Below are 72,089 nucleotides of genomic sequence, written 5' to 3'. Positions count from 1 at the left end.
GGAAACCTTCCATAAAGATGTGTTCTATAGACTGAACACATCTAACACCTCCCATAAAGATGGGTTCTATAGATTGACCACATGTGACACCTCCCATAAAGATGGGTTCTATAGATTGACCACATGTGACACCTCCCATAAAGATGGATTCTATAGATTGACCACATGTGACACCTTTCATAAAGATGGGTTCTATAGATTGCCAAACTCACAATAAGGATCTGGTGTGGTCTCAGCCACACAGATAGCACCAAGGACACCAGGCTATTAACCACTGCTCCCAGCCTTCTGAGCAGATAACAGGTTATGCGTCCCTCCCTTTGAAGGAACAACACTATATGTTTCACATTCCTGGATCCCCTAGTGCTGATCTGTGGGCACAAGAACCTCTGTGCCTCCCACACCGGTTGTGACCATCCTGAGGGGTCACAGGTGATACACACATGAGGGCTTATTTGAAGCTAATGACAACGGGTATGTGTTTGCATTTCGCATTCCCTGAAATTGATGTTTGCCTGCTCCTGGACCAGCAACCACATCTGTCTTCACTTGGGCCTTGAGCTTTATTTTCAGAATGTGTTGTTCTACATTATACACTTTATGCTGCTGTTTGGATATGAAATTTCCCCCATAGGCTTATGTGTTCAACCATTTGGTCCCCAGTGGGTGGCGCTGTCTTGGAAGGCTGCAGAACTTTTGGAAGGCAAAGCTTTGCTGGAGGAAGTAGGTAACTGGGAGCAGGGGCATAAGGTTTTATAGCCCTGTCCCACTTCCTGTTCACGCTCAGCTTCCTGACTGTGATCAGCCACCTTAAGCCTCATCTTCCACGTCCTCTCCTCCATGGTCCCCCATGGCCAGAAGCCAAGATGGACCCCCTAAGTTGTTATCATTGGGGGTTTTGTCACGGCAATAGAAAAGTAATGAACATTCATAATACTTAGAGTCCTAGGTGTTTTACCCCAAATAAAGATAGACACCCATACGAACTCCTTCAAAGTGTCAGGAACAGGAATGGGGACGCCTTCAGCCAAGCCAGAGCCCAACGCTGTGTGTCCAGGTCCTGAGGCAGAACTAAAATGAGAGTGGGGGCTAGAAGTGTGAGTTCAGTGTCACATGATCTGAAACTTTTTACAAGTTAAAGTGAGGGCTGGTGAGATGCTCTGTAGGTAAGTACTTACCATGTGTCTTAGGGTGTCTATTGCTGTGAAGAGACACCATGACCATGGCAACTCTTATAAAGGAAAACATTTAATTGGGGTGGCTCATTTATACTTCAGAGGTTTAGTGCATTATCTCCATGTATGGAAAGCAAGGCAGCATGCAGGCAGATATGGTGCTGGAACTGAGATTCCTACATCTTGATCCAAAGGCAACAGGAAGTGAACTGAGACACTGGGCATGGTTTGAGCATATGTGAGACCTCAAAGCCCGCCTCCACAGAGACACACTTCCTCCAACAAGGCCATAACTAATAGTGCCACTCCCTTTGGGGGCCATTTTTTTCTTTCAAATCACCACACTATACAAGCCTGACAACCAGAGTTCAGTCCCCAAAGCAGACATAAAAAAACTACAGCAGGGCGCATCTACAACCCAGCCCTTCTACAGTGAGACAGGAGGCGGAGCCTGCAGAATCAGCTAGTGGGCTAGCTGGCCTGGAGTGCACAGCATGGCAGAAACAACCTTAGAGGCCCTGCCTCAAAACGAGCTGGAGGGAGAGAACAGATTCACAGATGCCCTCTGACCTCCATGCTCCACTACAGCATGTGTGCACTCACACTCGCACACAAGTGAAGGCTCAGGGACATTGTAAGTCCCTGAAGATTCATATGAGTGCCTTTGCTTCTCAGGGAACCCTGACTTGCCACCATCTTGACTTCCTTTCCAGACCATTCTGGTAAGAACCAGAGCCTTATTTAGTTGGCACTGACATGTGTGGCCACTTGCAATTTTTTTTTTTTGCCTATGTACTGGTCAGTGCCTATCAGGCCTTTTAGGTAGGAGCTGGAGCAGCCTGAGGGGGGTCACCTTGCTTTACTGGAGACCTTTCCTGCTCAGTGGTTGTTCCCATGGCCTGGTTTAGGGACACTGTAGTAGTGAGCTTCCAGCCCCTGCAGGTGCAGAGTCCCTGCCTCAGCCAGGGATTTGCCTGATGCCCCAGCAAGAGGTCAGTTGGCAGAGTGAAGGGTCTCCAACAGTCAAGGCAGCCACTGACCGTGGAGGATGGAGTGGGTAAACAGGTAGGACTCTCCAGGCCCTAGACGTGTAGACTCATTTCAAATGGCTCCTGAGAAGGTTCCGTGGGATGAAGCACCAGCTGCAGGGCCCACTGCTGTGAGCAGGCTGTTTTTTTCTCTCTTCCAGCTCTGTCATCATCTCAGTCCAATCCCAGGTACCATGCTCTGTCCAGGATGGTGTGACCAGCCTTGTGGTTACACCCTCAGTTACTTGTCACTCATGAAGACCCCATTCCATGGGTGTCACACATCCTTCAGCCCCTTCCCCACAGTGTCTTTCCTGGTCTGTCCCTCTCAGAGTATATAACCCTTTCCTTTGCTAGTCTGTGTTCAGGCCCATCTACCATGTCTGATTGGGTGAGCAAACCCACCCTACAGGTACAGTTGGCTCCTTCTGCTCACCCTATCTTCCACAGAGACCAGAAAGGAACTGGCCAGCTTGCCATGGGACTGATCCCACAGAAAGCTATTTCTTAGCTAAAAGGCCTCTAGACTGATGCCAGCCATAGCCAGTGTGAGGTCCTATTGGAAAGTTCAGGGGCTACTCAACCATCTCTGCCTGGACCCTTGCCAGAGTTGCAAAGCTTGTGACTCAAATGCCCTTTGTGGGCTTCATTGTCCCGACCACCGGAGCTTCTCCACAGGCACGATCTGCCTCTTCTTTGAGTCCCATGAAGCATTAACATATTTATTGTATGTGAGGTGGTGGTGGTGGTGGAGACATTTGCACCCCAAGCGACCAAATGCTTTCCCATATCTCCCTGGAAACCCCTTCTCCTCTCTAGTCCATCTTTGCCAGCAGCTCCGAGAATGTCCCTTCTAGGCAGAAGCATTTGAGGATGCCAACTCTGCACATTCTCTAACCCCCTCACTCCAACAGGCAGACTGTGGAGTCACAGAACCTTGCAGTAGGCAGTCCGTTGCATGGAAAGGCACTGTCCTGGAGAATCAGGACCTGAGACAGAGTAGAGCAGGGAAACAAGCCACTGAGACCGGTGGATTCCTGTGTTGCATCATTCACTCTCGCCTCTCCGGACTGAGGGGACCTGGGTGGAAGGCTTGTGTCTAGAAGCCAGGGAGACAGCTCTTCAGATGTCGACTCCTCCTCAGCAAAGGGAGCCCAGAGGAGAACAAAGGCATCCAAGGAGACACGCAGGGTGGGAGTTGCCATGTGTCCTGTGGCTATTTACGAGCCGCCTGATTCATGATTCTCCCTCCTGTGGCAGAGCCCGGAAAGGGACATTTGTTAGCTCACCTCCGTTGCCATAACACCAATGCCCTGCCTGCAGTAGGATAAACTCATTCATTCTATAGATAGATGCATGACCCCAGACAGCCCTCTGGGTCCCAGCAACTTGAAATGCTCCCAATTGCACACAGCTCTGAGGGTTGGCAGGCAGGATCCAGTTAGGCAAGGGCAGGACAACCCACCCCCGGTAGGCCCTGTTGGCTTGGGAAGCTAGGACTCAGCTGAGGAAGGGAGGGAGAGAGAGAGCGGCAGGCTCACCCGGGTAGCCCATGTTGAGCAACCACTACTGCGTATCAAAGTCCCTGGGCTCTCCTGCTGCGTTTCTAAGGCTGTTCCAGTAAGGGTGGCTATGGGACCTCACTCCCTGTGTGGGAATCTGTACGTTTCCTATGGAACTGGTGCTGTGGGCACATGGAATGTCATTACTGGTCAGAGAGTGCAAGCCCAGTGACGTCACCCTCTAGGGAAACCACTGTGGAAGAAGAGGGTCCCTGTATTCCAGAAGCTTGGTGCAGAGGGGTGGGCTGTACCCAGATCCGTGTACTCTGGGTAAGCTCTGAGCACCTGTGACAGGCCGGCACTGCTTTGAGTTCGAAGATACAGTGAAGAACATATTTTCTAAAAAAAGTAACCTTAAGGAACTGGATAAGGAACCGACTGTAGCTGGAGCTGTGGACCTGAGACAGAAGACAGACAGGAAGCTGTGCTTTCAACAGGTGGTGAGGAGAGCATGGCAGCGAGAGCTGAGCAGAATCCTAAACAAAGTTCAGAGCCAAGTGCCCTGGGGACCCTTTAGGAAGGGTGTGCCTGGGTAGAGGTCACGGGGTGAAAGGGGACCTGGAGACGGGTGCACCTGGGGGAGGATGCAGCACCCCCAGGTAGAGACAAACTTGGGGAAACACACACCTGGGAGAAGGGTACACACAATGAAAGACCACGGTGAGAGTAGGCTTGGAGGAGGCATTTGTCTGGAAAGCTCCAGAGCAGAAGGAGGGCACAGGGGAGTGATGGGCAGCACGGACTACGTGGGAGTTAGGATGCACTGCGTCCTGTCCGGGTGAGGATGAGGCATGGACTCCTCATTCCTCCCTCCCATTGTATGGCTGTCACCGTCTGTTCTGACCTTTGGCAGCCAGCCTTCTGCAGAGGAGGGGCCCCACAGGGCTCTGGGGTGCTGTTTCTTCCCTCTGGTGCTTTTTGACTCCTCTCAGCTCACTCTCTGAGCTCACAGGGTGAATCCTCAGGGAGGCCTCTAGACTGCTTTGATACGCGGCTTCTGCCCTCCTGCCGTACACCTTGGAACCGCCCTTCCTGCAACCTGCAGCCTGCAAGAATCCTGGTATTACCAAGCATTGTGGTGAACAGTTTTAATCCCAGCCCTGGGGAGGTGGGATCTCTGAGTTCAAGGCCAGCCTGGTCTATATCGTGAGTTCCAGACCAGCCAGGGCTTCATAGTGAGACCATATCCCCAAAAAAGAAGAAAAGGATACTGCATGCTAATGACATGTTCTGACTCCATGCGGCAGGGTACCCGCTCCTAGAACAGCACTGGTGCACAGGGATGCTTGGTGAGTACCTCACTCTACCATATCTCCAGGAGTCTGTGTGAGAGAGAGGACATGTGCACAGGAGGCCAACACAGGCCCCCACCTGTCCCTCCCCTTCTCCTCCCCTAAAGTTCCGGAGGAAAAGGAAGCCTCCTGCCCACTATACGGTCTCAGGTGCTCGGGGACCTCTTTATCACTGCCTGTTCCCTCTCAGCCCACCCATGGCATGTCCTGCTTGGTGTGGTCCTGGAAACCTGACTAGGGCGATGCAGGAACAAGGCAACGGCAGACACGCATCCGGAAAAGCTGGGATGCAGTGGGCTGTGCTTGCTCTGATGGAGGGCACCTACTGCACAGCCCAGACACTTGGCCTTTATTACAAACAGCAGCACAGGGAAGGGGGCTTCGGCATTATCAGTGGGAGGTCTGTGGGGAGCAGTCTCGGGTTGCAGTCATCCTAGAGGAGGAAGATGTAGCTGCTAGCTTTTGCACCCACTGGTCAATAATTTGTAATCATTGGTATTTGGACCAGAGGAAGATGTCATTCCTCTGAGCCTCACTGGGGGAAGGCTTTGCCATCCCTCTGGGTTTGATCTGTTCCACACACTTCCATCCTAAAAAAAAAAAAAAAAAAAAAAAAAAAAAAAAAAATCCCTTCTTTTATCTTGCACCTTATCTCCTGCCCCACCTTGTTTCAAACCTCTAACACAGACTCTTTTCCTCTTGGCTTTGGAGAGAAGACTCAGAGTCAGGCTATTGTAATCTGTACATGCTGAGCACAATGGAGGTTTTTCCTAGAGACAAGCAGCACCTGTAGATCAAGTCTTCCCTCCAAAGGCTCGGGTACCTTTGCCTGGCCACCGTCACTCATGAATGCAATGATTTACTAACATCTGTAGAGGGTGGTCAGAGACCCTTGTCAGGCCAGTCAGGACCCTGGGGGTTTCTGGCCTATCCTGGGAGGTTATCTGCCCATCTGGGCTGGGCACTCAGGGCATACAGGCTTGGCAGAGCTGCCCACGGTCAGCTGTTCACATGAGCAGGACTGAGGCAACTCACTCACTTGGCGTCGACACGGTTTTCCATTACTGCCACCTTTGGCACAGAGCTGAGGTGACTCACTTGGCGTTACGTTTCTCCACTGCCTCCATCACTGGCATGTCCTTGAAAGTCTCCCTTCCAGATCCACCAGACCAGCCACCCTACGCTGCCATTTTGTCTCCAGCTCAGTGCAAAGTGATGTTGCAATGGCACAGGAGAACATGTCCAGTCCTTCAGACGCAGTACCCAACTTGCAACTTAGCTGGAAATTTCTCAATACGCAAGGTCTGCCCATGAGCTCACTATGGAGCCTCTCCCAGCCTCCCTGGAGGGTTGTGCCAGGAGCTGGATGTACCCAAAGAGTTGATGCTGTTTCCAGACATTTTTGTTATTGTGGCTGCGAGAGGGATCTATACTCATTTATTTAAAGGGTGGTTGCTAGGATACACAAATGAGTGCATCCTATGTGTACTAGTACCCCATCGCTGTCCACTGCTCTTATTGTGACTTGGGAATGCCTGCTGCTTCTCTGAGGAAGGGCTATAATTCTCTGTCCTGAGGACACCAGTTCTTGGCCAGTAGACTGTGGCTTTATGTAGTTTTTCTAGGTGTCCACTCCTTTTTTTTTTTTTTTTAATTTTTCGAGACAGGGTTTCTCTGTGTAGATTTGTACCTTTCCTGGAACTCACTCTATAGACCAGGCTGACCTTGAACTCACAAAGATCCACCTGCCTTGGCCTCCCAAGTGTTGGGATTAAAGGCGTGCGCCACCACCGCCTGGCTTTTTTTGTTTGTTTGTTTGTTTATTTTTCAGTTTTTCCACTCCTGGTTTTTAAACCATCCCTAAACATGGTGCTTTGAGCCTATGTGGGTGACTGAGCGAACTTGCTCTTCCTTGGGTCTCTCTTCTGTGGTGGCAGTCAGTGGCTGCTGGGGCTGCCAATTAATTGGAGACATCTGGATGTCTTGAGATAGTTGGGTCACTGTCACTAGGAATCTCAGCCGACTCCTAACTCAGCCACTGTTGGGAGATCCAGGCAGGAACTGTGACCTGGCCTCAGAATGTCACTTCCACCTTGATCCATTGGCCAAGCAAGTTGTTAAGGCCAGGACCAAGAAGCAAGGTATAAGGAACTGGGGTAACACGGGGAAGGAGGGGCAACAGAGGGGGTGACCAGTGCTGGCATATTACACTGCACATGTGCAACAATTACACATCCACTAAAAATAAAGATGAGATGACAGGAAGGCATGCAGAGTCCTCATAGATGTAGTTAAACACATGAGAGGCTCTAAAAACGGCCACATGACTCTGCTGTGCCGCTCACTTCATTACTGTGATTTGGAACTGAACCTGCAGTGTGGTGGAGGGCAGGCTCATGAGTATTTGGCTTTCATAAAGCCTTGGCTAGGTCTTGTTTTGTTTTTTAAATAATTTCATTGCCAAAACTTTCTCCATTCTAGTCCTAATCCTCCCCAAATTCACAATTCCTATCAAATATTGTCCCGCTGGAAAGTATGCTATTTAAGGCTCCTGTTGGCTTGCTTGTGCACAGTAGCCCTTGTTCACTGGTAGTCAGCAAAGCCAGGGGCATTTCCAGAAATGATAAAAGCACTTACTAGGGCCAGTGGAAAAAGATGGGAAGGGACCTCTTGCCTCAAGCAAGGTACCCTGCTAGGTGAGGTAGAGCGGGCACGCTCAGCAGTACTGGCCACTAGGGGGAGCCCTGGGCTCTCCGCCAGGTACTGGTGCTGGCCTCAGCAGCTATGAAGCTTCCAGTCCAGTGCTCTGTGGAGAGAGAGAGGGAGAGGGGGAGGGAGAGGGGGAGGGAGAGGGAGAGAGAGAGAGAGACTGACTAGATCCTTAGAGCTAACACACCTGACAAAAGCCATTTGGAGATCCCACTGGCACCTCAGTTTTAGCATATTGACAACACAACTCCATCCTTGCAGCCTTTACCCTGCAGCTCCTGTCTTCTCTGCTGATACAGCATTTATTCCGTGGTCCTCAGGTGTGCAGAAATCATACCTAGCTGGTCACTGCTTAGTTTCTTCTGCATAGCTCGCTGCTTGCTCCACATACAGCTTACACTGCTGTGCTATGGTGACTGATATCCCCAAATCCCAGAGACTCGGAACAAATGTTTCCATCCTGCCATTATTTATGTGGCCCTCAGCCCAGCTGGGTCTCTGTTTGTACTGCCTTCATGCCAGAAGCAAAGCCAAAGTGCCAGTCCCTCCTGAGCTGCCAGGTCGTGGCAGGGAGGGTAAGAGCAGTCAGTGGCAACCCCCTACCAGCCCCTAAGCTTCCTCTGCGACAGCCAGGACCAAGCACAGACAGGCAGCTGGGTTCTTATGTCACTGGGGACAACAGCACCTACCTTAACTCTTCATAGGCGTGTATGCAGTGTTGATGAAACCATGCCCGGCCACAGCAGCTTCTCTCTGGATCTAGGATCTAAATGACTTACTTATGAGGGTCGAAAAGTAGTATCATGATGGAGGTGTTGTCTCAGTTACTTTTAAATTGTTGTGACAAGACACATTACCAAGGCAATTTATGGAAGAAAGAGCTTGGCAGAGGGTGAGTCCATGACTACCATGACAGGGAGCATGGCAGCAGGCAGGCAGGCATGATGCTGGAGCAGTAGCTGAGAGCTTACATGTTGAGACAACAACCATGAGGAAGAAGACGGAGAGAGAGGGAGAGAGAGAGAGAGAGAGAGAGAGTGTGTGTGTGTGTGTGTGTGTGTGTGTGTGTGTGTGTGTGTGCTAACTGGGAATGGTAAGGGCTTTTGAGACTTAAAAGTCCACCCCTGTGACATACATCTTCCAACAAGGCCACACCTCTTAATCCTTCCCAAACAGTTACACCAACTGGGGACCAAACATTCAAACATACAGCCTATTGGGGGTTCATTCTCATTTAAACCACACAGATGTATGTGTGCATTTGGAAAATATAAAAAAATAAAATAAAAGGGCTAGAGAGATGGCTCAGAGGTTAGGAGCACTTTCTGCTCTTGCAGATGCCCTGGGATTGATTCCCAGGATCCACATGGCAGCTTACACTTGTCTGTAACTACCCTGAGCATCTGAGGCCTTCTTCTGGCCCCTACAGGTACCTGGTACTCACAAGGCGCCCAGACATACATGCAGGCAAAACACCCATATGCATTAAAACAAACAAAACAACAACAAAAACTCAAGAAAATGAGGACCACATGACCCAGGTAAATCCCTAGGGGGTGAGGCTGAAGATGTAGCTATGGTGGGAGAAAGCAGGCATGAGAAAACCAAACACACCCACAGTTCACCTCAAATTCCTACCAATAGGGTCTTGGTTTAAAAGCCCAGAGTGCACCACAGAGCACCACAGCGGTGCACAGCTCTCTAGGCAGCAAGGGAAGGCCTCTAGGGTAGACTGCTATGTTAAAAAAAAAAAAAAAATCCTTCTTGGATCAGGCCCTCTGGATAAGTGAGACAGTTGATTAGCTTGATCTGTTTGGGAGGCATCCAGGCAGTGGGACCGGGTCCTGTGCTCAGTGCATGAGTTGGCTATTTGGAACCTGGGGCTTATGCAGGGACGCTTGGCTCAGCCTGGGAGGAGGGGACTGGACCTGCCTGGACTGAGTCTACCAGGTTGATCTCAATCCTCAGGGGAGTCTTTGCCCTGGAGGAGATGGGAATGGGGGTGGGCTGGGGGGAAGGGGAGGGGGGCGGGAGGGGGGAGAACAAGGGAATCCATGGTTGATATGTAGAATTAAATTATATTGTAAAATAAAATAAAATAAATCCTTCTTGTGTGAAAGAGCAGAGAGGATACATATCTCCATTTGTTCTGTTTTGTCTTGCTTTAATGGTGTACGAATCACAAAAAGCTCATACACGCTCCTGTGGGAGCACAGGAGGACAGAGTGGAAGGGGGTGTGAATTTTTCAAGCTTTTTTTTTTTTTTTTAGCATCTTGACTTTTGAACCATGTAAATGTATTACTTGTTCCTTCACCAGATGACTTAATTATAAAGAGAAAGATAGCATGCTGAGTTCACCTCATCAGACTTGGAATTTGCAGCAAGGAACAGTCCCCATGACAGCCCACCTCCACATCTTTCCTCTGCTGTTTCTGTGTCTCTGCAGAGCAAACCATCCCCCAACACACACACACACACACACACACACACACACACACACACACACACCACACACACACACACACACACCACAGACATCACACATTCACAGGCACACATGCACTCGTGTGCACACTCATACACACACACACACACACACACACGCACCACAGACAACACACATTCACAGGCCCACATGCATTCATGTGCACACTCATACACACATACACCACACACACACACACACACACACACACACACACCACAGACAACACACATTCACAGGCACACATGCATTCATGTGCACACTCATACACACATACACCACACACACACACACACATACACACACACACACACACACACCACAGACAACACACATTCACAGGCCCACATGCATTCATGTGCACACTCATACACACATACACCACACATACATACACATACACCACACACACATACATACACATACACCACACACACATACCACAAACACACACACACACACACACACACACACACACACACATCACAGACAACACACATTCACAGGCACACATGCACTCGTGTGCACACACATACACACACGCACCACAGACAGCACACCACATACACACACACACACACACACACACACACACACACACACACACTTCTAGGGAAGAATGACACTGGACTGAGATCGCCAGCCCCACAGGTCTTGGCAGAACCAAGCTGCAGGTCTAATTGGCATGGCAGGGGCATCCTGCTCCCTGGCCACAGTCCTGGCATGGCAGCTCTCCCAGGAAAGCAGAGACAAGGAGCTTTGTCCTGACAAAAATGGGGACACAATGGCCCGGAAACTTGGGCTGACAGTAAGGAGGGGGCACCTGTGTGGCCATTTGGCCTGCCTGAGGACCCCTGCCTGAGGACCCCTGCCTGAGGACCCCTGCCTTTTGCCGAGAAGCCTGTGGTCTCTCACCTGCCTGGCCCCGGGGACCACACGCCCCAGGGTGCAGAAAGCTGTCACTTTACAGCCAAGTGCACGCTGTCTTGACTCAAAAGAGCAGTCTCCAAGGAAATGGGCCTTCCTGCCCATGGGCTCTGATGTCTAAAGGGGACAGGAGGGAGAGGCCTAGTGGTTCTGGAAGGTTTCCACACGCTGTCCTCGCCGCTTGTAAGTGTGAGAGTGCAGAGGAGGGGCTCAGGGTAACCATCTCCCACAACTGTTCTTTCAAAATGTGGTGATGTGTGACACGTGCACACACGCTTGCTGTCCTGGCTGGGGGGAGAAATCGGATACACACAGCACTGAAACCTTCTCGCCCAGTCCTCTGACACAATGTGGCACTTCCAGTTCATCCCGCCACCCGAAGATGACAGGCACAGAGCTTCGGCTGTGTGTCGTTTTTGAGTGTGGCCACTGTGCTGATCTTTCTGCCGGCTGACATACCCACTGCAAAGGTAAGCCAGAACTCCACCTTCCTGTGTCCAGGGCCACTTGTCTGGCCTGTTCACACTAATGACACAAGGCGGTCCCCCTAAGTTCCCTGACCTCTGTGTTGAACACACACACACACACACACACACACACACACACACACACACACATCTTCAGAGCCATCCTGGGAGTCCGTGACGCCAGCACTGTGTTCTTCACCATGTCTCTGTGACCCCTTCACCCCTCTACCTGAGCTCTGCACCTTCTTATTTATGGATTTCTTGGAGTTGGTCTTTTTGGCAGTCAGGTTTGTTTATTTAGCTAACTGGTTTTGCTATGTAGGCAGACAAGTCCACCTGATGTCAGGCATATGGCACAGCACCTGTCTTGATTAGAAGTGATTCCTGTGAGCTGTGACAATTTGTCTTTAAGTGGTGTGTTTAGATTATTCACATCTGAAATTATTATTGATGCTGGGCATGGTGGCACAGGCCTTTAATCCCAGCAGTTGGGAGGCAGAGGCAGGTGAAACCCTGAGACTTTGAGGCCAGCCTGGTCTACACCGTGAGTTCCAGGCCAACCAGGGATGCATCATTAGACCCTGTCTCAAAAAGAAAAAGTTATTATTATATAACTGGGTCAGTTCTGCTGTCCGATTCACTGTATTTTTCCTTCTTTTTTCATTGTTAGTTTAACATTTATATTAGTTCATTTTGTCTTCTTTCACAGGATATCCATATTTTCTTAAGTTAGTGACTGTCCTAGGACTTGGACAATATACTTTGCAACCATTTTAAAGGCATTGTGTTTTCTTGCAGTGCAAGATGAGACCCAGGGCCTTCGTGCACCAGGCAAGGGCTCTGCTGTGGAACCACCCCAGCCCTGAAGTTGCACAGCTCCTCACTCCTGCCCACACCCATGGCAACACTCCCATTGCTCACCTGCACACACGCTGTGATCACACAACCCAGCAAAGCTGTCGCCCAGTGAACAAGTGACCACCTATCCACTCAGTGGGGAACAAGAAAATTAAACTTAGTAACTACCTTCGTCTAATGCTCCAGTGGTTGCCCCGGTTTCTGCACAGCAGTTTCTGACCAGTCTAATTTCCCTCCCGGAAGAACTTTTGACACTTCTTTTTTCTTTTTAGATTTATTTATCTTATGTGATGATTGTAAGCTACATGTGGGTGCTGGCAACTGAACCCAGGTCCCCTGCAAGAGCAACACGTGCTCTTAACCTCTGAGCTGTCTCTCCAGTCCTGACCATTAACATTTCCGGCAGAACGAGTCTGCTGGCAATGCATTCCCTCAGCTTTTACCTGACAGAAACTTTCTCCTTTACTTCTGAAAAATAATTTTCTTTTATGTACAATTCAAGTCATGGCTGCACGTTCAACGTTTTAAATATTTACCCACTCTCTTATTTATTTATTTTTTTTTACTTAAAGATTTACTTTTTAATTGCAGGTATGTTGTCTGCATCTGCGTGGGCATATGCCATGCAAGCACAGTGACCTTGGAAGCCACCAGAGGGCGTTAGATCCTCTGGGGCTAGAGCTGCAGGTGTTTGTGAGGTCAGACACAGATGCTGGGAACCAAACTCTGGAAGAGCAGTTCAGGATCTTAACCACTGAGCCATCTCTCCATTCCCTACCCCCACTCCTTGCTCACATTGTCTCTAGGGGAAATCATCAGTTCCTCCCCTGGTGAAGTAGTTTCCTCAGATTCTTTCTGGTTTCTCTCTCTGATTCTCTGCTAAAATGTGGAATGGCCACACAGGTGAGCTTCTGAATTCATCACATTGCTGTCCTCTGAGATTCCCAGCCTGGTTTACTCTGCTAATTTCAGAGAGTTCCAGCGATTGCTGCCGGGAGTGCTTCTCCCCTCTTCCTGTCTCTGCGGCATGCCCTACCGGAGTGCAGCATGCCCTACCGGATGGACCGTCTGAAGTGCAGCATGCCCTACCGGATGGACCGTCTGAAGCTCCTAGACACTGTATTCTGCTGGTCTAGTCCGTTTTCCCCTCTTCAGTTGAAGAGTTGCTGTTGACCTTTGGCCATGTCCAGTCTGTGTTTTACCCACTGAGGACATCTGTCATTTAATGTTTATGGATTTCTAGTGTCTTGTTTTTGATGTGTGAGATCTCCCATCACACCGCTCCTTCTCTTGACTGCTGTCGGCTGTCTTCCCTCAGAATCTCTACAAACTCAGTCTATTCTGGCTCCCAGGTCAGCCACCTGAGTCATGTCCTGTCTGGGTATTTTCTTCTTCCTTCAGACTACGCTTTTTCCTTTTAGGATATTTTGAAACTTTTTGCTGAAAGGCAGACATGAGGTATTGGCTAACAGGAGTGGAGTTCAGTGTTTAGTTTTATGGGAACCTGGCTAGGAACTGAGCTGTGTTTAACATTTGCCGAGGGTCTTGGTCAGTGTTCTATTGCTGTGAAGAGACACCATGGCACCAGCAACTCTAGCAAAGGAAAACACTTCATTGGTGCTGGATTACAGGTTCAGAGGTTTAGTCCATTATCATCATGGAGGCATACAGGCAGACACGGTGCTGGAGAGGTAGCTGAGAGTTCTACATACGGATCAGCAGGAAGAGAGTGACACTGGGCCTAGCTTGAGCCTCTGAAACCTCAAAGCCCATCCCCAGTGACACATTTTCTCCAACAAGGTCACTCCTCCAACAGTGCTACTACTCCCTATGAGCCTATGGGGGGCATTTTCATTCAAATCATCATACCGAGGATGCCAGTGGCTTCAATTCTTCTCTCTCTCTCTCTCTCTCTCTCTCTCTCTCTCTCTCTCTCTGACTCAACAGTGTTTCCTCTACGTAGCCCTGACTGTCCTGGAATTCACTGTGTAGACTGGGTTGGCATTGAACTCACATTGAACTCCTGTCTCTGCCTCCCAAGTGCTGAGATTAAAGGCGTGTGCCTCCACACCTGGCCACCCTGTTCTTTTGATTCCTCTTTATCTTGTGTTTCTCTGGGGATTGTTTTATTTAGAGTATGTATATGTGTGGGTGTACATTGTACCATGTGTGGGGCATGTAGAAGGTCAGAGGTCAATTTGTGGGAGTCAGTTCTGTCCTTCCACTGTATGGATCCAGGTATAGAACTCAGGTCATCAAACTTGGCAGCAGGCACCACTGGGGCATCTCACCACCCCCAAAGCACTTCTGAAACAGAGTCTGTGTCTTGAAGATCCTTCAGCTGTGACCCCTGATCCCAGGCTGGAGCCTGCTTAGTGTGGGGGAACGACGTACACAGGAGGCCTATATTCCCATAACTGAATCTGTCTCTGGGTGGATGTCCCTGGGTAATGGCCATCAGAGATCTTTCTGAAAAAATTCTGACCTCTTTCCAGCTTAGGTGAGATAGGAAGCCAGATTTGGGGGCTGGAAGGCTGGCTTTATTCTGCACAAGGCTACCGTCTGGCACACTCCCGGCCGAGCCGACTTCCATTATGGAGAATGCATTAGGAGGGTTTATAAATGGCTACTATTTTCCTCCCCCTGTCAAAGGCACAAGACTGTGTTTGTTTTGTTGAGACAGAGTCTCTTTTGTAGCCCAGATGCCTTGAACTTATAATCCAGCCTCAGGCTCCCAAGCCCTGGATGTATAGGCCTTTGCCACCCTGCCAGGCCACAAGGTAAACATTCTTATGGCTCATCACCATGAAAAACAGTGGCCTTCCTGGACATCAAAGTGTGGGGATTTTACCCACGACTGTGACTTAGGAGAGTCCCACCTTCAATTCCAGTGAGACATCGGAATGCCATGTGTTTCTGAAGGTCCACAGGCTCTGCCCAGGCTGAGCTGGCCTTGGCCATGTTTTTGCTGGTCCACAGTCTCCACTCTGGGTTTCTGTTTCTATTTCCCAGGACTGCAGTAGCAGAATGCTGCAAACCAAGCAGCTGGAAGCAGAAATGCATGCACTTGAAACCCTGAAGCTGGAAGTCCATAGAGGCAGTTGTGCATGGGACCTCACTGCTTCTGAGGCACGAGGAGAGAGTCCTTGTGGGGAGAGAGTCCTTCACCTTCTCCCAGCTTCCAGTGGGATCGTGCATCTTGGCTGGCCCTGGCCTGCAGCTGTGACCACCTGGCCTCTGCCTCCTTTGTCACACAGAGCTCCCCCACCCCACCCCACTCTGTCCTGTGTCTCTTCTTTTCCTACAAGGACACCTTTCATCCTGGGTGGAGGGCTCAGCTCTGCTTCAGTGTGACCTCATCTTAAGTAATGAAATAATTCTATATTCAGTACTGTTCTTCCCCCACGAGGCCATGTGCTGAGGTGCTGGGAACTAGTTCCTTTAGCCTAGCCTTGTGTGTGTGTGTGTGTGGGGGGGGTGCTAACTCTGCAGCACTCCTTATTCACCTATCTGGGCAGATTTCGGACCCACGGCTTGCTCTCTTACCTACATCCTCAGTTCTTGGAGAGCTGGAAGAAAACTCAACATTGTGTGGTTTTGAGCACTGTAGAACGCAGGCAATGACCTCTGAGCTCTTTATTCGTGGAAGCAGAAGACGGATGGCAATTGCTGGGTTTGCAGGGTACAGTGTGATTTAACTCCCTATTTTATAAACTCTGAGTCCCAGGTGGAGTCAGCACGGAGGACCCCCTGTGTTGCACAGGCCCTGCACACTAACACCCACTGTCTGCCCTTGACATTGGGTCTCTCATCAGGCACATGTGTGGCTGGCTGGACTCAGTCCAGCTACTCTGCATGTAGGAGAGGGCCACTGCTGTGGTGTTACACACTCTGGCATTTGCACAGTGTAAGCCAAGCACACGGTGGTAGAGTGTGATGATTAAAAAAAGGAAATGAAATCTGAGTTACTTTGATTCCATCGTTTCACGTGACTCATTATCAGGGGATTTGCATAAAATTAAAAATGGTGAAACTGTTCTGCAAGCACAAAATGTAAGATCTTTGTTAAATGCAAAATCAAAATTTAGTTCATTTACAGAGCTTACTACCAAACTTGTAAACTATATTTTGAATTGATATTTATTCTTTTAAAACTGTCTTAAAAGCAGGGAGGAGGGGGTAGAAAGGTTGCTCAGTGGTTAAGAGCACTTGTTGCTCTTGCAAAAATCCTAGGTTCATTTCCCAGCACTCACACTGAATAGCTTACAAATGTGTGAAATTCCAGTTCTTACACTCTCTTCTGGACTCCAGAGACACCTGCACTCACATGCACATATCCCCACATAGATATACACACATATGCACATGTTATTTTAAAAATAATATGTCGTGTCAGGCAGTGGTAGCACACTCCTTTAATCCCAACACTCAGGAGGTAGAGGCAGGCAGTTCCCTGAGTTTGGAGGCTGGCTTGGTCTACAGAGCAAGTTCCGGGACAGCCAGGACTACACAAAAAAACTCTGTCTCAAAAACCAAAAGACAAAACAAACAAACAAAAAAGTCTTTTAAAAATTGTTTCAAAGGTAAAGAAAAATCATGATTAGTGCTTAAACTCATCAGTATTACAGAAACTAATGTTTTGTCATATAGACTACAGGAAAGGACTTCCTTGTATATAGTGCATATTAAACCACTGGCATGAATCTTGCCTGACTTTGACAAAGCTAGACTGAGAAAAAGCAAGTCTGGAAACTAAGATAGGCAGAGAAGGAGGAGGTAACATGTGAGTGACAGCTGTCAGGTAAAGCAAGATTTCTGAGCCTTTACCTGCTTATGAGTCTTCTGCCTGTAAGGATTTACATGGCTCCAGGAATGCAAATATATAAGAGTGCTGGGCAAATAAACATAGCCTGATAACAAGTGGAAAACACGTTTCTTCTGAAACAACTTCTTGGTGTGCATTTGATCTCGCCATTTATTAAAGATTAAAGCAGATAAGCACTTTAATGAGATGATGAGCTTGTTCCCTTTTAAACAATTAAATCTTGGCTGAATATGTGAGGGTGCAGGGTACAGAGCAATTTTCAGAGTTGATTGATATTTTGATTTTATACTCACTAGTGCTGAGAATGTCACTTTGCATGAACATGTAAAGCAACTTGGCAGACGTGTGTTTGGGGCTGTCTCCAACCTAGATGAAAACTGTCATAATCTCAAGCCAAAACTCATGTAATGTGTTTTCATAAACTCAACTCAGCCACTCAAATAGCCGCTTTAAAAGACAAACACTTGAGGCTGGAAAGATGATTCAGCAGTTAAGAGCACTGGCTGCTCTCACAGAGGACCTGGGTTCAAGTCTCAACACTCACATGGTGGCTCACTACTATCTGTAACTTCAATTCCAGAAGGTTTGTGTTGTTGTTTGTTTTTGCTCTTTTGGGGGGCCCACCACCCAGCTCCTAAAAAAATAACACACACAGACACAGAGGCTTATTCTTAATTATAAATACCTGGCCTTAGCTTGGCTTGTTGCTAGCCAGCTTTTCTTAACTTTAAATTATCCAGTCTATCTTTTTGCCTCTAGGCTTTTACCTTTATCTATTCCTGTATATCTTCCTTTATTTCTTACTCTGTGGCTTGCTGTGTATCTGGGTGACTGGCCCCTGAAGTCCTCCTCCTTTCTCTTGCTCCTAGATCTCTCCTCCCAGATTTCTCCTATATATTCTCTCTGCCTGCCAGCTCCGCCTATCCTTTCTCCTGCCTTGCTATTGGCTGTTCAGTCCTTTGTTACACTACCAGGTGTTTTAGACAGGTAAAGTATCACAGCTTCAGAGTTAAACAAATGCAACATAAACAAAAGTAACACATCTTAAAATAATATTCCCCAACAAGTAAGACATCCCTCTAGACCCTGGAGGCACTTCATATGCATGATGCACATGCATACAACAAGCAGCCAAAACATTCATACACATAAAATAAAAATAAATAAATCTTAAAAAGCAGCCCCTCTACAGTGAACCAGAAAATTTAAGAAGGGGGTGGTAGTGAGATGGCTCAGCAGGTAAACAGTTACTGAGCAGATGTGGAGACCTGAGTTTAACCCCTGGAACCCACTTAAAGTTGGCCAGAGGGAGAAAAGAGTCTCCACAAAGTCTCTGACCTTTGCATATGAGCCACAGTACACGTGCCTCCCCCACACCATGCTGCTGTGGGATGGTCTTTCTGTATGCTGTGACTATGTGTTGCTACTATTGGTTAATACAGAAGCTGTTTTGGCCTATGGCACACCCAAGGAACAAGATGCCAGCAGACCGGTAATGCCATGGCCACGTGGCAATATATAGATTAATAGAAATGGGTTAATTTAAGCTGTCAGAGCTAGCTAGCAATAAGCCCAAGCCATAGACCAAATAGTTTGTAATTAATATTAAGCCTCTGAGTGGTTGTTTTATTAAAACGGCTGCTGCCCAGGTGGGACTGGAAAACTTCTGGTTACACTACACACACACACACACACACACACACACACACTCACTCACTCTAAGAATAAAAAAATAAATTTAAGTTTAAAGAAAATTTAAAGTAAGTACCATACACTAAATAAAGTTCTTTTCCTTGGAATAATATTAAAAAATAAATAAATTTATTTCATAAGACAATCACAGGACATTCAAAGAAAACTGCAAAGTTTCAGTAAAGGATACAGAAAAGAAACGTTTTCTCAATTGGAAAACTTAATAACATTAAGATCTAAAGTATCAATTAGCCTAAAATTAATGTAATGCTCTTTTGTTGGTTTGCAGACAGGATCTCACCACATAGCCCATGCCAGCTCACACTGTGGGCAGTCCCCCTACCGCTTCCTCCTGGTGAGGCATTACAGGCATGTGCCACCCAGCCCAGCTCAAGTCCACGCAATCCCTCTCAGCTAATGGAAGGTGAAGGGTGTCAGGGTGAACGTGAGAAAGAAGCTCAAATACCAAGAATGGACAGGGAATGTTAAGAAAGCACCCGGGGCGCGGCTCTGTGGTCCAGTGCGTGTGCTCTAAGTTGGGTCCCCAGATCCAACACACGCCACTGAGCGACAGAAAAGATCAAGAGGGATAAGAGAATTTGCCTAAGGAACTGAAAGAAAACCAAAGTGCAGAGCTAGCGGAAGGCCACAGTAAGTCAATGCGGCCAAGCTGTAGGAACCAGGGTCAGACCAGACCAGGGACACCGAGGGAAGAATCAAGGTCCAGCACACAGAGGGCACCCAAGGATTACCACTCAGTGTGGTGGGAATGCGAGGAATTAAGTGTTTAATGATGTCCAGGCCCAGCTGGCTCTTCAACAGCAAAACACACATGCAAACTCATACCACATGCAAAAGGGAATCCCTGGTAGACTAATTAAATACAAAAGGCAAAATAATGAAGGCTGGAGCATATCCCAGCAGTAGAGTGTTCATTGTGAGCCACGCTGAGTTTAATAACTCAGCACCAGTTTCCCCAGGAAGAGGAGGAGGAGGAAGAGGAGGGGGGGGACAGCAAGAAGATCCATAGATTACATGAAAAGTTTTTGGTTTTTTGTTTTCTTTTTTTAGGTTTATTTTTGTTTTATGGGTATGAGTATTTACCTGCATGGATATCCGTGCACCACAGATACACAGTTTCCACAAAGGGCAGAAGAGGGCGGTGGAGTCTCTGGGACGGGAGTCGTGGGTGCTGGAAGCCCAAGCTGGGTCCTCTGCGAGAGCAGTCCGTGCTCTTAACTCCTGTCATCTCTCCGGCCTATGGGGAGAACTTAGCTAATGTAGAAGACTAACTGGTTATTTGTTCTAAAAGAAATACATTGGAAAATGCAAAGGAAAGGGCAGGGTAAGATTTTCTGTAGATGAAAGATGACATCCCATGAATAGATGCGTGCTAGATTTGAGAAAGTGAACACAGAGCCGTTCCCACAGAGATGCGGCACATTTTTGCGAGGTTAATGAGAAAGAACAATCGCATAGAAAAATAGGTGGAGCTGGGGGCAGATTGGCCTGTAAGCCCAATGCCAGCAAACACATCAAAAGACGATTAAGAGATCAGCAGGCAAGAAAACACAGGTCCGAAACGCAAGCAGGGGCTGGAGAGAAGGTTCAGCATTAAGAGCGCTGCTGCTTTTGCAGAGGACCCAAGTGCTGCTCTCAGCCCCTCTATCAGGCAGCTCATGACTGTGTGTAACTCCAGCTCCAGGGAGACACCATGTCTCTGGCCTTCTTGGACACCTGTACTCACAAGAACACACCCACATACCTGCACACCTATACATAATTAAAAATTAATATTTTTTAAAAACTAAAAAAAAAAAGATTTTTGTTTTACTTCCAAAGAGGTCACATTTTTGGTGTTTGCTTTGGGGGTTCCTTTTTATTTGTTGATGTGCTGTCTTGTTATGTCGTCTAGGCTGGCCTCGAACTCAACTCCACAGCCTCGGGAGTGCTATGACTCCTTGTGGACCATGAAGCCTGACTTCTCAGGCCGTCCCTGAAAACAGCCTAAGCATCTACTGCAGGCAGAAATGCCAGGGCAGAGGAGCAAGACTGCACGGGTGGGAGCAGCCCTCCTTCTGCAGAGCAGTGGGGTGACATGTTAACCTCCCACCACAACTATAGACAGAGTAGATATCGACATTGGTGGGTATAGATGCCTTCATTACAACATTTCTCGTGGGGACAAAGGCTCAACAAACATGGGTGAGTGACTGCCACCTTCTCTAGTATCATATGTGAGTCACTGGGAGCATATTATACTCACTGCGTTCACAATCTTGATGGTGTTGTGTTTTGAGATAGAGTATCTTTAGGTAGCCCAGTTTGGGCCTCAAAGTCATGATTTTCCTGCAGACTCAGCTGGGGATAGGTCAGGTGCCTTGGAAGCACCCACTGCCACAGCTCTCAAGAGATGATAATGTCTCGCTGTGGACAAGTGAGCAATGGTAAGGAGACTGTGCATATGCACAGACGTCTGGGGGATCAGGGAATGATATCCAAAATGTGGCAGCTTTTGTCATGCTGAGCAACTGGATCTAATGGAAATTAAAAGCTTAAAAAAGAAAGAAAGAAAGAAAAACAAACAATAGCAACCTCAGAGTCAAGGTCCTTCTCACCCTGAAAGAGCCTGGAGTCTCCTCTTGGAATTCACTAGTTCTGACTGCAGAGGGAGACCTAGACCTCTCACCCCCACCCTGAAGTCTATTACCTATTAGAAAAGCCATCTGAGAAATGTGACTACATCTGGATGGTCTTCTGTCACTAGCTGTGGATTCAGGTGCACACTAATGTCTGTCTCCAGGGCAACTTTCTCCCTTTGTAATCCTGTATGACTCCTCAAAGGCATCCTCACCCCCATTCCCCTCTTCCCCTGTAGACAATGAGGATGTTCTCTTCTGAAATATGTTCCACTGAGCATGGGAATAATTGTATTTTATGGCCGCCTTTGTGCACGTTATAAACTGGTATTGTTTTCTCAAATTAATCTATCTTAGACACCTTATTCAGCTAAACTTCAGAGGCTAGAGAAGACGTTTTCCTTTGCCCAATAGTGCACGTGTGTGTGCATCCATATGTGCATACCTGGGTAAGTCTACACTGACCTTGGTTTATTACTTGAGAATGAACAAAAGTGGCCACTTGCCATCATAGGTGTATAACAGGCTGCAATATGGACTCAGACAGGATGAAACAGGAAAGTGTGGGTTGAAAAATCTGAAAAAGTATACTTTGGGGTTGAAGCAGGAAAATCATGACTTTGAGGCCCAAACTGGGCTACCTAAAGATACTCTATCTCAAAACACAACACCATCAAGATTGTGAACGCAGTGAATATAATATGCTCCCAGTGACTCACGTATGAAACACTGTATAAGGCAAGCACATGCCCTTGTGTCCAGTCTTCCAGGCAGGAGTCAAGAGGACAGGGATGGCTACAGGGGGTTCTGGTAACAGTTGTACACAGCCTGGTTCCTGACTTCAGGATGAGGGATGCGTCACACCCATCCCAGGTCCCTCCTCACCACAGCAATGAGCCCAGAACAACGCTCAGTATGACCAGGCTACAGCAGAGGAGGCCTCGCTCCTTGTTTTCTTCCTTTTAAATACAACAAGGTGAAAGAAAACCCAGCTTCTAAGTTCTTTATACAGTTTACAGGTCTGGAGAGGTGGGTCAGCAGTTAGAACTGGCTGCTTTCCCAGAGGATGAGGGTTTGATTTCCAGCACCCACATGGCAGCTCACAACCATCTTTAGCTCTAGTCCCAGGAAATCCGATGCCCTGTTCTGGCCTCTGCAGTCACTGTACACATGGGGTGCACATAAATACATGCAGGTAAAATATTCATAAAAATTAATTAAATTAAAATTTACATATAACTTTAAATTATAAATTAGGTTTATATTTAATGCATCTTGAGAACTTGATCTAGGAAGATATTTTCTGATCACATTTTCCCAATTAGAAACATGTTGTCTTGGTTGCATTTTCTTCCAGCACTACCACCTGACAGCTCCAAGTGAACTATCACCCCCTCAGAGAACACAGTGAGACTCCCCTCCTGTCTCCAGCAGAACAATTTGCTGGACAGAAGCAGTTAGAAACTTCCTTAGAGATTTTGGAATTTAAACTCTTTATGGCCTGTTGTGGAATATATGTTGAAAATGTGTTACATTCACTTATGCCATAGAATATTTGTTTAATGATGCAAAGATATGTTGCATTCTATTATGTTGCATCTGTTTAACTCTGTGAAGCTGTATTACCTTGCCTGTCTAAAGCACTTGATTGGTCTAATAAAGAGTTGAACTGAATGGCCAGTAGCAAGAAAGGAGAAAGAATAGGTGGGGCTGGTGGGCAGAAAGAATAATTAAAAGGAAAAAAAGAGAAGAGGGAGGTGCGAAAAAAGGAGAGGAGAATTCTGAGGCCAGCCACACAGCCACATATGGAATAAGAAGGAAAAAAAGATATATAGAGCCGGGCGGTGGTGGCGCACGCCTTTAAGCCCAGCACTTGGGAGGCAGAGCCAGGTGGATCTCTGTGAGTTCGAGGCCAGCCTGGGCTACCAAGTGAGTTCCAGGAAAGGCGCAAAGCTACACAGAGAAACCCTGTCTCAAAAAACCAAAAAAAAAAAAAAAAAAAAAAAGATATATAGAAATAGAGAAAGGTAAAAGCCCAGAGGCAAAAGGTAGATGGGATAATTTAAGGTTAAAAAAAGCTGGCTATTAACAAGCCAAGCTAAGGCTGGGCATTCAAAGAAAGAATAAGTCTCCATGTGATTATTTGGGAGCTGGGTGGTGGGCTCCCCAAAGAGTAAAGAGTAAAAAAAAAAAAAAATGCCAACTACAATGGCCCCCTACCTGAGGGATGCTGAGGAGGAGGAGCTTGTCAACGTGGAAGGAAAGACACAATGTTGGTGAGAAAGGAACAACAACAACAGAGCAAACCAAAACAACAACAACAACAACAACAAACAAAACCCCGGCTGGATGCTTAGTGGGACATAAGGAGATAGTTCCATTTTTGCTTTTTTCTAAACCTTTAATTGCATCAAACACACACCCGGAGAGCAACACTGTAGAATTCAGTTGGCCCACTCTCTTCTTTACTGTGTACGGTGGAAACAATAGCCCTGTGATCCCTCCTTGTAAAAGATAAGGGCAGTTGGCACCCCTGTGAGGGCATGGCTGTGGTGAAGTAACCCTACATCTTGTTTGTGCAAATAAAAAGCCATCATCTCTTTAGTGTAAACTGTGGCCCAGGGAGAGAGCGTGTGAAACAAAACAGCACCACCTAGCAAGTTACATCTGGGACATGAAGGTGCAGTAAAACTCTGTTGGACAAACCAGGAACATGAGCTTGCTGAGAGTACAAGACTTCAAACACGGTGACCACCTTGCCTGCGCCCATGCAGTGCCACCCACACACCCACCATCAGACTGTGTGTATATGTCACAGGATCAGTTAGCTGATGGGTTCTTCACTGTCTCCAGGGCTTCGGCCCGGCACAGGCCCCATGCTTGATGTGGCCACTTGACTGCCACTGCCATCCACCTGTATCTGCATTGATATCTGGGTCCTGACTGGGCCTACAGTGTGTCACCCTCATCTGGTCATCTACAGAGAAGGGCACTCTTTGAGTCCTGCAGCTGCCCTAGCCCTCTTATTGCCATTTTCTGAGTATTTATCGCGTGAAATGGAATGTGTGCCCTACGAGTGGAGATTGTCAGCAGCCACGATATGAAGAGACCTCAGGAGTCCTTGTTGAATTACAGCCAATGAAATTAATATAGACTATAAATTATTTGATAGGTCCTGGCATGGTAAGAACACACATGGTGGACATGTACAAACGTGTCTATATTAATTACTTTGTTGATGTTATAAAGCACCGTGATCAGGGCAAGTTGTAGAAGGAAGGGTTTATTTGGTTTATGGTTCCACAAGAACCCATCATGGTAGGGATGATTGACAGCAGGCAGCAGACATGGCAGCTGGAGCAGGAAGCTGAGAGCTCCCATCTTCAGTCTCAATTATGAAGCAGAGATGGTGAACCAGAAGTGGTGTAAGGCTTTATCTCAAAACCCACTCCCGTGACATCGCTTCTTGTGTTACTCAGGGGTCTGTAGAGCAACAGAACTTATAGAATGAATATTATGTTATATTATACTATATTATATTATTATTATTATATTACACTGTATTGTATTGGCTTACAGGCTGTGGTCCGGCTAGTCCAACAATGGCTATCTATCAATAGAAGGTTCAAGAATCCAATAGTTGTTCAGTGCATGAGTCTGGATGTCTCAGTTGGTCTTCAGTATATGCCAGAATCCTGAAGAAGTAGGCTCTAATGCCAGTGAAGGAATGAACTTACCAACCACAGTAAGCAGGCAAAGAGCAAAAGCTTCCTTTCTTCTTCCATGTCCTATTTATATAGGCTGCCAGAAGAAGATGTGGCCCAAATTAAAGGTGGATCTTCCCACCTCAAAAGATCTGGATTAAAGCTGGGTCTTCCCACTTCAAGTGGTTTAATTAAGAAAAATCCCTCACGGGTGTACCCAGAGCCACTTGGGTTTTAGTTAATTCCAGATGTAGTCACATTGACAACCAAGAATAACCATCACAGTCCTCCAGCAAGGCTGCACTACCCAAAGTCCTTCACACAGCACCACCAACCAGGGATGTGTTCAAATGTCTGAGCCTATGGGGGGGCATCCTGTTCAAATGTTCCTGACATAGCACACTTGTGACAAGTCGAGACTCATACTTCAAGCCCTCATGCTTTGCACTACACCATCTCCTCACAGGAGTTGTTAGGTGTGGTTGTAACTGTTTCCTGCTGATCCTTTGGGCTGTGTGAACCTCAGGTGAAGCCTCAGACATACATTCAGCTTGTCTCCTGACAGAGCACTATACCACCATCATTTACAGCTGGCAGCAGCTGCTCAGACATGCTCCCACACCTCTAATCACCCATATTTTCAAGCTGCTCTGGTTATTGTAAAAATAGTCACCCCATCTTTTCCTCAAAGTGGATCCAGTCTATGTTCAAGCCGTTCACTTGACCATCACAGGTTCTTAGTCTGTTGGTCTAGAATAGTGCCCTCTGTCTTTAAAAAAAGGGGGGGGGCGGGAGTACTAACTTGAGCAGAGATCAGTTTTCTTATAAAATGTCCCACATTATGATCTGTCTGTTTCTCCAAGTGGAACCACACACACACATACACATACACAGACACATACACAGACACAGACACACACACACACACACACAGGCAAGGGCACACATGCGTACACCAATATATATACATGTGCACACACACACACACACACACACACACACACACACACTTGCACACACACACACACACAGGTCTTATAAACTGAAAATGAACTATTGAGGATTGAGTTCAAGGGAAGAATTTTTGGCAGGGCCACTTCATAGGACTTTGATATTCCCGTGTTCTAGCAGAGGCATGCAATATAAATGTCACTCTCCTGATCACACTAAGTGCAGCCACTCAGTTAAGGTGACAACGGGTAGAACACTCTCTTTCACTGAGAAGAATGCGATACTCCCTTGGTATATGTTGACAAAGGGGAGCTAGGTAGCTACCAGCGCTGTCTTCAATCAACACTCACCAACTGATACTGCTTTAAAAGTGTAGGGTGCCCACACACCACAACACCACTCAGCTGTTAAGACGGCTTGAGTGGGGGTCTGAGAGTACTTAATGCTTTACCAAAGGATCAGAGTTCTAATCCCAGAACCCAGGTCAAGTGGCTCATAAATGCCTGTAATTCTAGCTCAAAAAAATCTAATGCCCCCTTCTGGACTCCATAGCATCTTCACACGTACACACATGTATAGACACATACGTAGACACACATATAACTAAACTAAACTAAATCTAATCTTTTTAAAAAGAAGACTTCTGTGGAGCAAAGTTTGAGCTCACAAGGAAAGGCCTTCCTAAGCATAAAAACAAAACCAGAATGCAGAAGTGAAAAGATTGATAGGTTTCACTGTTTGTTACATTATCCCAGGAATGCAAGGATTCATCAGAAGGAAACCAATCACTGTAACAGACACTACCAGAATGAAGGGTAGGAAATGTGACCTTCTTAACAGACAGTGATAAAATATCTAAACCAGCCCAGGCCTCTCTGTAATAACATGTGTCACCCAGGAACTACAGACACATAGAAGGGAGTGCCCTCAACACCATAAGGGGCATTCTGAGCGTCCCGCACTGTCGCACACAAAGTGAGGGGCTGGCAGTGGCCCTTCTAAGATCAGGAGCAGGCCAGTAGAATCATGCAACATTATATTAGAAACTGTAGCCAGAGAAAGTAAGCGAGAAGAAGAAGAAGAAGTAAAAAGCATCAGGATAGCAGAAACTAAGGCAGCAGAAGAAAGAGGTAGAAACTTTCTGAGAACAGTGGCATGCATCTTTAATTTCAGTACAGGAGGCAGAGACAGGAGGAGCTCTGTGAGCTGGAGGTCAGCCTGGTCTACACAGTGAGACTCTGTCTCAAAAGAAGGAGGAGGAGAGGGAGGAGAGGGAAGAAGAGGAGAGGGAGGAGGAGAAGGGGGAAGAGGAGGAGAAGGAGGAGAGGGAGGAGGAGGAGAGGGGGAGGAGAGGAAGGAGAAGAGGGAGAAGGAAAAGGAGAGTCAAGAAGAGGAGAGGGAGGAGGAGGGAGAGGAGAAGGAGGAGGGAAGGAGAGGGAGGAGGAGGGAGAGGAGGAAGAGTAGGAGGAGGGGAAGGAGAGGGAGGAGGGGAGGAGAGGGAGGAGGAGTGGGAGGAGGAGGAGGCATTCAAAAACTGCATTCAAGCTGGGCAGTGGTGGCACAGGCCTTTAATCCCACGCCTTTAATCGGGAGGCAAAGCCAGGTGAATCTCTGCGAGTTCGAGGCCAGCCTGATCTACAGAGTGAGATCCAGGACAGGCACCAAAACTACACAGAGAAACCCTGTCTCAAAAAACAAAAACAAACAAACAAACAAACAAAAAAAAACAAAAAACTGCATTCACAGGTGAGTCCCCTTGAGGCTCAAGCCTTGGGACTTGCATAAGGCCATGCTGGCACTTCTGTTCCTGGAAGTCCCCCAAATGCATAAAAGCTAATGAGCTCACCAAAGTTTCAGGATACGCAAGACTGCCAAGTAAAAACGACATTGTATTTTTAAATACCGGCAATGAAAATCTCACCAATCAATTAAGAAAACTGGGAGCAGATTAACAACAACTTCCTGCTGTGATAAAATATCTGATGAAACAACTTTAGAAAGAAAAGGGGAGGGGGAAGGAGAAGGACCTCCTAGCAGACTCTTTTCACTTCAGGCAAGAGGCAAAAATGGCCCAAATCCATCCAAGGAAGCTGGCCCTGCTCTCTACACTGCATGGCGATTACAAGGCTCCCAGAGGGCCTGGGAAGACCAAAGCCACAAGTCCCCTTGAGCCTCTAGCCTTGGGACTTGCATAAGTCCATGCTGGCACTTTCTGTATTACAGGCTGGCCTAACTTCAAACAACAGAGAAATAAATCCCAGCCTGTGACATGCAGGGCAGCAAAGTCACATTGTGGAGAGGAGCAGGCCCTGTGGGTGTGACTCCTCTGTCCCCATCTGCACCACAAGTCACTTCCCCTCTCTCTGGAAAGAAGTGCTGTGGGATGTATGGCAAATGTGTTGCCAATTAATCAATAAAACAATGATTGGCCGTTGGCTAGGCAGGAAGTATAGGCGGGGCAAGGAGGAGAATAAAGCTGGGAAGTGGAAGGCTGAGTCAGAGAGACACTGCCAGCCGCCACCATGACAACCAGCATGTGAAGATGCCGGTAAGCCACGAGCCATGTGGCAAGGCATAGATTAATGGAAATGGATTAATTTAAGCTGTAAGAACAGTTAGCAAGAAGCCTGCCACGGCCATACAGTTTGTAAGCAATATAAGTCTCTGTGTTTGCTTGGTTGGGTCTGAGTGGCTGTGGGACTGGCGGGTGACAGAGATTTGTCCTGACTGTGGGCCAGGCAGGAAAACTCAAGCTACAAAGAAGGCCTGCTCACTTTCTGTTTTCTGCTCTAAGAACACTTGGTCATGGAAAGCCCACGCTCAGAGTCCTGTGTGCATGCCCGGCCACGCTGTCAGGCAGATCAGCAGAAGCACAGCTGCTCAGAGGCAGAGCCCCCTCTTGAAGACCTGTGGATGTTCCTGACTTCCCTTCAGAGCTATCAGTCATGGGAGACTCCTTAGTGCAAAAGCGGCTCATTTCCTCCTTAAAACCCTCGACAACTCTGCTCTTTCCCCAACCTTTTCGTTTTCGATGAGTCTCATAAGCATTAAGTAACATGCATCCTTTTAAAATTTTTTCATAGGTCCGGTGTGGTGGAGCAATCCTTTAATCTCAGGACTCAAGAGGCAGAGAGAGGGAGGCAGATTTCTGTGAACTCAAGGCCAGCCTGGTCTACAAAGTAAGTTCCCAGCCAGCCAGGGCTACATAGGGAGGCGCTGTCTCAGCAAACAGAACAGCTTCTCTTGACTTCTGGGGCAGGTGAGGGCAGCCTCACACGGTTAGCATCAGAAGGCAGCTGAAGGCCTGGAGCAATCCTGTGCCTCAACCTCTGCCCAGCAGGAGGAGAAATGCCACCACCAGGGTGCTGTGGGATGTCTGGACCACAGGGGTGGGAGTGGGGTGGGGTGGGGGATGGGGCGGGACCCGAGAAACTTACTGCTACACCGGGGTAGCTTGGCTTTGTTTTTAATCTCAGTATTGAGGACCAAGCCACACAAAGTCATCCTTGCTCGAGAGCTCCACTCTCTGAATAAAGGCCCAGCGTCCCTACTGCTGACTCATAGTCCACAACAAAGTCTCTGCCAGTCACATACTTCTCAGGGTGCAGAGGAAGGGACTTTTGTCAGCAGACCCAAGGCAGGCTCCTTCCCTACCTTACTCAGAGGCCATGGAAGTAAAGACACACCCTACATGAAGACAGGGACAGGCTCTATGGATGATTCTGTCCTGCAGACAATGGCATGAACTCACCTTCACCGACCTGTTTGGCCCCGGCCACTCACCGGCTATGGCCTCTTAGGATAATTAGAAGCAGCAAATGGGAGTCACAGGAAGCTGGACGGCCTGGCTGCTGCAGACTCCTGACAGTCAACTTAAAAAATAAGAAAAAATAAATAGAAGCTCAGTGGCTAAAGAGCACTGGTTGGTCTTGCCGAAGACCCAGGTTCGATTCCGGCATCCACATGGTGGCTCACTGCTGTCTGAAACTAGGGATCCAATGGGATCTAATGCCCTCTTCTGGCATTGCATACCCACGGTGCACAGCATACAGGCAGGCAAAACTATCCGCATAAAATAAAAAGTAAAATGAAAAACAAACAAGATAAGACATAACCAGTCGGTTAGCCGCTCATCATCACCACGGAATCTTCTGTAGTTTATGTAACTGCGACTCTGTCTTCACGTGGCTGGCAGTGTGACAGACATGCTCACGCAAACACGGAGTAACACACAGAATTGTGACATCCTGACACTTTTGTGCTACTTGGGAGCTTTCTATCTCCACCATAACCATACAGACCCTCAGGTGAACATGTAAAGTGTAACCCGTATACCTCACACCAGCTGCTTAGAGAAGGTCCCATCCCAGGGTTCTCCGGAAGAGTGCTTCAGGCCTCCTGGTCAGCATGCACAGAAGACCTCCAGGGATCCCACAGAACTGACCAGCAGGGAGCAGCATAGTGCTGCAGAGGAGCTGCATCTATTGGAACCCTGCAGGGCAGATGGCAGTGCCCCAGGGTTCCAGCCCGGATCCCAGCAGAGCCAAGGCCAGGCTGGTCGAAAGCCCCACAGAAGAGGCCTAAGCGGCAGGCCACACCCAGAGCAGCAGGCCTGCAAAGTCAACAAGGTTTGGTTTTCCTCCACGGTTGGATCAGGTCACTATTTACTTAGCTCGATTGGGGACTTCAAGACCTTGTCCCAGGAGCCACACCTATTTTTACCCAGCCGAGTCAGCCTCAGGGTGAGAGCCGGAGATTCAGGCTAAGAGTTTCCACCATCGCCACAGACTGTCAACTAAGAGAGCTCTCAGCAGGGACCTCCTCCTCCTCTCCCCTTCCTCCTTCCCCACCCCTCGCCATTCCCCCCTCCTCTTGCTTTTTCTGTCTGCCTTTTTCCTCCCTCCTAACCCTCCCCTCCCTTCCTACTCCTGATCCCTGGTCTCTGCAGGATCTAGGACTTGCACTGCCTAGTTAAAAACCAAACACAAAAACAGCTTTTCATCCTCCTTTCTCTTGGAACCCCAAACTCTCCTCTCTGGGGTGTTTGACTTTGACACAGCTCCATGTGCAAGCGAGGCAAAGCCCTGCACCTCCCTGGGACCCTTCATCTCTGTTGAGCAACAGGGAATGGGTTGCGTCACCACTGAGGCCTGGCCAGTGCACACTCAGCACATCCCAGGGATTTCTGCCACCTCTCAAGGACCTGTCCTCTGGCAGGGCTGTGAGTGGTGTGAAGGGTGCTGACCTGCAGAGACCCCCTGCCAGGAGCAAAGCCTTAGAATGACCGCTCCCAGCAGGTGGCCACTTCTGACTTCTCTTTCTAATCTCTCCCTCTGTCTGTTCAAACCAGACCACCAGTCTTGGGAAAGCTTGACCAGTCCTTTTCAGAGCAGGGGCTCCCAGGCCTCCTACTGCCCTTTCCAGAGAGCCATGTTGAACTTGGACTCCTGGCTGAGCAGAGTAGTCTCAGGACTACTGGGGTGCCCTGGCAGCTGACACTGAGTCCCGCTCAGGCCTACTTTAGAAGTGAAACACAGGACAAAGGACAAAGGAAAAGATGATCAAATTAAAATGACAGCTTTTATTTAAGAACCCAGCACTTGATGGCTGGTGGGGGGAGGGGGCGGGCAAAACAGCTTGACCATACAGCTGCCATGACAGGCTTAGAGGCCCAGACGCAGCTTCTGGCAGGCAACACCTGGACCCAGGAAAAGCCATAAACTGACCTCACCCAGGGAGGCCTGCATCTAAGAGGAAATACCTGACATTCCAAACATTTCCTATACCCCCTAGACAAATGTCAGCCAATCAGGGTCCTGAATCCTGGAAGTCCCCTCACCCCAACCTCTGCTATGATAAAAACCCCACCCTGCCTGGGCTCTGGGCTCTCTGCTCTCACCCCTGCGTAGGACAGAGAGACCAAGCTCTGAGCTTGAAAATAAAGGCTCTTTGCTTTTACATACAGGATTCAGTCTCTATGGTGGTCTTTTGGGGGTCCCCACAATCTGGGCATAACATCTGGAGAGATGTCTCAGCAGTGAAGAGCACCGACTGCTCTTCCAGAGGACCCGAGTTCAATTCCCAATACAGACACACGGTGGCTAACGATGGTCTGTAACTCTAGTTCCGGGGGATCTTATGTCCTCTTCTGGCCTGTGGACACTACATGTACACATGTGTATGCACATACATGCAGGCAAAACACTCATACAATTTTTAAAAATAAATCTTTAAAAAAAACTCAGGACTTTGGTAGCCGTACACAACAAGGATGAATTCGAAGCCATAAAAGTTCACACACAATTTTAATGTGATTTATTGCCCTAATTAACCTTCCCATCTCAGGGAGATCTGGACTCCTACCCTTTAACACCGTGTCTTAAATGGCTTCCCTATCACACAGGTGAGTCCCACTGATATCAGTCATTCTCAGCTGACCTCTGGCCCCTGGGGGGCTGATGCATACTTTTCACACTTTCTCCCTGTGAGGGTCACCTCCTCAGCCCACCCCAGTGAATAGGTTTGCTCCATGACAAAGGAAGCCCAAGGTACGGTTACAGCTGCTCATCAGGGGACCTTAGGATCATCCTGGTGGGCCCAAGCTATGACCCAGAGACCCAGGCCGGTCAGTGGGGATGATCTGGGGTAGTGCTTAAGTGACAGTCACTGCTGGCTTTGAAGATGGAGGGAGGGGCCATGCTCCAAGAAGCTGGGAGAAGCCAGATGTCAGCTTTGCTAACGATTTGATTTCTGCTGCTGCACACATCCAAGCCCAGACCTGTGTAAGAGTTAGGTTTGTGGCCAGGCAGTGGTGGCGCACGCCTTTAATCCCATGCCTTTAATCAGGAGGCAGAGCCAGGCAGATCTCTGTGAGTTCGAGGCCAGCCTGGTCTACAGAGTGAGATCCAGGAAAGGCACCAAAACTACATGGAGAAACCCTGTCTCGAAAAACAAAACAAAACAAAACAGTTAGGTTTGCATTGCTTTAAGCTACTGAGTTTCTGTTCATCTGATTTAATGGCCTGTAACGTGTCTTTTCTGTTACCTTTTCCATTGCTGTGACCACATACCTGACAAAGAGTACAGGGGGAGGGCCTTGTTTGGGCTGTAAGGGGAGCTTTAGGGGGCTGTAAAGGGGGCTCATTTAGGCTTTAAGGGGGGCCTTGTTTGGGCCGTAAGGCGAGAGAGGCTTATTCTGGCTCTGGGTTTGGGAGGTTTCAGTGCATGCCTCCACAGCTGTGCTGTTCCGGGCCTGTGCTGAGGTGGCACAGCATTGCAGCCCTCTGTGGCGGCTCCTGTACACACACCACAGTGGGAGTCTCCATGACGCTCTCACAGACAGACGTCCTTCCACTAGACCCCAACTCCAGGAGCACCACACGTGAGGACTCAGAAGCCTGTGGGGACATTCTACACCACAGTGCAGACACAAGTGACTAACATGCTCTCGGCTTTGCAGAGGGGGAAACCGAGGCTCAGAGAGGGTGGGGAAGTATCCAAAGTCACTAGGCATATAAGTGGCAGGATTTCATGCAAACTGTGGCCAGGGAGACAGTGCCCGGGTCAGCTGAGCACTCTAGGCCTTGGTTCAGTCTTGCACCACACACAGGCCCGATCTGGAAGAAGTCAAAGTTTTACCAAACTCCAAGCAAAACTCAACCCCAGTGGTGTAAGCGCCAGTAAATAACAGAAACTTAGCAGACGGTTTGAAGGGGTAGAAACTGGTTTCTCCTCCACATGCCTTAGTCTGAGATCCCTGAGAAGATCTCCATGCTCCTGACCACCTTACTACTTACTGCGGACTTTCCCCAACTCCCCACCAGGAGTTTACTATTCCTCACCCCTCCTCCCGCATGCAGTCAAGACTGTGCCCTCCATCCTGCAGAGCGGAGGGAGCTTTCATCTCCACAGACTGAAATCTCAGGAGAACTTGCCCCTCCTGAGAAGGTCCTTGTCAATCACCTTCCAGACCTGGCCAGTTCTGGGAAAACTTGAATGCACAGGGGTTGTTTCCAGCATGCCCTGGGTCCTAAGAGGACCTGTGATGCAGCTTTCTCTCTCTCCTTATCTTGAATGAGCTGGCTTGAGCCCTGACCCACTGAGGACCTTGCAGGGGCAGGGAGCGTGGGAATAAGCCAAGACTGCATCTCCTTGACTCTAGCTAGGCTCACACGATCTACGCAGTGACTTTGGAAAGGAGGGTACAGCAATTGGGCCATCTCACACGCTGGAGGAGAGACTGGGACATGACTCACCTCACAGCAAGCTACTCCTTCTTCCGTCATTCCCTAGGGCATGAGGTTGCAAAAGGTAGGCTCAGTATTGATCTTCTGTCATGGAGGAGGGGCTTAGACAGATGGGGCTAGAGGCCTGGGGTTCTGTTGCAGGGACCTGTCACCTTCAAGTGTACCTCTTACCCCTGAGTGCTGGGCAGAGGAGAAGGTGGTGCTAGAGGGAGCCTGGAGTTCTTCCTGGGGTCTTAACTGCCTCCCAAGGAGAGAAGGGCCAATGCCAATCAACCAAGACTTCACTTGTGCTTTGGAGGGACATGTCCCAGGTAGCCTGTCTTCCAGTACAGCATCCCTTCATCTCAAAAGCAGAGGCAATAGAGCTGGCAAGGTGGCTCTGCCAGTGAAGGTACTTGCCACCAAGCCTGATGACCCGAGTTCAATCCCACAGACCAGCATAAAGGGAGGAGAGAACAATTTCTGACCTCTGACCCCTGCACCTGCATCAAGGCATTCGTGAACACACACACCCCCACTACAATGTAGGGGGAAAGTAGAGGTAATGATACTTTGAACTGACATGGTTCTGTATGTGCAGGGGACGATCCCAGGGTGGAGAGGCTGGGTCCTGCGGATAATGTGGTGTTTGCTCGGGGCTTGTATGTCTTCCTGCGTATGTTATGTCGTCTCTGGGTAATGTATATGCTGTATAAACACTTGCTAGATTAGTTACAGGATAATGACAACTTTTAAATCAGTTGCAATTTCCCCTGAATATTTTCAGTCTCTGCTTTGTTTAGTCTGTGGATACAGAACCCATGAACACAGGCCCGACCGTATCCGTGACTGTGCTCCTAAGGTACTAGTTAGGTGTGAACTTTGTAGACTCAGGCCATACATGGGCAGGCTTTGGAGCAGAGAGGAGACAGAAGGGAGGAGGAGACGGAAGGGTGGGTTGACACTCTCACAGATCCCACAAGGCCTGGATCACAACACACTTCGGAGGATGTGCTGGGTCCTCTCCTACAATTCCTGGGAGTTCCTACTGTCTAAGAGCAGCCTCAGCTTACCTGTGTCCACCTCTCTTAGAACACATTATGGTCCCTCCACTCAGCACTCTGAACTTGCCCTAACATGCTATGACCTTTGACCTGGTTTCTGAAAAGACACACACAAATGCAGAGACAGGTAACAAGAGACAACTGGAAGACCCCAAGAAGAACGGACTGAGGGCCGAAGGAAGTGTGCCTGGGTCCAACAGAGAGCTGGACCTAAGGCAGCGACTGGGTGTCCAAGGGAAGAGACAGATGGCAGTCAGCTGGAAGCCACCGGCGACCTCAGGGTGGTGGGTAAGCAGGGAGGGGTGTGGGGATTCCGTGCTCTGTGGGCTGGGGGGCTCTGAGCTTTCTTCTATTGTAACTTTGAAGCCTGCTGGGCAGTTGGCAACAGGTCCCTCTCCAGGGGCATGGAGACTACGTGGCTGCTCTGGGCTGAGCATCGGAGATAGTTCATCTGTACTCATTTGTGAGGAGCCCAGGAAATTTCTATCTACTCTCTCAGCCTTTCTCCCATTCCATTTCAGTCACCGTGAAGTTCTGTGTCAAGGGAAGAGGGATGCAGGTAGGGGAGGCTCCTGGAGGGAACTGGTGGACCTCCTCCTCCTGCTCCTCCTCCGACTTCCAGCGTCCCACATAAAAGGTTGAACTATCCTGAAGAGGCTAGGGAGGGGTGGGACAGAGGCCAGGGGGAGAGCTTGTGAGGAGGAGGCCCCAACCATGGGAACCTCTGAGGAGTGAGAAGGTGTAAACTCAAATACCAGCCCATTTTCAAAAAGGAAGAAAAGAGGGGGGCTGAGGGTGCATTACGGTGGGAGAAGGTAAGCACAGTGCATAGGAAGCCCGTGGTTCAAGTTCCAACACAGGCAGGAAATAAAAAGATGGACATCGGGTTGGTCGTATGAAATAAAAAGTTTTAAAATCACTGCAACGCCAAAATGCAGGTATCTGTGAGCTGGATGCCAGTGGAGGGCAAGAACCGGGGTCTTGACTGACAGCTGTACCTGCAGCATCTGGCCTATCAAGAGGCACTCAGCAAAGAATTCCTAGAGGAATTAATGAATGGATGAGTGAGTGAATGAAAGGCCTGGCAGGATGCCCTGACTGCCGTGGGGCCAGGAGGCCTATGTTTACCCCATATCCTGTGGGAGAACACAGTGTCCACAGGGACTATGCTGTAGAGATGCTGAATTGGCATGGACACCGGGGCTGGCCAGTGGCCATCCTTAGCCAGTAGCGGGGTGGAGAAGGCCAGCCCTGCCTGTCAGATCCAGGGGCTCTGCTGTCACGCCCCTACTCCAGGCAAAGACCTCTAATCCGAGAAACAAACAGACACACAAGCCAAGGAAGGACCCGAGGAAGGAGCCTGTGGCCCCACACCACCAACACTCTCTGAGGAGCTCTCCCAGCCCATACCATCAGTAAAATGCTCAGATCTGAGAGGACAGGCTGGGTGCCCAGTGTGGTGCCAGAAAGAGAGGAATCGGCATCAATCTTCCCGGGGGGGGGGGGGGGGGGGGGCAAGGCTGCCATTCTGTGTCCAGGACATTAGACCTCTGTGGATCCACCAGTCCTCTAAAGATATACAAGCTGTGTTTGAGAGGGTTTCCTACAATGCATTCCTGTAGGTGCCCACTGTGCCATGGACACCCCCCCCCTTAATGTGGGTACACAGCCTGTACTAGGTGTGAACCCCGCTGCACCATCAGAGGGTGTATGGTGTGTTTCTCTGGTAGGTGAGTGCATAGCTCTGCATACAGACCCTGGCATACGCAACTGTTTGTGAAGAGCGTGGTGCTGGTGTGTCTGTGGGTGTCTGTGTGTATCACCTGCAGTATCCCTAGACATGGATACAATGCTCTGTGTGCCCTTGTGTTCTTTGCTGGGGACACCTCTGTAAATGGTCTACGGCCCAGGCTTCCCCTGATGCTATGTGGGCTCCTGGCCTAGCTCACCTCTCTGCCAGGTGCCTGCCCCCTGAATCTCCCACGGTCAGTCCCTCGAGTGTCTGTTACAGACCAGAAGAGCTGCAACCCGCTCTCCAATCCCAGGCTGAAGGGCTGAAGGGCAGCCTTGGGTGAGGAGGTCGCCAGGGCCTGTGTTCCTGGCCCGAAGCTCACAGGCTGGAATTTGTACATTCCATTCATAACATTCCCCAAAAGGGGGGGCGGGGGGGGCGGGGCAAAGCCCGAGTTAGTTATTAAGGGGGAATAAGAAAGAAGGGTTCCTCCAGCTCTAGGCCGTGTGTTCTGTTCACCCTGGCACAGGCCCCAGTGGCTAAAATGCAAGAAGCAGGCGAGCTGTGTACAGAGCAGCCTGGCACTGGCCACCTCCTGAGCCTGCCCCGGAGGTGGCACCTGCCACCAGCTGAAGTTATCCTCTCCTGAGGGCTGAGTGAACTCAGGCTGAGACTTGGGGACTCCAGAACGCAAACCTAGGCTCCCTGTCTCCAAGGTAGTTCCACAGCAGTGGCTGGGACAAAGGTCAGGTTGTAGAGGATGCAGGAAGACCAGGACAGTCGGGATATCCAGGGCTGCCTCTGTACAGGTGACAGAAACAAGTAGCATGGGCCGCCACTACTCCTCCGAACAAATGTAGACTCCGGGAGGTGAAGTCCAAGTGGTCATTCTTTCTCCATGCTGGGCACCAGAGCAGAAGAGAAGACAAAAAATTAAGGGGACACTGGAGGGAAAGAGGTTCCTCACCCTGGATCCAATTCCAATTTCTTATTGGCGAGAAATCAGAAACTGACAAAAATCAAATTGCCTACAGATAATGTGTGTTTTCCTAAAGACACCCACACGAAGTTGTTCAAAACAACACGTGCTGTGTGCTAACCTAGGGACAGGATGTTGGTGACCTTGAAGTTCAGCATATTAGTATTCCCATCATCCCTAATCTAAATGCATGCCACAGACCTATTGTAATTTCAAATACACTGAGTAGTGACAAGTGTAACTCATACCTAAAAATGTGTCACCCACCTGTTTAATTCCAGCACTCAGGAGGCAGAGACAAGCAGATGGGTCTGTGGGAGGCCAGCCTAGTCTCTGTGAGAAGTCAGCCTGGTCTACATAGTTAGTTCCAGGCCACCTGGAGTTACAAAGTCAGCAAACAAATCAAAACCAACAGACAACAATAAAAACAAAATGAAAATCATCTCATCCGGGTCCTCATCAATGCTCAATTAAGAAAGTAAAGGGACCCTGAGATCTGGGAGTCTATTCTGAATCGGAATGCAAGTTCTGTCCCCGAAGCCTGAAGAGGCTGCTTTGAACAGGGCAACACTGCAATTTCCAAAGCCATACCTTTGCCCCAGGGCTACAAGGATCATAAGTGAGATACCCCAAACACAGCATGCTGCCCATACATGCCATGGGCAGATCCATACAACTCCCTGCATCGGCATCACCGAGTGCTGTCCCCCTATGGAAAGGTTGGCAGCTGCCCTGACTTGGGCTCTACAGGCCTGTGGTGCCACAGGCTCTGAAGGGACTCTTAGCAGCTATTCAAAGTCCAGCAAACAAGAACAAGCCGAGCCCCTGCCTGTAGCATTCACCCAGCTTGGCACTTTCCCCAGACGGGCACCCGGCCATCTCCCTGAGCACACATTTTCCTACGTGTCCAAGGTGTGAGAAAAGCAACACTCTTGTGGCTGGGCTCACTGGAAAGGCTTGGTTTAAGCGCTGTGTGTTTTCAACTCGATATGAAGTACATTCTGTAACTCCTGCCCAAAATACCAACTGACGTAAAGCGAGCTCCTTCACAAAAAAATATTTTGCTTGGAGATGGATCCCTGAATGCTCACAGAGGGTGAAGTATCTCTTTCCCGGGCTGTGGCGGGCTGTGGCATGAGGACCAGGAATGCGGAGGGTCAGTCAGCCTCCCCCCTACATCCCAGCATCTCCGCAAAAAGTCACTGCCACAAAAGGACACAGAAATAAGACATTCAAGGAAAGCCGCAGGGAAATGAGCCCTTCCAGCCGAAGAGTGCATTCAGTAAGGTGGCCAGTTACAAAATAAACACACAAACCCTGTGGCTTGCCAAACACCCCAAAATAGTTGTAACAAAATATACTGGGGGTAAAAAGGATCCCATTCACGATTCAGCCAGAGATGAGAAGTTCCTGGGAGTAAACTAGGCAAGGAAACACACACCGCTCTTACCTGAAAAAAAAATTCAGGGTTACTTAGCAAACAGAGAAACGGGCCCTGGGGTAGAGAGACGCCCATTTTCCAGCAAGGAAACTAATCCTGAGTTATCTTATCAGACATTAAAGCTAAAATCTTTTGAACATTGAATTCCGGATATGGATACAAGAACAGAAGAGGAAATGTGTGTGTCAGCCCGAAGCACAAACATTAACACGTGAAAAGATGACCTTTCAAGTCTGCTAAGGAAGTCCTAGGCTTTTTTCCAATAAACCACTTGGGCTAGGGCTTGGGGTGCAGCGGTGGTTGAGCACTTGCCCAGCTCCTGTGAGGTCCTGGGTTCCAGACCCAGCACCGAAGCGGGAAAAACTGGGCAATGGCCAGCCCTTGAAATGAAATGAAGTTAGATTCCTGTTTCTTGTTCGGATGGATTAAAGATTCAACGCAACACGAAACCACAAAAACATTCAGAGTGATTTATCTGAAAATTTATATAATCTGGGAGGGAAGAGAGCTTATTAAGCACAAGCCCAAAGGTTGGAACAATCAGGTAAAAGGTGAGTGATCTGTTTAGAAAAACAGTACAATGTTCTCTGTATCAATAAACACAAACACATCTCTGCACTAAAAATGGACTCTGTCAGAGGTGAAAGGATGGCTCAGTGGTTAAGAGCACTGGCTGCACTTTTAGAGGACAAGGGTTCGATTCCCAGCACCCACACAGCCACTCACAACCATCTGTAACTCCAGTTCCAAGGGATCTGATGCCCTCTTCTGGCCTCCATGGGCACTGTACATACATGCAGGTAAACATACTAGTACATGCATGTAGGCAAACACACACATAAAAATAAATAATTAATTAGAAACAAAACAAAACAAACAAAAACAACAGACTCCACCTAGCAGCCCTTGCTGCAGCCCCCTGGCATCAGAAGACACAACTTTCTGTGTCCATCTAGCCCTGAGGATTCATCTGGTGGGTGAGAACAAAGCTAGAGTCCCAGACTTAATGGGCTTCACAGTCCTTTGGCTCTGGATGTCCCCAGAGGCCACCTCTTAAAGGTCCCTAGATTGGTGCTGGTGGGAGGCAGGATTGCCTTTCAAAGGCTGAACCTGACACGAGGTCTTCAGGTCCTCAGAGACACACCCTGGAAAGGGACTTCTATAACGTGGGCAGTGTTGCTCCACCAAGTGCTATCACCATGATGTGCAGCCCTCCCTCAAGGCAATAGGGCCAGCTGGCCATGGACTGAGACCTCTGAAAACGTGAGCCCAAACAAAACCTTCTTTCTAGCCAACTGTCTCAGAGTCTGCCATATAATGCAAGGCTGACTAGAGTTGACATCTAGACAGCCTACAACATAGACTGCCCATTGGAAGCCTGGCACAAGTAAGGGCCTGGGGAGGAAGCTTGGTAGGCAAAGTACCACTACACAGTACTTTGGAATTTGGATCCCCAGCACTCAGGTCAATGTTTAGTGGGCCTGGAGGCCTGCCTGTAATTCCAGCGCTCAGAAGGCAAATACAGGGGACCCTTGGAGCAAGCTGGCTTGTTAGACTAATTGAATCAGTGAGCTCAAGATTCGGTGAGAGATCCTGCCTCAGTGTATGATGTGGAGAGCAACCATGTAAGTTGAGCAATGGTCAACTGGCACTTAAATATACACACACACATGAACATGCATATATACACACCACACACACACATACAAATTCAAACACACACATGAAAGTGAGCCAGGAATGGAGCTCATCCCTATAATCCGAGCACTCAGATAGCTGAGGTGGGAGGACTGCTTTGAGGTTCAGGACAGCCTGGGTGACAGGGTGAAATTCTGCTTCAAAAAACCAAAACCACCAATGCAAACAAAACCCCCAACAAATGCACACACAGCATTGGAGACACTACCAATGTCACTGCAGGTGGGAAGTGGCAATTAACCTAGAGACTTTTCTGAAGGCTTCTGGAATCTTCTCTGGGACCTGACATGGATCCTTTTCAGGAGCCTCTTCCTTCTCTGTACTAAAAAAACAAACAACAAACAAACAAAAAAACAAACAGAAAAACCTCTTCAGCATTCCTTCATCATCTGAGTCAATTTTCTTTTGCTTGTACTATCAAAGAAATGCTGTTAAATCTTTTTTTTAATAGGACAATACTCAACAGTGCTGTGAAGGAACATTCCTAAATACAGGGATTTGGGGGCATGAGTAAGCTGTCTACATTTGAACAGATTATTTAAAGTTAGCTAGAAAAGTACTGGCTCTCTACTTAGGGAGAGATATGCAATTTTCTTTTAAGTAAATATATTTAAACAGAGAATTGATTTGGAGAGCATGGTTAAACACATGATACAGGGGATTCAAGAATATGGGAAGAATCGTGACCTCGACAAAGGAAATAATGGCTGGGAGATACTGCTACCAGCAAAGGACAGCCCCTGGGAGGGTGAGGTTCAGGGTGCCCAGGGGATGAGAGACAGGGGTGCTGGGGAGAGGTCTGGATACAAGAGAAGCAGTGAGCTGAGCCTGAGACCAAAGCCTTGAAGGGCTGGGGACAGTCAAGTAGGCAGAGGTTCAGGATGGTCATGCCTTGGGGATACATTTCCCTGAAGAGGCCTTGGCCTCTGGCCAGGCTAGATGGAGGCAGTGGCTAGGGATACAGGCTCTGTTGCCAGGCTCCCAAGAATCAATCCAACTTTCTTCCCAGCCCTGTGTTCCCAGGTACATATCCACCAGTGAGCCACTAGCCACCACTCAGCTTCCTTCTGCATAAAATGAGATATGAATAACCGGGGGCATTCAGGCATTGGATCCAAGATATAAGACACACAAAGCCATGTGTCTCAACTCTCTCCCTCTAGGGTAGTGCTTCTCAACCTGTGGGTTGCGACCCCTTGGAGGGGGGTCACATATCAAATATCCTGCATACCAGGTATTTACATTACACTTCATAACAGTAGCAAAATTACAGTTATGAAGTAGTGATGGAATAATTTTATGGTTGGAGGTCACCACACCATGAGGAACTGTATTAAAGGTCTCAGCATCAGGAAGGTTGAGAACCATTGCTGTAGGGTTTCCCACTCCGTCCCCACCCTCCCTGGGGAATCATCTGAGTGACTTCTCCCTTGTCCTTTCAGACCTAAAGGATGGTGCCTCATATCTTGCCAGCCTGGGACCTCATTACCTCTCAGCTCCTCACCTGCTGTTTGTGCCCTGATTGTCTGCAGCCCCTTCCCAGGGCCTCCTCCTGGTTCTACTGGACCGTTGATTGACCCCAGTTCCATGTGAGCCTTCTCTGTATCTAACAGAGCTCTGCGGTGTTTTCTTCTAGAACCTTCTCAGGGGTGTCAACCCCTATCTAGAGGCTGAAAATCACCCCAGCCCCAGCATGACCTCTGATCTCTGGGAAGATGACTATGTCTTTGGGCCGATCTTCACGGCACTAGGTATCTTGAGCAAGATTCATGGTACCCTTGCATGGGAGACTGTACCCAATCCCCACTTCCCTTCCCATCCTGCCAAGGGCATAGGGGGGCCTAGCCCTCAGTGGCCTGGAAACTGACAGGAAACTCTTGCTGATCGCTGTCCTGAAGCTAATGGCCTTTGCCATCTTAATGAGAATAGCTGGGATGACCCACTAGAGACCCTCAACAAGATAGGGCCTTCTTGACATTCTCTCACGAAGGTGGGTGGGGCTAGGCAGGGTCATTAGACCATGACCAGAGGTCCCAGCCACTCCCACCTGTGCCCCTCCCAGCTCTGTAATTCCACCCCAGCTGCATCTGGTCTCAGGTGATATTAGAGTGTGGAAGGTCAGCTGGAAGGAGCGTTTGTGCAGCTGTGGGGAAGTCCTCATCCATGTTGAGCTGGAACATTCTGGTGGTACACTGCTTGGGGCCACACATGTTCCTGTCTCTAAGTGTGGTAACCTCGTCGCTTCTCCAGGTAGACTCGGGTACCCCCTATTTTGCTCAGTTGTCAGTATCCTATCTGGAGGTGTGGATGTCTTACAGCTTCAGGAAAAGGTAACAGAGCAGAAGTAGACAGAAGATGTCCCAGCAAGTGAGGGTCCAAACATCCCTAATGGAGAGAGGCTCAGATCCATGGCCTCGTCCCCCAGCCTTTCTGCTTCCTCCTCCATTCTCTGTCTCCTTCCATCTATCTCTCCTCCTCTCTCTAGTTACCTCCCCTCCCCTTCTTCCTTCAATTCTTCTCATCTTCCTTCCTTCTTTCCTTCCTCTCTCCCTCCTACCTTCTCACTTTTTCTTTTCTGGGAGTCTGGGACGCGGGGCTCTGAAAAAAGCTATGGTTTAGCACTAAGACTGTAAGCAGACATCTTAGCGCAGTCTCCCCTGCTCAGACCTTGCAGGGTGATGCTTACGAAACATGGCAAAGTTTCCATGTTGCAAATGAGAAATATTGCCCAACAGCCCCTCAGAGGTTCCCTCAGCCAAGTGTGGGAAGTAAGCCAGCGATTTTGTGCCTTTTTACTCCCCCGATACCCACATTACCCTCCATCACCGCCTTAGGGACCCAATAAGAGCCTTCTGAGAAGTGGTAAGTGACACTCTGGGATGCCCAGGAGCCCCACGTGCATTCTTGTGTATGGTTGTTTTTTGGCAAGGAGTGCCTTACAGATTGCTATGAGCAGCAGGAAGCACCCATCCTTCACAGAAGAACCGCAAAGACATGGGCACAGGAGTACAGAGGCTCAGACGCTGAATTCTCCAGGCCACCAGGAAGCTGGCAGGACAGGGTGGGCTCAATAACTTCTCCACAAGTCAGGAGGAGAGCACAGGACACCAAACAGCAGGAGCAGCCGCTGGCTCTTGCTGTTCAGATCTGAGGAACCAGGAAAGAGACCAGAGAAAACGTCAAGTTGAGAGGAGAAAGAGGGAACGCTCAACTGTGGCAACATGGAGAAACTAGCGGGTATGCACTCCGAGGGAAGCCACCTACGACCTAACAAAATGTGAACCCCAGAGAGCTGCAAAGCACTTTCAGAATAATTCTACAAAGTGGGTATTAACAAGAAACTAAGGTTAAATGGAAGATGATATGGTGCATACAGAAATACAGAGGGATTCGGAATGATTTCAAACTTACGGGAAAAAACGTATATGCATGAGTAGTGTAAAAGGGCCATTTACTCTTACCCAGAATCACTTACTGTTCAGACTTCTGCTGCACTTTCTGTATACTCTGCCCACACATACACTCAAGCACACATATGCAAACACATGAAAATACTCACACATGTATACATACACTACACACATACAAGCATACACATGTAGTAAACACAGTACATACAGTAGTGCCCCCCCCATTTCTGCTTCACTCTCCAGTTTCAATGACCTGCAACCAAATGTAGTCTGAAAATATTAAATGGAACATTTCAGAAATAAACAATTCTGGTAAGTTTCAAACTGCATGCTGTTCTGAGTAGTGTGATAAAATCTCTTGCTATTCACTTATTCCCACTGGGTACACGATTACCTCTTTGGCTACTGGTCCACAGTACATGCTACCCACTCTTTAGTCACTGTGATGGCCAGCCTTAAATGTCAACTAGAGTGAAAGACACTTAGAAATTTGGTAAAGAGCAATGTTGGGCATGTCTGGGATGCTCACTGGTCAACGAATGAGTGGGTCACTGAACGTGAGTGGCACCATGAACGGGGATCTCCATGGAACATGGAGCTGAAAGGAAGCATGGGCTGGGACTTCTTGAGGCAGGTGTGAGTGTGTGTGTGTGTGTGTGTGTGTGTGTGTGTGTGTGTGTGTGTGTGTGTGTGTGTTGGTGTTGCTATTGCCTGTGGACTCAGAAATCTGCAGGCTTTTCCACACCAGTGACTCCCCAGGGAGCTCCCTGGCCTCCAGCCTCAGACAGGGCTGCTTTCATGGTCCTCTCTCGTTTTAACAGCTCCAGTCTCCTGGAGCTTTCCAGATTGCAGAGGACCACGGCAATCCCATAAGCCAAGCCGATGGACCCCTCTGGTAATTATCCATACATTCTGTGGTTCTTGTTCCTCTAGGGATCCCTGGCCAGCCCTATCACTTAGTGTCACCAAGGTTATCCGACTAACCATCTTGGCATCAGGGTCTTGTCTTGTGTAGACTTTCTCCTGAAGCCCAGCACTGAGCCTCAAGGCTGTGGCACATGACTCACTCCATCTCAGGGCGAGGGCCAGCCTCCTCTCCTGCCACCCTCAGGAGACAGTGTAATGTGGTGTTTTCAGAGGGAGAGCAAGACCGTGTTTGTGTATGTTTTGTTACAGTACACTGATGCTTATTATAGTCAACTTCTCACTGTTTTTTGTTTGTTTGTTTGTTTTCGTTTTGTTTTTTTGAGACAGAGTTTCTCTGTGTAGCTTTGCGCCTTTCCTGGAACTCACTCTGTAGCCCAGGTTGGCCTCGAACTCACAGAGATCTGCCTGCCTCTTCCTCCCGAGTGCTGGGATTAAAGGCATGTGCCAGCCGGGCGGTGGTGGCGCACGCCTTTAATCCCAGCACTCGGGAGGCAGAGCCAGGCGGATCTCTGTGAGTTCGAGGCCAGCCTGGTCTCCAAAGTGAGTTCCAGGAAAGGCGCAAAGCTACACAGAGAAACCCTGTCTCGAAAAACCAAAAAAAAAAAAAAAAAAAAAAAAAAAGGCATGTGCCACTGCCATCCGGCAACTTCTCACTGTTTTAATTGATAAACTTTTTCATAGCTACATACAGGAAAGAATAATATCCAATCTGCATCAGTCTTGCTGTGGAGATTGCAAATCGATTTGTAGGGCACTAACATTTCTGAGGAATCCAGCTCCTTTCTTTGGTCTGATGGAGCGGTTCTTGCTTGATTTTTCAATTCAGATTATTTGTTCCAGGATGGATGCTCAGAAGCATGTCCGGCTTGAGAACATCTTATCTATAGGTACAGAAGGTCCAGTCCCTTCTCACTGGGATTCTAACAGTGACTCTGCATCAAAATGTTGGGATAGACTGTTTTCAAGAGTTCCCGAACCAAGAGCTCTGGCCAGTGTGCATCCTCCTCCTCCTTCCTGGTCTCCCTCTCTGCCACCCTCTGCTAATTAAAGTGACACCAGTGTCCCCACAATGTCCCAGACTGAGCATCACTTGTTTCCCCTCCCTCTGAGAAAGCAACACTTCTTACAGAAGGAGAAGAGGCGAGAACAGGGAGAAGACAGCCTTTTGGAAGATGGGGGAAGGTATTCCTAAGATTCCTGGACCCGCCAGGTGTTCTGGGGGAACATACCCAGTTATGTGCAACACTCTCTCGGGCTAGAGACAGCTTGCCAGTGGTTACCAGTCCTTAGCTAACCACGAATATTCATCATTAAGGCTATTACAGCTGTAGTCAATTTTGTTTGAGTTTTCCTCTGAGAGTTCAGTTCAGCTCAGCTCAGCTCAGCTTTTTTTTTTTTTTTTTTCTGACAGGTAGTTATAAGCCAAATGTATATTTTCAGAGCCTGGTGGAATTAGAGGAGCAGATGAGGGGCAGTGGCTGAAACGCGGGCTGTATATGTGTGGCTCCTGGGTGCTTCACAGAATCCCTGTGGTCGACAGGGGAGATGGGAGTGAGGTTGGAAGCCAGAGGTTTGGCGCCACACCCCAAGTCATATGGATGCGGCAGGTATCCAGTGTGGGTGTGGCCTTGCTTCCACCCTGCCCTTACTCCACCTGTGGTATTTCCCCCTCCCCATCCCGGAAGATGCTGAGGAAAGGGTGTTAACTGGTGACCCCACAGTGAGCACACAGGTGGAGAATGAGAGGGAATCTCCCAAGCTTTGCACATCACCCTTGGCAGTCTATGGCAACTGACTTGGAACCTAGTGGAGGGACTCCCAGGTGATGTTTCTGCGAACGCTTCATCTCCCTGGGTCCTGGGATGTCATGCACATCTCTGCCTAGATGAGCCAGTGTTTAAAAATGCAGATCAACGCACCCCAATTTAAGATGAGATTCTGTCCTAACAAAGACTCCAAAAGTGCATTCCACACAACCAACCTGGATTTCATATTTATTTTTCACATTTATTTATTTAGAGTGTGTATGTGTGTGCCATGTCACAAGTGGAAAGCAGAGGACAACTTTCCGGAGTCAGTTCTCTCCTTTCGTGTGGGTTCTGGGAGTTGAACTCAGGTCATAAGGCTTGGTAACAATCCTGTTTACCGGCTGAGCCACCTCTCCTGCATGATTCCACATTTATTTCTAAATCATTTCTATGTTTTGTTGTCACAGGGAGCCGAATTTGGCTCCCTCCCTTTTGTCTTATGTTTTTATTAATATGATTATTAATTAATCATATCAAGTAATATGATTTATTATGATTAATAATTATGATTATTAATATTTTGAGTTTACTGAACAGCTTTTTAAAAATAATTTTATGTGATTTTTATTTTATGTGTATGAATGTTTCGCCCGCATGTATCTGTGTACCATGTTGTGCAGTGTCTACGGAGGCCAGAAGAGGGCGTCATATCCCCTGGAACTGGAGTATAGATGGCTGTGATAGGCTGGGAACCAAACCCAGATCCTCTGGAAGAGCAGCAAGCTCTCTTAACCACTAAGCCACCTCTCCTGCCCCTACTGGACACATCTTAGCTTTAGTAGTTTCCACATGCCCAAGGCCCTGGGTTCGAACCCTAGCTCCGGAAAGAAAAAAAAAAAAGCATTCACCTGCAAAAATGATCCTTATCTTTACTGTTAATATTTATAGCTTTGATAGTTTCTAGCCATATCATTGGCTAGGATCTCTGATACACTATGAAATAGTCATAGATTAGACAAGAATTTTTATTCTATCTCAGAAAACATGCGACTGCTTTGAATGCTAGCCAACCACTAAGCTGTTTTACAAGGCAAGACCTTTGCATCAATAAGATTGTTTCATCCTCCTGGCAACACTGGGGATCAAGCTCCAGCGTGAGCCAAGGTTAAGGAAGCTGGAGCAAGGTGAGCAAGATAAGGGGACCGTCCACAGCTACGAGACAGAGCTGGGCTATACCGTTGATGTGCGCTGTTCTGACATCCTCCCATCATTCAGTGAGCTTCAAGCCCCGCACGATTGGTACAAAACTTAGCATACATGCCCACATGTTTATTTCTGTGGGGAGAAAGCACACTGAGTACTTAATGGTCCGAGCATTTCCCTGGGAGTGCTTATCCCTAGTGGTCCTGGGCAGGTTTTCTATCAGGTGACAACAAAACCTGACATGGGAACATGAAAGGAGAAGACACCGTGGCTTCTACGGTCAGAAGTTTGAGTCTACCATCACTTGGCTCCACTTTCTGGGCCTGGTGTGAGGTGAGTCCATCCTGGCAGAAGGGTGATGTGGATGGAAGCCGCTCACTTCATGGCAGTCAGGGAAGGACAGGGAGGCCAGGGCAAGATATAACCCAAGGGCATGCCCCCAGTGACCTACTTCCTGCCCTTCAGCCCTGCCTCCTAGAATTTCTACCACCTCCCAAAATAGCATCACCAGCTGAGGACCCAGGCTTCAACACTTGGGCCCATGGGGACTCTTCATGTGACCGTTCTCATAAAATCCTTTGTTTCCTGCACACGATTGTGTTTGATGAAAACACTTACTGAGCATCTATTGAGGTGTCTGTTTCTCACTGTGTCTAGTAGTCTAATGGGGTACACTGGTCAATTTTGTAATGACTGGCGTCACGTTCTTTAGAGGTCGTTAATTTTATCGCAGTGGATTGTTTTCATATTCCACTACATTTGTTTTCCTGGGAGGTGAGATTTCTCAGGTTCTACATTATTTACGTTTTAAGTTTCTTGAGTCCTTGACAGTTCTTTTAAAAAATTTTGCTTTGAGATATTTAAATGTCCCTATTCTTCTTTCATGTGGTAAGAAGGGTAAATCTTCTTTACCATGTTTTTCCTCCTGGCCTCCTTTGCATGACAACCCTGACATGTCACCAAGACTCTTATTCCCCCCTCCCCTTTAGTTGGGACTAGGGCTACCACTGTGACCACGGAAGCAATGGGGAGACCTGGGGTGGTGGCAGGGGCTGTGGAGAGTCCTGGTTTCCCAGACAGGAGAGGCTGAGCCACTTGCAGTCTGTGTGAACCTGATAAGTCTGCCTCCCTGTTCGGGTCCTTCTCCCTTTTCCCAGAGAAACAGAGGCTCCAAATGGGCGCCCCCAGCTCACTCACTTCATTATCTTGAGCCTGGCTGGTTCTCAACCCCAGGCCTGGGGGGAGACAGAGGGCCTTTGAGCTCAGACTGGCACGCAGGAGGGTCCGAGTCCTGGGCTACCAGAGTGTCGAAGAGAGAATGCTTTGAAGAATCCCCGCCCTTCCTGGGGCCAAGGCTCAGCTCCTGTCATCTGTCAGGGACTCAGCTGTGGTGGGATGGGGGGATTCTTGCCAGCTGCTTGTGTGTGCTTTCTCCTTTCCTTTACCCCCCTCTGTCCATTTCCTCCACAGCCCCTTGTATAAGCTCACTGGAGCTACAGAAAGAGGCATTGTTTGGTATGGAGCCAACACAAACTCTTGCTTGCTCTGAAGCCTCTGTCCCCACTTCAGACTTGACCACCAGCAATCAGTCTGAGCATGGGAACCACTCTTGAGGGACCCTCAGCCTCTGGCTCTGAGATGCCAGTCACGACCCTAGCCACTGCTGTGCTGAGATAGCCCAATCTCACAAAAGGGGGAAGGGGGCTCAGCACTGAAATTCTTCCGACTCGCTCACTCTATACCCTAAATGCCACATACAGAAGCATTTATTCCTGCCCTCCAGGCTGTCCCCCACCCCCTAGTCTCACTTTCCACCCCTTCTCTGTCCTGCCTCAGACCTCCCAACACTCAGAGAAGACTCCCTACTACCCAGCTAGGTCCACACTAGTTAATGGCTCACTGCGTGGCTCCCCAGGAATGCTGCGTGGGTCTCTGCTCCCACTCACCCTCATTTACTGGTAGGAAGAATTCTACTGGTATGGAAAAAGTGGGGATTGCCATGTGACCTCTTAAGTTACATGAGGTTTTCTCCCAAACCTCAGCCTTAGGGCCACCAAGTCCCATGGCCATCTTCCCATTCCAGGGAACCTCTGAGGAAGGTGAGTATGGGGGACAGGAAGGAGGTGAGGGGCAGAGCAGGGGCACAAAGCAATGTGTGAGTGGTTATGCAGGTGGCAGGGGGAACGGGAGAGTGGGCCATGGGGAAACGGACGGGAGTCACTGCTGAATTGCAAGGAGAGGGCTAAGCTGAGATTTGGGGGGCTCAGATGTCTTCCGTGTGCTTGAATAGTCAGTGATGGAGATGTTGAAACGGGTCTACTGGAGGATAGCTTTTGGAGGCAGAGCTAGCAAGAACAGTGGAGAAAATACCAAAATGGCCTGTGGGTTCAGGGCCTGTTGCTGAGCTGGGAAAGGAGGAGGAGGAACAGGCTTGGTGTGACCAGAAGAATCTCAGGAAGAAGGTGGGTGTCTTAGGACAACTGGTGCAATGAAACACCATGACCAAAGCAACTTGGGGAGGAAAGGGTTTATCTGACTTACACTTCCACATCACTGTTCATCAGCGCAGGAAGTCAGGACAGGAACTCAAACAGGGCAGGAAGCTGGAGGTAGGAGCTGATGCCGAAGCCATGGAAGAGTGCAGCTTACTGGCTTGCTCCTCATGACTTGCTCGGCCTGCTTTCTTGTAGAACATAGAACCGCCTGTCCAGGAGTGGTCCCACCCCATGGGCTGGGCTCTCCTCCATCAATCATTAATTAAGAAAATGCCTTACAGCTGGACCTTACGGAGGCCTTTTCTCAATTGAGGTTGCCTTCTTTCAAGTGACTCTAGCTTGTGTCAAGTTGACAGGAAACTGGCCAGGACAGTAGGCTTGGGTGGGTGGAATTTTGGAATTCATCTTCACCATAGATGCCTCCCCAGGCCTGGAAGAGGATGGAAGACGTGGGCATGTTTGCATGGTTGACACATCCTGTCCCTCAGTCCTGGCTTTCTGGGTAACTCCAGCCAGGCTCAGTGACTCTTCCCCTTGGGCGCCCTCGGGAGGTCGGAGAAGCGATCCTGCCTCAGGGACGGTGTGCAGCCCTGACTGCTGAATGGCTTGTAGCCCCTGAAGTGCAGCCCTGCGGAGACCACTGACCACACCTGCAGTCTCACACACTGTTCCTGTCTCATCCTGAGACCGTTTAGACCACCAGACAGTCTGCAGGTGCAGCACAGAGAGCTAGCTCCTTTACAGCCACCACCCTCCAAGCAGCCTCTCCCTGTGGGTGGGGTGGGGGTGAGTGGGGGTGGGGGTCTGTAAGCAGACAGCTTCTGCTGCCACAGCCTAGGAAGTAGGGGACAGACTTGTTCTGACCATGTGCCCACCAGGGCCCCACTCTGCCCAAGATCAGACCAGGCTCCCACCCAGGCTCTGTTGTCAGGTGTCCCTGGGCCCTGGCTGTGTCATGGCCTCGGCCCTCCCTTGTCTGCCAGAATACTCCTGCTCTGCCACCTGTCCCTCTGTGCAGTCTCCTGACATGTTCTCAGATTGACATCATGCATTTTCATCAGGTCTGAGGCAATGTCCTTCTCACAGTATCATATCAGCAGGTACATGATGTCATCAAGCCTTGAACCCAGCGATATCATCCTTGATCTCTTAGTGAAGGTGGGGCCAGGCCAGGAGTCGCCATTATAAACTTACTTCATAATTACCAAATATTTAGGGGTGACCCTCTGGGAGCCTCCAGTGACTCCCCTGCTTATGCTTGTACCTGTTAACACTTCTGGGCACCCCTTCCCTGCAGCTACGCATCTGCGGTCTTCTGGTGGGCAGCTGGCTCTTTCTTCATCCCTTCCATGTTTATTAATGGGAACTGCTCGGTGGGGAAGAGTTAAACGTCAATAATTAAGCCCCACACCAGCCAGCAGGGCCCAGAGGAAGAGCAAAGGCTGCCCAGTCACTGTTTAACCGTTACCTCTCTCTGCCCGTGACCTGACCTGTGGTTACCTTTGCCCTTGCTGGCTCTGCCCCATCTCTGCTGCTGAGGTCAGCAGCTTGGCTTAGGCCTCCAGGACCTTCAGCACAGCTTCTCCAGAAGCAACATCCAGCTCCGCCTCTCCTTCTAAGCCTCTTCACTCCCTGTCCTTCCCAAGAGGAAACCTCACCTCAGAGCTCCCTTTCTAGCACCCAGGCCCCCGCTGTCCCCCCAAACACACACCACAGGTTCACACAGGTGCATACCCTTGTTTACAGATACATATTCATACATGTATACAAACATGCACAGACACACATGCATTTATTCATAGATATACACATACTCACATACATATATATGTATTTCTGCATACGTAAATAGCCATACACACACCCACATCTACATATAGAAACATATAGATGTATGCCTATACATACATATGTGCTTTTAGGCATATATAGACATACATGCACAGATACATACATAACTGAATCCCAGATGTTTGCTTCTGGTATTAAAAGCTGACAGTGACACCTGGTCCTCTGTAGCTCCCTTGGTGCCCAGTGCAGCTGAAAGGACAGGTACCATGCTTGGCCTGCTCCCCCAGGAAACCCCTCCTGCTCCCTTAGGTGTGTATCCTGGGAGTGGCGTGTCTGGAGTTCTTGGCCTATTCTCTGTACTACCACAACATCCCAAAGGGTCTGCCTGCCCTCCCCTCCACCCAGGGGCTCTCTCCTCCATCCAGAGAGGTGGCCAGCTTCAGATATCTGCCAACCATAAGTGAGGCTGCTTATACCCTGATAGAGAGTTTCTGTTTGGCCAAGCTCTAGTGGGATTCTGAACTGTCTCCAAGGCCCGTCTGTGCCCTTGTAAAATGCAACTTTAGCAAGACGAAACATGGTCAGTTTACCAAGAACCTTGCCCTCTGTGTCTGCTCACCCTCAACGATGTTTCACTAGGTTCCTCCTCCTCCACCTCCAGGTGATGTCTGACCACCTGGCTGGGCTCCAGCACAACCAGAATCCCCCTTATGCCTGAAGTCTCTTCGTCATTTTTTCTCTGCTGACTCTAACTTGTGCCTTCAGAGTGGAGACCAATGTCTCTTCCCGGTGTTGTGGTCCCTGTCCCCATGGCAGTGTCCTTGTAATAGGCCTGGCAGAAATGAAGATACTCTAAAGAGATACTTGTGTCTCTCCATCTGACTACTGAAACAGTGGGATCCCGTAAAATGGGGATTTCCACCGGAATCTCATGCTGGGAGAAGGAAAGGGGAACTTGTCTGCCAGAAAGAGATTTCACCCACGGTTCTAATAGCCTGTCAGTTACATTACAGGATGAGACTGAAGCCTAGACAGTCACCAGTCAATGGTGGGCGGGACCAAACCTGCTTAGATGTGCATATCCTTGGCCCGCTAAACTTTGATCTTACTTCAGGACCTGCAAGATGGACTTGAGAAGGTTCCTGCTCTGGATCTCAGTTCTCTCTCTAATAGGACCATGTTAAATAAATCTCCTTTTCCAGCTTTCCACTTTTATTTATTTATCTTTTGATTTTTTGAGACAGAGTTTCTCTGTGTAGGCCCTGGCTGCTCTGGAACTTGATCTGTAGACCAGGCTGGCCTCGATCTCACAGAGATCTGTCTGCCTCTGCCTCCTGAGTGCTGAGATTGAAGGTGAGGGCCGCCATCACCGGTGCTGGGCCTGCTTTCCACTTTTAATTTGGCTCCTTTAATGGGCTTATTGAGGATGAGCAGGTGGATCTGACTCGGGGCACAGGTTGCCAGTCCTCAAGTTCAATAACATCCTGATGAAGCTTTGCCGTGATCACTGTGTCATTTTCAACACCTCACAGGCCACGGCGTGGTGCTAAGTATGTGCTGTGGTTCTCAGCCTGAGTAGATGCAAAAGCTCCTAGCTCTGCTTTCCATGTATTAAGTTTGTGTGCATTTAAGCTTACTTTGTGTTAAATATTTAAGTCACATTTTAAAACAATATTTATGTCTCTCCCTGCCTCCATGAGAGGGTGCCCAGCTCAAGGGCTGGTGCCCAGCTCTGGGATGCCAGGCAAGACCTTGGAACTTTGGTTACATTCTCTGGTCTCACCAAAAGCCCATGTTTTAAAGGCTCGGCTCCAGCGTGGTGGCACAATTAGGAGATGGTAGAAACGAAGTGACATAGCCTTGTGGCAAGTCTGAGAGACACTCGGGGAGAGCCCTCGAAGGGGATCAAGGGACCCTGGAATCTCCCCCTCTCTCATTTCCTGGCAGAGGTCAGGGCTTTGGCTCTGCAGCCGCCCCTTGCCATGATGAGCTGTTTTGCAATGAAACCAACCGAAACCTCTGAGATCAAGAGCCAAGATAAACCGTTATCGGTTGATTATCCAGAGTGTAGAGGAAGTCAAACAGACTCTCTGACCTCATCTGGAGAGCCTGAAAATTGTGCATGAAGGCAGACGCCACCACCAAGCCAGATGATGGATTCCATCACGTTGCTTGATGTAAGTTTCAGGCGTTTTTTTTTTTTTTAATCCTCTTGGTTCAGCTATGTTGTACATGTCCAGAATTTTTATCTATTTCTTCTAAATTTTATAATGTATTAATATACAGCTTTCCAAAATAATCACTAATAGAATCTAATAGAATCACTAATAGAAATCACTGGATTTTTGTAAAGTCTCTTAACAAAGAGAAGCCCAGCCCTGGATGGTACCGTTGCTGGACTTCACAGACAAGCTATCAACAATATTCCTAAAGTGATTCTGTAGAGGGAGCCTTCCTTTATTTACCCTGTTACCACAACCTGACAAGGGCATAACAAAACAAGAAAGCTGCAGACCTATGTTCATGGCACTGGGGACACTGGCCACCCCCATGCTCAAGGTTTAAGTTGAGAGAACAGATCCCCATTTCTCACCCTAAGCAGAAATAAGCTCAAAATGGAACAGAGACATTAATGTGAGTCCACGGGGTCTAAAACTACCAGGAAAAACAGAGGGGAAAGACATCAAAACATTGGCACAGCAACACTTTACTGAGGAGGGCTTCAAACGCACAGAAAACAGAAACGAGACCTGACAAATCGGATTACAGCAATTAAACAGTTTCTTCAAATCCGAGGAAATAATCAACAAAGATACAGTCCGTTTAAAGAGAGCAGATCTTTGCCAGATACTCATAGGATAGAACATGAATGTCCAGAATATATAAAGAACTACAAAAAGTCAACAACAACAACAAAACAGGTAAGTCAATTAAAAATGGATAAATTGCCAGGTGTGGTGTAATCCCAGCTCAAGAGGCTGGGGCAAGAAGACTGTGAGTTCTAGGCCAACCTAAGCTACATAGTGAAGTTGTGTCACATGCATACACACAGACAGATGCACATATAGAGAGAGGGGGTTCTGAAAATATGAAATCCAGGTGGCCAGAATATGCAAACATGCTCAATATCACCAGCCATCAGGAAAACAAATCAAAATTGCAATGGGATTCTAGACCAAAAGGAATCTTCCCTTACATCATTGGTAGGAATGTAAATCAGAACATAGTTATTATGGAAAATCATATGAAAAGTCCTCAAAAGACTAAAAATAAAACCATCATATGATCTGGCTCTCCCACTTCTGGATATTTATCCGAGGAAATGAAGTCAGCATACAAAAGAGACGCCTTTGTATCCATGTGTATTGCTGCTCTACTCACATAGCTAAGTTATAGAGTGAGCAGAGCCACCTGCACACAAATGAATAAAAGGGAAAGTATGACCCTTCTTAGTTAGGGTTTCTATTGCTGTGAAGAAGACACCATGACCACGGCAACTCTTACAAAGGAAAACATTTAACTGGGGCTGGCTTACAGTTTCAGAGGTTTAATCCATTATCGCCATGGCAGGAAGCATGGCAGTGTGCAGACAGACAAGGAACTAAGAGTTCTACATCTTGATCTGAAGGCGATAGGAAGTGAACTCTGTGTGCCACACTGGGCGTAGCTTCAGTACATATATGAGACCTCCAAGCCCACTTCCACAGTGACACACTTCCTCCAAGGCCACACCTACTCCAACAAGCTCACACCTCCTAATAGTGCCACTCCCTATGGGCCAAGCATTCAAACATATGAGTCTGTGGGGGCCATACCTATTCAAACCATCACAGGCATATTTAGATAGTGGAGTATTGTCCAGTGTTATGGTTTGAATATTGTCTTAGTTTGCTTTCTATGGCTGTGATAAAGCTGACCAAAAGCAACTTGGAGATGTAAGAGTTTGTTTCAATCTTCAGTTCAGGTAAGAGTTCATCACCTAGGGAAATCAAGGCAGGAACCTGAAGGCTTGCTCAGCCTGCTTATGGAATCCAGGACCACCTGTCCAGAGATGGCACAGCCCACAGTAGGCTAGACCCTCCTACATCAGTCAGTAATCAAAACAATGCCCCACAGACCTGTCTGCAGGCAATCTGGAGGGGGCATTTTCTCAGTCCAGGCTCTGTCTTCCCAGATGAGCTTAGCTCGAGGCAAGCTGACAAACAGGCAAACCTACCCAGCACAAATATGAACCATCTCCACAGGAGCATGCTTTAAGCACGTGATTTCCAGCTGGTGGCACTTTCTTGAAAGGTTGTAAGAACTCTGGGACCTAGCTGGAGAAAGTGGGTCGCCCGAGTGTGCCTTGGACGGTCATGTCATGTCTTCCATCCCGTCCTCTGCCCACTGTGATTTGGGCTGCTAGGCCACGCCTTCCCCTTCATGATGGTTTGAACCCTCTGCCACTAGGAGCCAAAAAGAGCCTTTCATCAGTTAGTTTCTTCTCTTAAGCATTCTGGCTACTGAGGAGCAGCCAGTGCTTTCGGGTCACAAAAAAGAATATAATATTCGCTTGCAGGGAAAGCATGGAACGGGGAAAAAACATAGTAAGCAAAATAAGCCAGATACAAAGACAAGTTTGGTGTATTTCCTGTAGTGTGGGGAAACTTGTGCATGAGCAGAATTACTAGCAACTGGGGGTGGGGGCCCAGCTGGAGAAGAGGTAGATGGACATGAATGTATGATGTATATATGAATATACAGAACCATCACAGCAAATCCTTCCCCCAGAAGAAGAACAGTCTAGGCCATGAAAAGACAGCCCACAGAGTGGGGGAACCCTGTAATTTATATCTCTAGCAAGGGGTTATAGAAACATCTCCCAGAGGGCCTGGAGAGAGAGAGAGCTCGGTGGTTAAGATGGCTAAGAACCTATACTGCTCTTGCAGAGGACCTGAGCTTGGTTCCCAGAACCCTCACTGGGTGGCTCAATCACTCACAGATCTGATGGGCTCCTCTGGCACCACATGTAGTGGGCATACATAAATGCAGCCAAATGCTCATTAAAAGATTTGCTGAAGTCTGCAGTTGGAAAAGTGGTTTATACAATAAATGTTATGTTTTTGGTTATTAGACCAGCATTTGAGAAAACACACACACACACACACACACACACACACACACACACACACACACACACACACATCCAAATGACCAACAACCAGTTGTTTCCAGAACTGATCCCTATCAACACTTCATGTAAACCATTAACCTTGATTCCACAAAGCTGATTTCCCAAACCCCATCACAAAACCAGGCTAAGATCCCAACAGTCTTTGACTCAAGAAGGGCAACTAGGGTGTGGGTAAGAGAGGAGTCCCGTGGAGGTGGACACTCTGTCCCCCAGAGACTGCTCACCCAGGCATCTCATGCTGGCATCCTGGACACCTTCTGGAATGGTCACAGATCCCCCAGGGCAGTTGAAGCCCTGGGCTCCCTTTCCATGCCCTACTGGCTTCCTGAGGTGTAGGCTCTTGGTCGCACACACAGAATCCAAAGGAGGCAGGTGGAGGGTGGGCGGGCTCCTCCTGGAGCTTACTTAGGTGCACATGCGATGGGTGTTGCCATGAGCAGGGCTCAGGTAGAATGAAGCCCATGTGGACCTTAGGTAAGCACCCCTGAACTCCAGGATGAACTGAGGGCCACCTGTGCTGGCTGCAAGCTGATTTGGGATTCACAGTGGTAAGGATATTGGCATTTCATGCCATACTCAAAATAAGCTACTTGACCTTATTTTCTTCTGTGAAACTCAGTGTTGGTAAAAGCACAGGTCCAAGGCTGAAGAGAAGGCTCAGCAGTTAAGAGCACCTATTTTGGTACTGCTGTGGTAGTTACCTGTTAGAACACGCCCTGAGGGGGTCATTGGTGACAGCTGTTCTCCATCTCCACACATCTTTCTACAGAGTACAGGTGGGTTCTGGGGAAGGAGGGTGATGAACAGGGATGCCATGTAACACCTCCCCCCACCCCTAAACTCAGTGGGATCAGGGTGGATTTGTCATTGCTTCTTTTGAACTTGGGTAAAGCTTAATGGCCAGAATACAGTGGAAGAGCGTGACCCTGTTCGTCTGAGCGGTACCAGGTCACCACTGTGCACTTCTCCCTCAGGTAGCTAGAGACACTCGGGGTTGGAATACAGCAGCAAGGAAGCCATGCTAGTCCATGCTGTGAAGCCACATGGTGAGGTCCCATGGAGGTGTCGTGACCTTCATGCCAGCTGCCCGAAGTGAATGAAGACACGTCTGCTCACAAGGTTCCTGCAGCTTTCAATCTTCCAGGATCCTCAGCCACTGACGGCACGTGAGTGCACTCAGCTGCAGCAGACACAGCCAACCAGCTTCCTGGGAGGCCAGTGGCCCCTTGGGTGTTCTTGAGAGGGTCTGATGGGTTAAGCAAACAACCACTAATGCCTACAGGGGTCACAGGGGCCACCTGTGGTGTGCACTCGGGTTGAGGCTCTGACCACAGCACCTCAGAATTCATCTTACACTTTTAACTGCGTTCTTTACAGAGGCCACTGGTAGGGATCAGAGAGACACCTGGTGCAGAGCTTCCTGCCCGCTGTAGGGCTCTCTGACATTGGAGTTCAGGCCCTCAGGACAAAGAGCAGACTGCGGGCAGTTTTCTGTGTGCAGCAGCTGTACAAGAAACAAAACCCCAGCTTTGAGGAAGCTCCGGCTTCTGACAGCCCCAGCCTCAAGTTTGACCAAGCCTGAAAAGGTTGCCCTAGCAACACAGAAAAGCCAGAAGCAGACCATTTGACGGCTCCTCTCGCCTTGGCCCCATCTTTCACCCTATTTACAAACCTACACTCAGCCAATCAGGACCCAAATGCTTCTCAATAAATTGGGCCATTCCAAGGACTGAAGCCATTTTTGCCTAAACTTCAGATCCTGCCTCTTGGCTTTGCCAGTCCCCTGCTGGTTTCTGCTTCCAGAGTCTTCAGAGAGGGACTTACTGGCTTCCTACACCCGAGGCTCCAGCCCAGGGCAAGGAGCTCGCTGGAACCAGCCTCTGGGATTCAGTTACCAGCCTCGGGCAGGGGGACTCATTCCTGTCCCAGCAACCAGAGACTTGCTGGGGCCAGGAGACTGACTTCTGCCACTCCCATCAGTGACCTGCTGGTGTGTTCTCCGAGGAACCGCTAGTAGCTGGCACCTTGACGCCTACCAAGAACATAGGGGTGTGGAACATCAGCAACCTCTCAGGGAGGCACCCCAAAACCTGCCCTGGGCTTGGAGCTGGTACTCACTGAATCTCAGCTGGCATCCTGTTGGCACCAAGGGTTGTAGAACTTTTATCATGCTGTCTGCCCACTCCATTCTTAGAGGGAGGGTGGACAAGGACCCAGCTAGACATCAGAGGCAGTCTCCACCACTGACCACTTCACCGTGAAGGTAAAATACACATGTCCAGTCCTGATCCAACCCAACTGGTGTCCTTAGAAGAGGGGATAAAGTCACTCACAACCCTGTGATTCACAAATGCCCTGCTACCCACTATTCGCATCTATTTTCAGTCAGGCAGGACTTTACTGCTTCCTTTCTTCAGAGTTCTTTGGATTTCATTTACTTTTTTTCTTTCTCAAGGGGAAAGGTGAGAACACTAAGTACATCTCTCCAATCCTAGTGTAAGCATTTAATGCTATCATTTCCTGCCTCTAACAAGCCATAAAGTTGAATATGGTTTCATTTAGTTGCATTTAAAAGACTGAAAATTTCCTTTTTAATGTTTTGCTTGGGCCAGAGAGTTATGGGACAATGTGTCATGGGGCTAAAGAGATGGTTCAGCAGGAAGAGCACTGGTTGCTCTTGCAGAGAGCTGGGGTTCAATTTGTAGCACCCACATGATGACTCACTATGGTCTATAACTCAGGGGATTTGATGCCCTCTTCTGGCCTCTGCAGGCACTGCATGCATGTGGAGGGCAGACTTACACACAGACGAACACCCATACACATAAAAATAAAACAAAAGGGGAGAAGAAAATGTGTTATTTCTCAAATGTATGTGAATCTTCCAAGGACCTTATAATTTCAGATTTCTGAGTTAGCTCTGCCATGGTGAGAAGGCAGACTCTGTGTGAATAAAGTCCTTTTAAATGGGCCAGGTGTGGTGGTGAATGCCTTCAGTCCCAGGACTTGGGAGACAGAGGCAGGTGGCTCTGTATGAGTTCCAGGTCAGCCTGGTCTACAAATAAAGTTCCAAGCCTGACCACCCGAGCTCAGTATTTGGGATCCATGTGATAGAGAAGAGAAAGAGTTGTCTTCTGATTCCACACACGTACAGGGGCACACTCCCACCCATGCACACTAAAGAAGAAAAAAATGTAACAAAATGTAGAAGAATATAGAAAATAAACGGAACAAACTTACTGCTGAGTGGTGAAGTCAAGGCTTCTTGTGGGCTGAAGGAGTCTGAAGAGGTTTCCATGCACGGCTCTAACTCCAGTTGTGCTCTGCCTTCCTGGCAAGGGTCTCCCCTGTGGAAGACAGAGCCCTCCACTTTCTTCAGTGTGAAACTGTCACCTCCTGGGGCTCAATGATCAGAATTAGAAGAGTTGACCTCCTCCTCCTTTATGCCTTGGGCATCGAAAGGGCCTGGACAGCATCAAAAGGAAGCAGAGGTATGCCACCTCCTCAAATGCTACATTTTCCTCTGGAGGGCTGGCTGGCCTGGGGATCTTCGCTTCTCTTGGCAAAGAAAGGAAAAGAAGAAAAATCTAGGAGAGGGGTCTTGATTATCTTGATTAGAGATCACACTGAGGAAAAAAACAAAACTCCATGTCTGTGGCCCTCTCCACCAAAACACTAATTCCATGAAAATACAGATATAACCCAGATCTGTCTTGTCTGGCACAACCATCCTTCCATCCTGAAGAGACCCAAAGGCCTCCATGGTAACCCCTAGCTTTATGGGTCTTATAGCAACTTGGCCTTTGGTGGGCAATGGCCATTTTTTTTTAAAACACAACTGCATACAAGTGCACATGTGTGTACATACATACAAGTGCACACACACATACACATATGCAAACAACACACAGCCTGTCCAGGCAGCCCAGCACACTGAAACTCTGGGAATAAGAAGATAAATGGCAGGTTGTCTGGCCGCATAGCTCCTCCTCTCCGCTGCTTTCCCCACCTACCTGCATCCAGTGGCTCCCTGCCTGGCTTCAGCAACGCAGTGTCTCCCCAGTCTATCTTCCTTTTCTTGCCCTTCGCTAGACAGCATCCTCAGCCTCCCACAGACCACTGCTTCCTCTGAGAAGGGAGTGCCAGAGGTCCCTCCTTGCCACAAGCATACATCCAGCTGCCCCACTGGTTCCAAAGTGTAATAAGCAACACACAGAGCCGAGCCCCACCAGCCTGGCTGGCTCAACCTCATTCTTGCTCAGAGACACATGAGCAAGATGAACCTAGGTGAGCAGACCCCAGCCACAAACAGCATCACAGCTTTGATACTAAAGCACTGTTGCTCCTGATGGTGGAGTACTGAGGCAGCTGATTCCATGGCATGGTGACATATATGACCTGTCTCCACATACCTGCCTTGAATCTGGCCATTGAATGGACGTTCACTGAGTCTTCCTTTGGTCATTTTAAACTTCCTCATCGTCACATCATATGGACTCAGAAGGTCACCTTGCCTCTTTTCCTATTATTACCTCTGCTATTTTTTTTCTTATTGTATTGCATTGGCAATGAGCCATCATTAGCATATGGGTTGAGTGTGTCATCCAAGGTTTTTTTGGTGTTGAACTTTAATTCCCACTGTCAGGTTATTAAGAAAGCAACAGTTAAGCACCATCAGCTGGTGCTTAGAGGTTGAGACTTGAGAGGTGATTAAGATTCAGTAAGGGCAGGGGGAAAGATGGTGGTGGGAGGGGTGGCAGAGGGAGGGGCAGGGAGATGGCTCAGCAACCTTTCAGTCCCTGTTGCTCTTGCAGAGGACCCAGGCTCAGCCCCCAGCACCCAACGTGGCAGCTTACAGCCAGTTCCGGGGTATCCAATGTCCTCTTCTAATGTCCATGGGCACAGGGTACACATGTGATACACATTTATACATGCAGGCCAAACACTTACACACATAAAACTCAAAAAAAAACTTAAGACAATTTTAGATAAGGGTATAAAGTGGAGCCCTGGTGAGTGGAGATTGAATCATTACATCTTTATAAAAAGAGAGACCCTCCAAAAAATGCATGTGCATGCCATCTCCCCAGGTGATGTCACCTTGACTCTGTCAAGTAAGAAGGTCTTCACCAAATATGGACCCTTCACCAATTATGGACCCAAACTAGTGAGGCAAGATGAACTATTTTTCTCCATAAAGTACCCTATCTCCTGTATTTCATTATAGTAACGACAAATGAGCTAAGACAAGGACTTTGCAAACAACACGGAGTTGTACTTGCCTGAGCATGTGCTGCTGTTTAAAACTGTAAGTTTGTGGACTCGGTGTCTCCCTCGAGCCGCCTGGGAACATCTCAGGGACATGGCAATTGTGCACGAGTGCCTCTCGAGTGGGCAGCAGAGAGAGTGTGGCCTCCTGCATACCTGGGCTGCATGCACAGCAAAATAGACACACACTGACATGAGGAGGGCTTCAACAGACAATCTGCCCCTCTACAAAAGAGCCAGAGTGGCAGGGTGGCTGGGGACGAGGAAAGGAGCCCATGCATGTAATATACGCCCTGTGGTAGTTTGAAAGTAATTGGCCCCCATTAAGCTCATAGGGAGTGGCCCTATTAGGAGGTGTGGCCTTGCTGGAGTGGGTATGGCCATGTTGGAGGAAGTGTATCACTGTGGGGGCAGGCTTTGAAGTTTCCTATGCTCAGGATACTGCCCAGTGTCTCAATCCATTTCTTGTTGCCTGCAAGATGTAGGACGCTCAGCTACTCCTCCAGTACTACATCGGCCTGCGCTCAGCCATGCTTCCTGTCATGATGATAATGGACTGAACCTCTGAAACTTCAATTAAATGTTTTCTTTGTAAGAGTTGCCATGGTCATGGTGTCTCTTCACAGTAATAGAAACCCTGACTAATGGATCCCTTATGCACAAGTCCAGGGATCCAAACTTAAGAGTCACCAACTCATACCATTGGCATCCAAAAGAAATGTCCACTGGTCCTTTCAGCTGAGGGATGAATGTCGAAGACTGTTCTAGTGTCCAGTGGTACAGCAGAGAAAGATCTCTGCTCTTAGCTCTCAGGCCCATGTCTATGTGGAAGAGGAAAGATGACAGAGAAGGGGGGTGCCAGCCAGCAAGGGAGGGGTGCCAGCTCAGGATCACAGGCCTCTGCACCTTGCACGAGATGGAGCAGTCGGATGACTAGCCTCCTCTCTAGGAAAATGCAAAGACAACCCAGGGAGCCATGTGAAGCCACTGCAAGTTCAGACCATGTTTATTTCACTTATTGCTTGTTCCTTAACCGCAGTGGCTTGTACCAAGGCTTTCGCTGTTTTGGCTGTTGAGAAGTTAATGGCCTGTGAGTGAGCATGGAGAGGTCTACCAGGCAGCCTGGCAGCCTTTCCAGGGACTCACTTCTTGCAAATGCCCATCTGGGAGGACATTTAGGCTCAATAGCTACAGAGCACCTGCTGGGCTCACTTAGGACAACTGTCTTGCTACACGCCTTGGAGTCAAAGGGAGACCTGAGGGAATTTTCAGGTAGTTATGAGTAGCAATGAAAGAGCGGCAGTGGGTTGGTGGTGAAGCCCAGGAGGAGAGTGTCTACCTAACCCATGCTAAGCCCCAGGTCTGTCCTTAGTGCCACTAACAAAACCCTGAATCTTTCAGCATCCGCCAGAAGTCATCTAGCACATCTTCTTTATCTTCTTGGTGACCTGCAAGGAAGGTCCCAGCACCGTTGGTCCCTTTGGCACATCTGTTGATTTCAAGTAGTAGGGATCTGAAGCTCCAAGAAAACTTAGAGGAGGGTAGGGACAGGAAGAAGAGCAAAAGAAGCAACTGCCTGGCAGAGAAGGCCATGGTCATATTTAGAGACCCTTCTGAGTTAGGTTACATATGATATGTACCACACAATGTGTTGGCCAACAATGGGCCATAGATGACAATCCCAAGAGAGTATAGCACCTATGGAGGTCGTCCCGGTAACTCCACTGTGAACACCGAGTGACATTTAGCAGGACACATTCTTCTTGTTAAAGCACACATGACTGCTACTCTAGTATTTAAATTAGAAGTGACAAGGCTGGAGAGGTAGCTCAGCGGTAAGGCGCACTGGCCGTTCCCTCAGGGGACCCAGGTTTGGTTCCCAGCACTGACATAGCAGCTCACATCTGTAACTCCAGATCCAGGGGATCCAGGGGATCCAGGGGATCCAGGCACTGCAAGCTTATGATGTTCATACATACACACAGGCAAAACGTCCAAACACAAAAATAAAATCAATCTAATTTTTTCAACTAGAAATGACATCATATGTATAGTTATTTAAACTCTGTGCACATATTGCTGAATTATATGTTTTATTATAATTATATCAATATACATGTATTTTATGATATATTAATACATATTTAAATTTTAGCATGGGTTACCTTATATTACTAGTGTATTATTAATTATATAAAATATATTATATATACAAATATAATAACAGTATCTATTTCATAATATTATTTAAATGTATATATCAAGTGAAGCTACTGGAGTCTGTGATGGTGAAAACCTAGGGCAATTGACTCTTTTCAGAAAAAGTAAAGATGATGGATTCTGCAGACAACCCTGAAGGACATTGCAGTCACATTTAAAATACATTTGAGGGCTGGTGAGATGGCTCAGCAGGTAAGGGTGCTTGCTGCCAAGCCTGACCACCTGAGTTCAATCCCTGGAACTCACCTGATAGGACAGAACTGACTCCCACAAGATGGCCTCCAACCTCCACATGTGCATGATGTCATGTGTGTGCCCCACCCTTCCCCATATACACACAATAAGTAACAGTAAAAAAAAATAGTAAACATTTCTAACACAGGGCTGGAGAAGGGACTCAGCCCACACTACTTTGGTGACTACGTGGGACATCATTGGCCCACAATATAGTGTGGGGTAGCCATGCATCCGGACTTCCAGAAAGGCTCATCAGGTCAGGATGGCCAGGAGGGAAAAGAGAAGGGGCCTTTACACTGACCATGTCATCACCCCACCGTCCTCCCTAGGGCGCTGTTAGGCAGGGAGGACCACCTGTCATCCCCGTGAGTCAGAACTGCGCTGTCAAGCGTTGGCACAAATCCTGGAAGCCCCCTGGTGATGGCCATCCCAACCACAACTTCCTTCCTTCTTCCGTCAAAGTGACATGGCTTCAGTAATCAGCACCCCCTGGGGACCTTAACAACTTGGTTTTGTGCCAGCATTTTGTGTCATTGGCATTGATCTGTTTGTCCTAGAGTCTGGCTCAAGCCCCCACCTCACCACTCTGTCCTAGCCATCCATGTTTCTTTCTTCTATCTTTCCCACTGTGCTGGGGGATGTCTAAGCAGCTTCATTCCTGTCCCTCCCTCCCAACTGTACTCACACAACACTTACTCACCCCCACCACAGCCTCAGGGCTGGCTGCCTTCTTGCACCTCCCCCTCCCCCTCCCCCCTCTCTTTCTACCTTGTGCTGGCACTCTGATTGTGCTTGGGTCTCCTTGGGGTCTCCCAGGAGCTAAGGCCATTCTTGCCTTTTTAGATGCTGTATCGTGTGTGTGTGTGTGTGTGTGTGTGTGTGTGTGTGTGTGTGTGCGTGCATGGTCTTGGCTCTATTCAGGAGCATCTCACAGTGGTACAGGAGGCTCTGCTTCTGTTCAGTCAGGATTCATTCCTTCATCTATGACTTCACCTCCTCAACCAAGGCAGCTTGTGCAGGAAGTTCCTGGCTTCTCCAGTTCCAGTTTTTGCTCCTTACAACCCACCAGAAGTTTTACCCTTGGCCCCACACTCCTCAGGGATGCCTCTAAATCACATTGGCAAGGCTCCTGGAGCCAAACTCAACCAGAGATGCTATTCTGTAGACTCCTGGGAAGGCAAGGGCTGCTGGTGCTTGCCACTAAGGGGCAGGCGGGGCAAGCTGCAACTATCCACTCAAACCAGTAAGTGACCCTCATGTCCTAACTGAGGGCCTTGGAGCAGAGGCTATGTGGCCACATTCTAGTCAGTGGGGCATGAGTAGGCGTGGCACGAGTAGGCGTGGCACGAGTGGGCGTGGCAATGCCTGGGGGCTGGGCAACAGCACGAGGCCCCTTAACTCGCTTTTCTCAGCTGAGCCATCTACGATACCACCACAAAGCCTGGAGGAACCGCCTCATTAGCCCACACTGCTTCCCTTCAGACTGCTGACACAGAGGAATGTGGCGATCCACTTTGTTTAGGCCACAGCATTGGAATTTTGCATTGCAGTGGGCTGACTTGTGTGCTACCCGCTATTAGCATCACTACGGCTACATTTTGTGATTGCTACCAACGGGCTGTGTGATGGCTGATTTTGGTTATCAATTTGATACACCTGGGAAGAAGGAGCCTCAACTGAGGAATTATCTATCAGACTGGCCTGTGAGTGTGTGTGTGTGAGCGTGTGTGTGTGTGTGTGTGTGTGTGTGTGTTGGGGGGTGGGGATTTCTTAATTGCTAATTGATGGAGAAGGGTCCAGCCCACTGTGGACAGTACCATCCCTGAATAGGTTGTTGTATAAGAATGCTAGTCGTAGAAGCAGGCGGCAAGCCAAGAAGCAGAATTCCTCCACAGTCTCTGCTTCAAGTTCCTGCCCTGACTTCTCTCAGTGATGGACTGTGAGATGAAATAAAATCTTCCTTCCCCAGTCTGCCTTTGGCCATGGTGTTTATCATGAGAACAGAAACCAAACTGGGACAGGCAGGTTGGAAACCTTTGCTTCTGCACGGGTAGAAATCATTGAGAAGGAAGCTGGATGTGTTAGTACGTACCTTCTATTCTAGCACTTGGATAGCGGAGGCAGGAGGATGGCAAGTTTGAAGCCAGTCTGAGTTCCAAAGCAAGTTGGGGTGGGGGTGGCTGTAGAAGCCAGAGACTCAGGGTTCCAGGCGCTCAGGCTGGAGGCTCATTACCAGGCGCTTGAAACCCCAGCTGCCCAGCTCTGGGAAGCTGTTTTAACAACCCTGATAGTGTCAGAGCTTTCAGGCTGGGGCCCTGCTTCTTGAGGCTTCGGAGCTTCTCACCTCTCCACTTGCTCAGCTTTATCATCTCTCCTAGGTCTGGACTAGCCTTTCACTGGCCTCAAACCGAAGCGCAGCAGAGCTTCTCAGCAGACTCAAGTAAGGGGCTGAAAAGCTGATTTATATATCTAGAAAGGAGGTGTGGCAAGGCTGCTGGCACCAATCAGAGGCAGCGCTTCATGCAAATGACCTGCGTTTGCACCAACCACAGCGCAGTCCTTCATTCTGAGCCCACCAGGGGAAGACTCCTCTCTGCTGCGGGTGGAAATGGTTACAGGGTCATCCAGAGTTCAGAGAGGCTGGTGATGGGCAGAAGGTCTCTTGCAAGCTGTTTGAAACCCGTGTGGTTTGGATGGTGCCTCAGGAGCCAGCCAGCATTATGCTTCCGCAGCCAGCAGCTGATCACAGTGCAGTTCCCTAAGGCATCCAGGAGGGTTCAAAGCAGCCGGGTGCCGTGAGGGCAATTGGCAACTGCAGATCAGGCAGTCCACCACTTAAGGCAGCCTGGCATCAGGGAGAGGTGTGACAGCTGTCAGTTGAGGAGTCAAATCACTCCAGCCCCCAGAAACTCAGTTATTTAAAAGAAAAATAAACATGAGAAAGGATTGCTTATCATTAACATTAAAAACAATTTACTAGTATTTCACAGTGCTCTGCTTTTAACCGAAGACCTTGGGGGAGATTTAGGTCATTTTACCTGTTTCATAACCTTCCAGATTCCTCCCCTAATACAAATAATTGCAGGGCCACAGGACTATGTCTCCTTCTGCCTTCTCAGCACATAGAACAGGACAAAGATTCTCTTGCAGCTACCGAAAGCGCTGAGGACAGAAGGGCATAGTGCAGGTTACACCACCTCCATCCTCTCCTGGTCCCAGTCTCCAGCCTTCACTCTGCCGAGACATAGGATTGTAACCCACTTACCATTGACCATCACACTACCGGGCACTTTCTCGCCAGCATGTTGTGCAGGGTCCAGATGCAATCTGGAGCAGCAGAAACCCACCACTCAATGGCATCATTGAGAGGCTGCATGAGGGAGACCACAATAGCCCTCCACCCTCTCCGCCTTGCTGTGTGTCACCTCGGCCCCTCCTGCAGTGAGGGGTGAGAAAATGGGCTTCAGGTGAGGCTCTCAGGAGTCCATGCTGACTTATAACCACCACCATCCCACTCTTCGCCCCAAGACAGCTCACAGTTCGGCTGGCTAGAATAACCAGACTGTTGGTGACGTACGGATGAGCAGGAAGAGCATGCCCACCCATCCTCGGCCACAGACGTGCACATGGACATGGTTTATTCCTCTTCTCAGTGTCACCGACATGACCCCCAACAGACCTCCTTTGTCCATCCAATGTCCCTTGTGTCTGTGGCTGCCTTGATTGTTTAGGATGAAGAGAAATGACCCTAATACAGCTGGAAGTCAATGTCACATTTCCTCAGGGCCTGTTTGTCCTCAGAAGGTATATGTGGTTACAGGCAAAGGGCAGAGGTCACAAGCTGGTCAGATGGAATGTCCATCTCCTAATTATTGGTCACACATGAATGCCCAATGACTGCCAGCTCCCACTGGACAGAACAGATTAGCGGGCCTACCCAAGCCAGCCTCCATATTCTGAGACTGATAGCTTCACACCATATGGTATAGGAATCTCTCCGTTGGAAACCTACCTGCCAGCTGCCTCCACATCTCTGAGAGGCTCCTGGGAAACCCTCGCCCAGTTAGCACCCAGCTATTTTAGTGGGGTCAATAGGAAAGGGCCACTTCTAGAAGGTCTCACCTTACTCTGTGCATAGGTGAACCAGAGAGGTCTGCCTACTGTGCACCTTACACCGGCTGAGCTGCTGAGCTGGCTAGTCCTCATCAGACCAGGCCAGAACTCCCGGGGTCAATCCCTGCAGAGCCCACAGCTTCTGTTTGTCTGCTCCCAGTGATCCTAGAGCCCAGCCTAGAGCAGAGGATGTGTGCCTGGATCCAAACCTGAGAGTAGCACCCGATGGTAGAAACCCCAATCGTCCTGGGCGGGGTGTTGGGTAGGCAGAGGAAGTCCTAAATCCATGCCCTGCCTGGAGAAGATTCCTAAGATGTCAAAATCACCACGCAGGGAGGAAACAGGCCAGCCACCTTCCTAGGGAGGGCTGAAAGAATAGACGTCTGCCCTGCACACAGGAAGCGCCCAGCAAGGGTCTCAAATGGCAGTGACTAGCTGGCATGAGACACTCTCCACAGGTGACATCAGAACATAGCCGAAGAGAGGAAGGTCCATGGAGGGACCTGGAAGGAGCAGAGCCCCAGAATCACCCCCATGTCCCAGGCCAGGAACCAAAGAACGGTTGAGTTCTTTTTTTCTCTTTTTATTGGCAAAGTAAATATATTTTTATGAAGGACCAAAGAAAATATACATAATTGTAACATATGTACACCAACTTTATAGAATTTTTTAATTTCAAATTTACACAAATGTCAACGTGTTATTAAAAGATATCTTATGTAGATGCGTACCTATGTACAGTTTATTTACATACATTCATAGGATGTGAAATAGACCTGTCAAAACAAGCTAGTCCAATTGGTACTAATTTCTAGACCTGATGAGGAATGCAAATCTAAGTCAGACTGGGAGGCGTTAGCTAGTTGCTTTGCATCCACCAGGCCTGTTCCTGACTCCTCCCACCACAACCGGGAGGCTGACGTTGGGAGGAGGGTGAGCCAGGCTGGGTACATATGGATGGATATGGCTCCATTTGTCTTGCATTTAAGCACATGCATTGTGGCCTAGAACGAGGGTGGCCATCCTCCTGGACCCTCAAAGGCCTCTTGCATATGGTACGGTCCTCATGCCACAGTGCAGCCCTACACTTTTGACCTACTCCATTTTTCCCAGCATGGCTCCCTCTGGGAACTGTTTCGACACAACCAAAACACTTCTTCCCCAGCAATAATGTTGGCTTTGGCCCAGGTAGGGAGCCCAATGGGAGAAGGGTAAGGGCCCCCCCAAACAACCCTTCCAGCTGGCAGGAAGGCACAAAGGCACAAGGGCGCAGGCCTGCCTGGGCCACCTGGGCCACCAGGGGAACCAGCCCCCAGGGACCTTTGGGGACTCTAGGTCCTCCCCGGAAAGGCAGCCATGGCGGCTCTGGGTCACACCTCCTAAGATTCAGAAGGGGGCTGGTAACATTGTCACATCCTTCTGAAGGAGGCAATAAGTTATTGCATCTAAAAACCAAGCGTGGGGCTGGGGGCGGGTGGGGTGGCCACCGCACTCAGTTGACGGCGCGTACCGCACGGCTGCTCCGTGGGAAGCGATGCACCTTGATGTGTTTGGAGAGGTGGTCGCTCCGCGCGAACTTCTTCTCACACACAGGACACTGGTACGGCTTCACACCCGAGTGAGATCGCCGGTGCCGTGACAGCTCATCTGAGCGGGAAAACCTATGGGACACGGCGGTCAGCCAGGCCAGTGTGGGCACTGCCACTGTGAGTGATCTCAAAGCCAGTGCCACAGTCTCCCCAGTACCAGGTGGAGGTGCGCGTGGCGGGGCAGCGGGCCGGGCTAAGCCAGGCTGGATCTTAAGCAATTAGACCACAACTGTAGCCACCCAATGAGTTCCTGGCAAGTCCCTAAGACCTCCCAGAGGGCAAGAGTCAAGGACCACAAGGCACACAGGTTTGCTCTCCTGGCCGGGGCCTGCCTCCCACAGTAGCTGGCTACTGTTGTACATGGGAACGGACCTAAGGCTGCTAGTCACCTGGGCCTCACTTCCCCACACAGTAACTCAGTTGCCAAGTCCCTGGGCATCGGATCATTCCTACACCGGCAA

At 48.8% G+C, this 72,089-nt stretch overlaps 1 protein-coding gene across 1 annotated transcript in view; it reads right to left on the bottom strand.

The window, feature by feature from the left end:
- Nucleotides 1–70,632: 70,632 nt before the first annotated feature.
- Klf15 (KLF transcription factor 15) overlaps nucleotides 70,633–72,089 on the bottom strand; it is a 12,586-nt gene continuing 11,129 nt past the window's right edge. Inside the window, exon 3 of the mRNA XM_059258184.1 lies at nucleotides 70,633–71,700. Coding sequence (XP_059114167.1) covers nucleotides 71,532–71,700 — 169 coding nt within the window. The 3' untranslated portion in view covers nucleotides 70,633–71,531. The remainder of the gene's footprint in view (nucleotides 71,701–72,089) is intronic.

Source organism: Peromyscus eremicus, chromosome 3 (assembly GCF_949786415.1).
Source record: "Peromyscus eremicus chromosome 3, PerEre_H2_v1, whole genome shotgun sequence".
NCBI lineage: Eukaryota > Metazoa > Chordata > Mammalia > Rodentia > Cricetidae > Peromyscus > Peromyscus eremicus.
Note: the sequence above shows the minus strand (reverse complement) of the source record. Positions and strands in the feature narration are given on the sequence as shown.